A 62,376-nucleotide genomic window follows, 5' to 3' on the forward strand; every position below is an offset into this window, starting at 1 on the left:
GATAGACTTAACGAGTAACCCTTTTATTTTTGTTTATTTTACTTTTCTATTTTTAGATTAACGAGTAAGTTCGATGAACCTGTTATTTGCTAACACTAGATAACTACGGTGTGATAATTCCAATACGTTCAAACAAACAAATTTGATGAATACACAATTATATCTTAATGGCAGTCAAAAGTTCAATTTATATTTCAATATTATAATATTTCAATATTATATTTGTATTGATTTTGACGTCAAATCTCACGTCTCTCCTGATTCTCTATATCTTTTCAACCGTAGCCGAGTTTCGTCCTAGCTTCCACTGTCGCATACTTATTCAGAGTTTCTTTCTCTTTTCCAATATCATATATGGTATGGTTAGGTTGCGAAATTCACTTTGACAATGGCTCTCGCTATCTCTCGATTCTCACCCTTCCTCAACCGTGATGGCCCCTTCCTCAACCGTGATGGCTAGAGGTTCATATTAGCTTCCACCGTCGCATGCTTACGGGTTTCTTTGTCTTTCTCTAGTGCATGCAAATTTTGGTGCTAACAGTGGTTATTGTCGGCATAATTAGGATCGTTTGCAGTCAATTAGGTGACAAATATGGTGGTTTAGTGTTTGATTCTGTATGTTTGAGTGAATCCACGATTTTGTTGTGAAGGCCGACATACTGTTGGCTTCGCTTGCTCTTGGTGAGCCAGGATTGTCGCGTTTTCTTGGTGGTGTCGTTGTTTTGTGGTATGGGTCTAGTTTGTCGAAAACATCAGTGTCCTGATCTACGACTTAGCTGGTTGTGCTGTTGTGGTGCCTTGATTTATAGCCATTCGTTCACAACGAAAGAGAGACTTTAAACTTTAAAGGGCTAGTTACAAGTTGTTAAAAGGTTCTCTTCAATGATACTTTTTAGTAATGATCTTTGCGATTACTGGTGGTGGTGCTTGGACATAGCACTTAGTGGTGGTGACTCAATGGTTTCCCTTTTGGGATCTATGGTTATTTTGGATCTTGTCAGGGAAAATAACCCAAGCGACTTATGTAAACCATTCTAGGGACAATATTTTGGAGTTTTGTAATACATGTCAGTCTCGTAGTAAGGCCGGCCTATTTTGCGGTTGGTCCACTTGCATTTCAATTCCTCGTGTTAGTAAGTATAGATGCATTTCATTTCAATCTGGTCTGGGTGCGTTTGGTGGGTGGCTGTCTGGTGTAGGGACTGGCTATGGTGGGACAAGGCGGTGCGGCGACGGAAGGAGTGGGCGCAGCGGCTTGTTGCTGTGTGGTGGCGGTCTGGTGGCGATAGGGCTTCTCGGTGGCGAGGGTGGCTTCTTGCTGCGCATGGTCTTGGCAAGGGGAAGTGGGCCTTGGGCCGTACCAATGTTCTCGGGCCTTTTGGGTGTTATTTTGTTATTGTTTTCAGTTTGGTTTGTTTATAGTTGTTGCTTGTTTAAGCATAAGTCCCCCCTCTGTTGAGCGGGGGTTTGGGAGTGTCCGTGTTGTGTCATTGCCATTGTTATGGTGGAATGGTCGTTCTGTAGCTCCATCTATACGGTTCGGTTTGTTGACCGTGCCGACTGTTTGTCGATGTGATAATGAATTACCCTCGCACGTGGTCTGGTGGTTTTGGGACACGGTGCTTGAGAGGGTGTTTCGGTTCATTGTCATTTTGGTGACAGGGGCGTATTTTTACTCTCTAGTTTGGATGCTACCTTCGGTAGCCCTAGTGAATGGGCGAATTTGGTGGTTAGTAGTTGGGCTTGTTTGGCTCAGGGTGATCGGTCGTTTTGGCAGATCTGCTACTATGGTTCTGGTTTGGTATGGGTTGTGTGGTCTGATGCCACATATGGTTACTCTCCGTTGTACTTTGTTTGATTATTAATATATTTCCTTATTCTCAAAAAAAAAAAAAAAAAAGATGCACTCCTTTTTCATGTTGCTACACCTATTTTATGCAAGTAAAATTGTTATTAGCTTTTTATTCTTCAAAGATAAGTAAAGAGAGGTTGTTTAGTCTCGTAATAGGGTCGCCTTATCTAATATATATTTCCCACCACGTGATCAAATCCTTTCAGCTTACTTTCTTATGTGGAGTTGGTCTACTTGCATTTCAATTCCCTTTGAGCTCATAAACATAGATGCACTCTTTTTTTCATGTTGCTACACCTATTCTATGCAAGTAAAATTGTTATTAGCTTTCTAATCTTCAAAGGTAAGTAAAGAGAGGGACGACTCCATATTAATTTTTTTTTTTTGGTCCCAAATTCTTTTTGGCCCATATAGTCATACATTAGTTAGAAAGGTAATATCTTATTTGAAGAATCTCTAAGAGATTTTAAAATAAAAAAAATAATCATTTTCGAGGATCCGTTGTAACCAAGAGGTGAACACAAGGTCATAACCTTTTCTAGTTCTCTCAAACTCTAGGGTTTGAGTAGAGAGCGACGGCGACACTCTTCTGAGGATCCGCAGATGTGGCGATGAAGGCGTTGATTGCGTCTTTGATCGTGTTATTGTTCAGCGTTGGCAGGTGTGGCGTAGATCTAAGTTGGGATTCGTTTCCGATCTCGGATTTGCGATGCTGCGTTTGGTCCAACAGACTGGGTGCGATGGGGTTGGATTCTGATCGCATGTTGTGGCGATGGGGTAGGCCACCTGAGTTCGGTGCGACGAGATTGACGCCGAAGGTTTGGATGTCCGACGCGGGGAGGTTTCTTGGCTATGGCTGTCGACACCTTGATCGGGGATTGACAGTTGAGAAGCGAGGGGAGCAAGCACGGTGGGGCGCTGGGTTTCAGAGTAGCTGCACAGCGGCGGTGCGATCTGGGATGGAGGCACGGCAGGGCGTGCTGATTCCAAGCGTGCGGCGATCGAAGGTGCAGCACAGGGCAGCGACGGTACCGAGTTTCCGCACCGGAGTTTGCCTTGACTGGGTGCCCATATCAGTCTTTTAGGTGCCCAGAATAAGGTCATGGGCTTGGGGGATGGGCTTGTATTCGGTCCAAAACAGAGCCCAATGGTTGGGCATGAGTTCTCCACAGTTTTGGATTTGGGACCCAGGAGGGGTTTTGGCTGCTTGCTTGCTCATCTGTGTTCTTCTAATTATTTCGGGTTTGCCGTGCTTACGTGCAGGCAGATTACTTATTACTGTGCTCTATAAAAGATCTTTGTATAATCACGCTGTGAGTACCACAATTGCGTGCCTGGCGAGCAGTGTTAATTGTGCTGGGACGAACATAGTTTTGAGTTATCTACCGATCTCTAGCATGCCCGAATTACAGATTCTACTGATTTGGTCTCCAAATCTCGAGGTCGTGGCAATGGTCTCATTGTTGGTAATTATCTTGAGAAGGCTGAGAAGTTATCTTCAGTTTTCTGTTAGTTTCTCTTTAAGTGATTCAGAACAGTATTTTATTGTACATGAACATCCTGCTGGTGTAGTACACCTTCTGGTTTGTTCTAGCTTAGCTCTAGCTTCAAGCCGTCTGTGGCTTGTGTATGCTCCCAAGATTTGTCGGGATGCCATTCTAAACGATTGTAATCGTTAAAAGTTTTAATGAATTCACTTTTAAAAAAAAAAGAGATTTTAAAATAAGAACTTTATTAGGATTTTCAAGTCAACTCTTTGATGAGTGTTTTCCCACACTATTCTATTAACTTTTTTTTTTTTAATGAAAATGTCAACTTATTGATTAATCAGTGAAATTACACATAATCAGTTAACAACTCACCTCTGTAAGACTGACAAAAGAGCCATAACCCAAGTAATTCAACAGTTTTAAAGATCATGAAGCATAGCCAAAACTACCCTACAAACATCCACGGGAAATCAAAGCGGCACACATGTTGCAGCCTGTAGGTACTTTTGGCGACATATCTCATTTTCGAGAACATATGAATTCCTTCCCCGGAGGAAAATGAATCCTTACAAAATAACAATTAAAGATAAAGACCAAAACCAGCCAAACCCACTTGTGACAAACCCAAGCCCAAGCCCAATCCCATCCAAGTAGTCCTAATGCCCCTTGCATTTTCCACCTTGCAGCCACCACTATCATTGCCACCATCGCGAGAAAGCACTCTAGCTTGGTAACCACCTTCCAGAAGACCAAAAGCAACACCTCTCCACCTGCCGAGCAATCCTGACCACCAACCAAAGAAACCATCTATAATCATCAAGGCCAAGCCATTAGACACTGACTGTGTTACACCAATAAGGCATACCCAGCCTTCATCCACCATAACCACCCTTTGGCCTTCACCTTGACATTGCAGATAAGTCACACAAACAACCACCATAGTGTCGCTCCTTACCGCACCACCACCAAACTGGGATGGTAGCCCAGAGTCAAGCTACCATGAAGATCACCATACTTGCACCATCGAGAAATCTGCTCGTAGGAAGCCAAAACCCCTTCCACATAGAGGAACCACTTAAATCGCAGAAACATAGCCGCCCTTAAAACTTAATTCAAAACCAAGTATATGTCACCGATGACAAGAGCCACTACCACCACCCTAATAATGGCCAATAGAAATAGAAGAACCATCTCCTTGAGCCAATTTTGCTAAGTTATTGTCGGAAGGCATCAACCTCAACCTCACTCTCAGAGAGAGAGTAACCTAAGCATCGCATAGTAGTCTATATTGAGGGTAAATTTTAACCTCAATATTCCAACAAATATATATGCAGTAGATAACAAATGGTTACTCTATCTGGTAGGCTCTCCTTAGGGTTTATAGGTAGCGTCTCAGCACGATGGTTTTGTACATGTATCTGACTCTCCTCGACCTCTCGCGAGGGTGTAGAGGCTTCGTTTGGCATTCTCTGGTATGGGAAAGTTGTTGCCTCCTTGGGTTTCTCTGCATCTCTCTCCATGAAGGAGATGTGATCAAATTTTTGACTTCTGATCGGGCTTTCAATGCTCTGGCACTTTCTGGTGGTGATGTGCCTCGTTGGTAGAGCCGACTCAGTTTGGGTTTGGGATCACGACACACTAGTGTGATGGCTCCATGTTTGGTTGTCAAGTTTGATGCGGCGTTGGTCGGTGTGCCCGTGGCTGAGTCTGGCTGTGGTGGAGTGTTGTGGTCCATTGTCGATACTAGTGGTGATGGTGGTGATCTTTCCTCTTTTGGAGAGGTTGACTATGGTGCGCATAACATGTTTGGAATTCTTGTGGTGGCGGCAGCCTGACTGGCAGTCTTGCGTTTTCTGGTGAGGGCAATTCGTTGGATAGTTTCCGGTTTGCGGAAATGGAGACGACGGCCTACTTCTGAGGATCGATGGCAGTCTGGACTAAGTGAGTTTCTTCTTGAGTTATGGGCCTGCGTAATGTGACTGTATTCTTTGGGTCTTGGGCTAGCTATTAAGCCTTGGGCCTTTCTCTTTAATAGCTTGGTCTATTTTTTACTTGAACCTAGGGAAGCCCCCTTTGCGTATTGTGGTTACGGGTTCGTAGAATAAGTTAGGGCGGTCTTCTTCCTTTGCCATTTCATTGTCTTGGTTCTTTGGTTATTAGTGCTTATTACTATGGTGATAGCATTTAGATTATCTAGGGTAGCCTAACATGACTTAATATTAACATGGCCCTCGCGGGTAAGTCATATTTGTTGTTACCTACTGTTGGTTCTATACTTCTATAAAAAGCTTGACATCCTATTCCATTAATATATATATATATATATATATATATATATATATATATATATATATATATATATATATATGCATTTCTATTTTGATATAATTATTTTGGATAATTTTCTATTTTGATTTTAGAATTACTAAATACTAGTTACTCTATGTACTTTTAGAGACTGGACTGTTTTAGACAGCACAAGACAAAGAGTAACTAGTATTTAATCCATTTTAGAATTTAACAAACGAGCTTAGTAAGAATCATTCATTTCCAAGGTTCGAAAAATCGCTAGGCTCTAGTCGGGCGGTGGCCAGAGGACTAGCGCCTAGGCGGTTTTACTTTTTTTAATTATTTAATTTATTTTTATAACATATGAAATATAAATAAGAGTTTATAACTTTATATAGAGTTAAAAAATATATAAAGGCTTGTTATAATTTTTAAATAAGAATATAAGAGCAAGCCCAAGCCCATGAATCCATCATCCAAAATAAATCAAGCCGTCCCTTGTTGTACACTTGTACTTTCTCTCTCTCTAAACCCCTAATTCATAAACTCAGCCGCTCTCTCCCCCTTTCTCTCTGCGACTCCGTAACTCTCTCTCATCTCTCTTGAGCAGTTTGCTTCTGATTTAGAAGAAAAAAGATCAATGTCTCGTACTATTCACAAGTTTACAGGAGGCCTCCAAGGTAGCAATTATTTGAGGCTGGCGGCAGATTGGTTGAAGACGGAGCTCTTGATTTTAGGATCAAAATGTCGGAGTCAAAGTGGTCAGATGCAGAAGAGGAGGAGGAGAGGGAAATGGAGTAGAGTTCAGATTGGGTAAGGAAGTAGAGGTCCGATGTTTGGGGAGAGCAGAGGCTGCGGGTTATTTTTCTAGTTTGGGGATCGAATGGGTTTAGGTTTGGCTGATGTCCGGCAAAAAAAAAAAAAGGAGGCGGAAGCCGCCCAGAGCGCCCAAACGGACGCCCAAGCCGTCTAGGCGGCGGCCTAAAACCCATCCGCCTAAGGCCTCCAATTATACATTAATCTCCTCGGTCTGCTGCCGCCCAGCGCCCAGGCGGCCTGGGCGGCCGTTTTTTAGAACACTGTTCATTTCAATAAACAACGATGAGATCTCAATAAAAAGAAAAACATATAAGTTATTGGATATACCTACCAGTAAACTCGCAATTCATGATTTAGGGTTCCCATAGTAGTACCCCACATTAGTTTTGACTCCTTGTAGAACACAAATTACGTGAGTATGATCAAAATCCATATTCATTGTACTTCAGTGAGAATTACACAACTATGATCTCCCCTCGAGATAATTATGTGCTTCATTATTTAAAGCTGGAGATTTCAAGAATGAGAGAGAGGCTAATTGATATTGCTTGTTGTGTTTTATTATGGATGTCTTACTTGAAGAAGCATGCGGTGATTTCTTTAATATTTAAAGTAGATTTCTTCATTCATGCTCATATAGTGAGACCATTTTAAGAAATCGTGATGGATAAGTGCATTTTAACCGAGTGTGTTAAATTTAAAAGATGATATTATGATAAACTAAACTATGAATTTATTTTTAACCATTGGATTTACTTATAAATCACAATTCCTCATAAACTATCATTTAAGTGAGCAGACTTCTAGATTTTGTTTATTTATCTCGTGCATATTTTGCTTGATAATGCTGAAATAATAATATAGTCCGATCACCATGTGTATATAATGTAATTTGATATTAAAGTTTTTTCATCTGCTGCATCGGTCCTCACTAAAGTCGCGTTATCTAATTGGCCTAGACCACCACATGACACTATCACGTGGTAATATAAGACTGTAAATAGAATTACTTGACTATGCTAGGAACTACCCGCAAATGCACCGCACAAGCAAAATATGTATAAGAAAATATGACTTGTGGATCTGGCGTGAGATCTTTCATCACGCAAAAACAACATTTGTGGATGAATATAATGTAATGATTTAAACAAATATATGTATTGGAATAGTAATCTTTGAGGATCTCAATATTTTTCATTTTCAAATTTTCTAGATCTCTTCTCATAGTTTTAGTTTGACGGAACGTACCTTTGCAGTTATATAAAACTTCTTTAGTAAATTCTAAGCTTCCTTTAATGTAGTAGCTAATGTTCATAAATCTAAACAATGAAAATAACAATTAATTGAAAGTAATGTAATAATTGAAACAAATATATATATATATATATATATATTTATGTTGATAAATCTAAACAATGAAAATAACAATTAATAGAAATTTCAACGATAAATGTTCTGTTTTATCATTTTTGTCCAAAAAATAATAATTGGGTAGTCCAATTGCTTCACCGTGACTCCTTCATTAATTCAAACAAAACTGACGGAAAACACAAACGTCTGTTATCCATATTTTCTCGTACTTTCCCGGCGATGACAGCTGTACTCCCATCGGTTATGAAATCATGACCCCGCCAACAGTCTCCACAATCTCTGGGATGCCGCCACCTGGACCATCCAACGGTCCACACTCAACCCATGACGCAATCAAAAACCATCATAAAAGCAGCGGGAGTAGACAAATCTCTTAACTACGCCACCATCACACGTGTCCTCGACGTGACAGTTCCCCCTAAAAACTTCCCAACCTCCACGCCACGTGGATCAATACGATAGGCCGTGAAATCGGGCCCATCGACTTTATCCACCACCTGCCTTCTCGTTTCTTCCAAATTCCATTTCCAATTTTATCCTGAAAAAATATAAATCACTCTCTCTCTCGCTCTCTCTCTTCCTCAAAAGTTGAATCTCGAGCGCGAGCCAAGCTTTTCGTTTCTCTCCTATTTTGCCGCTCTGCACGTTAGTTACCCTCTGAAACTGAATTGCAAAAACCCTAACCCTTCCACATCCCGCGTTAAATTTTCACTCTTCGATCTCACTCCCTCTCTTTCTCTCTCTCTAAATTCCAGATCTCTTTCTTTCCAGATTCGATTGGATCTCTCTGACCTTTTCTGTCTGTTTATTTGGATTCGGAGGAGGCCTTGTTCGATTTGATTTTCTCAGATTTGGATCAGTAAGGTTCTTCTCAATACGAATTTCGGTTTTTCTTTTCGATTTTGTGTGGTTTTGGTTATAGTTCTTGATTTTAGGATCAGACTGTTATCGAATTCTAAGGCTTATTCATTTCTGGACAGATTGGATTTGACAGAGTTGTGAATTAGGATTCGATTTTGGACGTTTGGTTTTTTGTTATTGAATGCTGTATCGGAAGCTTGGTGTTTCGAAGGAGAGTGGATTGATTGGCAGTGGAATTGGAATTTCGAGTGGAGTTGTATGGGAGAAGAGGATCGATTGACAAATGGGGGAGTGGAAATCGAGAGCTTCCCGAGAACTGAATTGAAGCGAGACCATCAGTGTCTCGTGGATGATACTGAGCCGGACTCTTTTCCAAACAAGAAGCAAGCCAAAGAGGTTTCGAATGAAGATATACGCTCCGAAGTTTCGAATCCGGTTGTGTCTCCCAAGGAGAATGGCTCTAGCTTTCAGGACATTACTAGCCAACCGGTGGAGTTGGCAAATAGTAATCAGGTAGAGTGTGGAGAAGTTACTTCTTCGAGTTTGGAGAATTCCAGCTCGGAGGAGGAGAGTTTGAGTGTTGGAGAGCCTGCTGAGAATGACACTGGCCAGATTGAGACGGATACAACTCGTGTTGTAGTTGAAATTCCTAAGCCGTCTAGTTCATCTGGGATTCGCAAAATCACGTTTAAGTTCAGCAAAAGAAAGGAGGATTATGAGAACCAGGTGTTTACTTCATTGAGTCAGACCGTACATAATGGGTTCGGAAGTGATTCATCCTATGGAGGTGAGCCTGGAAGTGACTTTCGAGAAATGGCTGGTACGAGTTGGGGGATTCGAGAAAGGTCATATGCTCATGTCAGGGAGTCGGTCTCTAACAAGGTTCCAGAGTGCTACCCTAGTAATGTTAAAAAGCTATTAGCTACTGGTATTCTTGATGGAGCTCGAGTGAAGTATGTTTCCACCGGGTCACAGGTACTTTATATACTAGAAGTGTGTATAAATTCTCTCATATGCTTGCAGTTTGAGCTTTTATTTGTCGAGAGGCCTGATAGAAATTGTACTCTTGGCAGGTGGAGCTAGACGGAATTATAAGTGGTGGTGGTTATTTGTGTGGCTGTTCATCCTGCAATTACACCAATGTAAGTTTACTCACTCTTCATATTTGACTATTTGTTTCTAGTTTAATTGAGATATGAGGTATGACTGATTCGTTTCATGATATCAACAGGTGCTCAGTGCGTTTGAGTTTGAGCAGCATGCTGGTGTCAAAACTCGCCATCCCAATAATCATATATTCCTGGAGAATGGAAGGCCGGTTTATAATATCATCCAAGAATTGAAGACTGCTCCACTCAACAAGCTGGATGAAGTGATAGAGGCAGTTGCTGGTCCTGCTGTTAATGAAGGGTTCTTCAGGATCTGGAAAGGTGATAAAATATCTGTACCTAGATAATATTCCTCACATTATAGATAACTAAGTAACACTTGCTCAAAACTTTACCATCTAATATTTTTTATTTATTTATTTTAATCTGTAGAATCTCTTTACCGCGTTGATGGGGCTGAAGTGGATAAAAGACATTCCGTGAAGCTTCCTAAATTGCCTCGGGTTCCCAAGAAGCCCAAGCTTCCTAAATTGCCTCATTCATTTCCCAGGTATCAAGCTTACACATTAGGATTTTCTCGTCTTTACCCTAAATGTTTGACATCTTATTCTGTCATGCAGCATTCTAGATTCCATTTCATTGATATTGGTTTGTTCAGCTCAGCTTACATTAGATAATATGCATTCTCTTGCATGGGAAAAACTGAAACTATATCTGTTGTGCAGACCAAGCTTCCATACTCCTTACTCTGTTATGCACCAGAAGAAAACTACTGGACGTGGCAATAAGAGAAGGTATCACCCTTCCCCTTCTTCTTTTCATTTTGTATTTGAGATTTCTATAAGTTGTTCCAATAATTTGCTAATTTTTTTATTGATCGGGAAATTTGTGCTATTGGTAGGGATAATGATCTGCACCGGCTACTATTCATGCCAAATGGGCTTCCAGATGGGGCTAAATTGGCATACTATATGAAAGGACAGGTATTTTGTTAAAAATTATATTCCCCCTGTTGAAGCTGGTTCCAGGTTTTAAATATATGCCATTTTCAAATTTTAGTGATCTAGTGATTAACTGATTATTCTCAGAGAATACTTGGAGGCTATAAGCACGGGAATGGTATAGTATGTAATTGTTGCAACAAAGAGGTAAATTCCGAGCTGCACAGACCACATTAAATATGAGTTATACATTTTATGCTAGACCCTCACTCCCTGATCTCTCTCTCATCAATTCCGTGCTATGTGTTTTTGAACAGATAAGCCCTTCACAGTTTGAAGCTCATGCCGGAATGTCTGCAAGGCGTCAACCGTGAGTAGCCTCCAAAGAAGTTTGGTAGTTTGTTTTAGTTGTTTAATGTCTCATATAGGAAAACCCATGTCCTTTTGCAGCTATCGTCACATCTATATATCCAATGGATTGACGCTTCATGATATAGCCACGTCATTGGCCAATGGGCAGAACCTTACGACTGGTGCCAGTGATGGAAGTGATGATATGTGTGCAGTATGCGGACATGATACCGGGAAGATGATTCTTTGTGATGGATGCCCTCGTGCTTTTCATGAAGGTTAAGATTCATTTTGAATTTTATTGTTAGATGCTTGGTTTTATTTTTGTTGAAAATTATACATCTTTTATTATTTTTGGGCTTTTGGCATTCCATCAGATTTCCAGATTTTTTTGTGATGTCTTTTTTGTCACAAGTAACTAAATGCCATGCAAAAGGCCCTGTTTTATCCAACTATGTTGGCTGGGCTAGTATGTCTACCATACTTTCTTTGATGATGCCTTTAGTCATTCCCTTGTTTTAGTATTTCAGTTGAACTGTTCTTTTATTATTTTTTATATTTTTTATTTTAAAAAAAGAGGTTTTGGTGGTTTTTGCTGCACATGACATTATTAAGTTTTGTCACTCATGAAGCACATTTCCCTCCCTCCCTTATTTCTGGGTCTAAATAGTTTCATATTGCAGCTTGTTTGGATTCAGAATGGATTCCTGAAAGCGATTGGCATTGTCCGAATTGTAGAGATAATTTTGAAAATGTTAGTAAAACTGCTGCTGGAGGATCTTCAAGTATTGCAAGACCAATTGTAATACGTTTGACACGGGAATTCAAAGCACCTGAAATTGAAATCGGTGGTTGTGTCCTCTGCAGGTGTGTTGCTATAGCTTTTATATATCATTCATTCTTCTGTACATATTAGGTTGTTATAAAGTGAAGATTTTTTTTTTCTGGGAAGGGCAAGTTTTCTATGAAATCTGGGTCGAAGGGAACTCATAGTATAAAGGTGCAGTAACTTGATCAAATTTTATTATTCCGACTGCATTACCTCTCTCGACATAATGCTATGGCTACAAACAGTTTCTTGGGAATACCACGTTTTAATTTGGATAATTAGTTTGTTTTCTTAAAGTGAAGAATGTAGATTATAGGTGTGCACTGCAGAAGTGATCTCTTTGATTGATTAACTCGTTTTTGTTTAGTTATTAGTTATGTTTAACTGTTAACTGTTTATATAATTTTTATTAGGAGAAACGACTTCAGTGCAGCTTTATTCGATGAACGAACGGTTATAATCTGTGACCAAGTATGTCTTGCCTTTCCATTCTTCTGTTCATATATACTTGGAATTATGTCAAATTATCTCTACCACTCATGTCATTGTTTTTCTCACCCTTGATTCTTATTCAGTGTGAGAAGGAGTATCATGTTGGTTGCTTACGGGACAATGGATTATGCGACTTAAAGGTGAGTTTTTACTTTTTAGTCATGCAATGGTTTGTACTTTTCTGTTGCTAGGGTAATAATTAGTTTTCTTTCACCTTACTGCAGGAACTCCCCAAGGATAAGTGGTTTTGCTGTGATGACTGTAATAGGATTTTTGAGGCTTTACAGAATTTAGTATTCAAGGAAGCAGAGCGGGTTCCAGCTCCATTGTCAGATCCAATAATCAGGAAGCATGCAGATAGAGGTATATTTATTGATGGAGTGGCAGATGATGTTCAATGGAGAATTTTCAGTGGAAAAAGTCGCTGTCCAGAACATCTACCATTTTTATCAAGTGCTGCTGCGATTTTTCGAGTAAGTATATGTGATTCCATGATGTATTTTGCCCTCATTGTTTCATATTTTTGTTCAATATTTCAAAGCACTTCGAAAATTGTTGCCTTCATGTGAACTGGGACTTGTTTTTCTTTTTCCTTCCCAATTGTTTGTTGCAATTCCCAAATATCCACCTGTGTGCGGATCTGGTAGTTGATGTTTCATATCTGTTCTCATGCTTCCATAAGAATTATGCATGCGTGTGTGTCTGTTACTCTTATGTATACAATTCTACTTCCTAATATATATATATATATATATATATATATATATATATATATATATATATATATATATATATTCTAATAGATACTATGCATGTGTGTGTGTCTATTACTCTTATGTATACAATTCTACTTCCTAATATATATATATATATATATATATATATATATATATATATATATATATAATAGATACTATGTTGTCGCCTTTTTGTTGGTTGTCTGAGAGAATCTACTCTAAACAGTTAATATTATCACTCTATTTTGCCTAATTATATGTCCTGTTTATTATTGCCAGGAGTGCTTTGACCCCATTGTTGCAAAATCTGGTCGTGATTTGATTCCTGTTATGGTATATGGGTAAGTAATCCCTTTTGTCCGTTGACATGCTTCTTAATCTGCAAAACTTGTATAGGCATACACTTGAGCCCAGATACAACAGTAATTGTTTCAGTCAAGATTGTTTGTGAATATTTATGTTACACCTTATAATGTTTCCAAATTGTTGAATGGGTGATATTATTTCGAGCACAAACTTTGTTAGACACATCATATCTAAAAATTAGATGTTGATGTAAGAATATTTCCGTTGGTCCAAGTAAATCTATAATCCCATTTGAAGTTTCAAACTTATAAGAAGGCTATAGACATTGATTTTTGTCGTTCTTGTGTAGCTTGTTGTGTTTGGTGGCTCAATGTTAGATTTCTGCTAACGGTAAGCACTTTTTTTTCATTGTACTTCAGGAGAAATATTTCAGGCCAAGAGTTTGGAGGAATGTATTGTGTTGTCTTAACAGTGAGGTATGTTGCTGTTCTGGTATTATTGTTGCTTCTTTTTTCTCTATTGAAACTGTACTTAGTCTTACACAGTTGATAATCATCTTGTTTCTGATTCTATTATTTTGGACAGGTCTGTTGTTGTATCTGCTGGTCTTCTTAGGATTTTTGGTCGGGAAGTTGCTGAGCTTCCGATTGTGGCTACAAGTAGAGAACATCAAGGAAAAGTAAGCATGGATGTCGAATCTGAAATCCTCACTTGTCCAGCTGATATTACTAATCTGAGAACTAGTTGCTTGTTTGTGTTGGACCTCATATGTTTGTTCTTCTTATAGGGTTATTTCCAAGCATTATTTTCCTGTATAGAAATGTTACTCCTTTCCCTGAAAGTGGAAAAACTGGTTCTCCCTGCTGCTGAGGAAGCGGAGTCAATCTGGACAAAGAAATTAGGCTTCCAAAAGATGAGGGACGAGCAAGTAAGTGAATTGCCATACTTGTTTGCTTGGCTTGCTTGCTTAGAATCTTTTGTTGGTCTCTCAAATGTGGAATGTACTAACAGCTGAATATTGTTGTCTCTCAGCTATCAAAATATATGAAGGAGGTTCAGCTGACGGTTTTCAGGGGGACATCGATGTTAGAAAAGATGGTGCGGTCGATGGATTGACAACTTGTCGATTTCTTGAAAAGTTCCTGATGTTAGATTTAGAACATCTTGCTTTTTTTATATATTTATTTTTGATAGTGATTCATGTTTCTGGTATGTCTCCTGGTAGTGATTCATCTCCCCTATGAACCAGCTGATGAGTAGGGAAATGAGTTGAAGAGAAATATGTAAAAAGAAAAAAGAAAAGTAGTGCATGCTGACCTTTTATTATGCATGCATCCAGCATTTTTTTTTTCCTTCTATTTTTTTGTTTTTCACGTTTCAGGGATAATGTATCACGAAATGGTCCTTTTTGAAAATGGAAAAAAGGAAGTATCCATTTTTTTTTTGGTTGTAAGAAAAATAAATGTCACCAGTTTTTACTTTTTGCTCTTTTCCTGTTCATGAACTTGGCATTTTGGCTATTTATTGTTTTCAAGGTTGGATGGATTTGCAAAAGTGGCTTGCGTAGTTTTCCTTCCCTTCTTAAATTATGATCCACAAATATTAACATGGGCATGCTAACATCTAGTTTGATTCTGAATGTTTCCAATAAGTCCTTTCATCTTTTCTACTAAAAAAAAAAAAAAAGCCCTCTCATTTTTTGATGTTAATGGGGAGAGGCATCCATCACTTATTGTAGGTGAAAGATTCAATACTTGCACTTAATGACCATTTACACAATTTTAGTCTAAAAATTGTCCACTTATTCTATTAAGAGTTTTTTACTCCCATCTCAATCTAATATCTATTGACAGTATTGCCCTCATTTTAATTAATAAATTACACTCATCTCTCTCTCTCACTCACGCTCCCCTCCCCTCCCCTCTTCGATCTATTCTCTCTCTCCTCCCCCCTCACCGATTTCTCTCTCTCTTTCTCTCAACTCGTCTCAGACTCTCTCTCTTTCTTCCCGGCCGAGTTGACTCAACGACCACCGTCAGCCTCGAAGATGCAAAGTTCACCAACCTCTGTCAGCCTCGAAGATGCCGGATGAGGAATGGACGGCGATTGACATATGAGGCGGTCGGGGATGGAGATTTCGGCGTCCCCGCACCAGATCCAGAAGGGCATATTGATCAAGAAGCAGCACGCCCCGATCCCCGACGCGGTGGCACGTTACCACAAGCACGAGCTTCCAGGACCAGTAGCTGTTTTAGGGTTGGATTCCATTGGGAACTTCTCGGCTGAGTTGCAGAGGCGGGTTGGTGATCAATATAGCAAATCATCCCCCTATTGCGTCAGTTGGGCTTCGTCATCATCCCACTTCTCTTCTTCTTTTTTTTTTTTTTTTTTTCCCCCTCCTCTTTCTGGTAAAATGCGTAGGAAGCCTCCAACGTCATCCATGTTGTTGCGGTGCGGTGGTTTGTTTCTCCAAAAAATTGGCCGATTTCAATATGGGATGTTGCTAGTAGTGATTGTTTTTATGATTTGGTTGGGCAACAATATGATTATTAGGGGGCGAAAAAACGATTATTGGAAGGCAATAATAAGATATTATTGGGGGCCAATAAAAAGATTATTGTGGGGTAATAATAAGATTATTGGGGGGCAATAAAGTTGGACGCCAAATTTCGGTCACTGATTCCGTTCACCGGTCCGATCACTATAGTCCGGCGGCCGGTCACCGGAATCCCGCGACAGCCTACCGGAGTCCGGCAAAGTCTCTCTCTAAGTGACAAAAGAAGAGGGCAAAATTGTCCTAAAAATAAACAAAAATAAAATAAAAAATAACTTAATTGGGTATTAGGGAAAAATATATATATAATATTATGTAAGTGAATAATCTTTTAGAGTGTTTTGGTAAGTGGGGTTAACTAACCCTAAAGTTGTGTAAATGGTCATTCGGAAGGATCCTTCTTAAAAAAGAGAGAGAGAAAAAAAAGTCTGAAGGAGCGGAGGGTTTAGCAGCTTCTCTACGTGGACCCAAACCTTTACATTGTCTCATCGTCAATAAACCCTAAACCCCCAAAAAATCCCCAGCTCGGTTATCATTTCCATCGGATTCGGATCGTCTCAGATGGCGTTCATGTCTAGCTTCCGTCGTGTTCTTGGCGGATCGGCATCTGCTCTTCCATCCCAATTCGCTGCCATTCGTCACAACACAACCCTCACATCCCCTAAGCTATTCATCAGCGGTACATTTCATTCTTCACTCTCGATTTTTTCTTTGTTATATAATTCCTCTCACTGTGATTGCCCTGTAAGAAAGTTGATTGAATTTGCTGAAATGCTTTGTTTCTGTGTGTTAATTATTGCAATATGTGTATTTGGGTTATTCATTTTGATGGGTTTCTTTCTTTTTTGCTATGGGTAAATATTGGTGTATGGTTTCCTCCCAACTGATGCGAGCTCTAGTAGGCCTATTTGTAATGCGCATTCTTGTGCCTGTTTTGAGTGTTTATAGTCCTTGAACCTAGCTGTCCTGAATTTTGAGTCTTATTCATTGCCACAGCCATCAGTGTTCATTTTTGGTTTTCTGATTCTTAATCTTGCTTGGTTGGAAGCTTTAGACTAATGGGTTCCTACTTGTTGGGTTGATTTATATTGTTATATGCAGTCTGTTTACTGGAAGATCGTGAGAAGTATAGTGTTTCTAGTTTTAAGGCTGTTTTTAATCCCTAAATCAGAGTCGCAATCAATGTGGCAGTGTTATTTGGCCGTACCGAGTTGAAGATTTTAACCCTTAAGAATTTGAGATTGCCAGAAGTTAGAGCATTCACCAAATTCCGATGCGATACAAAGATGTCGTCATATCGTCTTTTACTATAAATTTGAGAGAGATTCGTAAATGCTTCTATTAATATGTATAGAGGTCTACTAAAGATCGTACTCAGTTATTCATTACACGACTTTTTCGAATGACATGCGATGAATCTGAAGCATAATTGTTTTCTTTGCAATGAACAGGACTTTCGAGATTAACAACTGATGAAAAACTTAAGCAGACGTTTTCTGAATTTGGGCAGATTGAACAGGGTAAGAGACTTGTTTCTTTTGTCCTAACTTCCTCTCCCTTTCTTGGGTTGCTTCTATAGTTAACTTGCATTTCCATTTATGATTCTGCAGCAAAAGTGATAACCGATAGGGCGACTGGAAGATCAAAGGGGTTCGCTTTCATTACATACTCAACGATTGAAGAAGCTGAGAAGGCAAAAGAGGGAATGAATGGTAAGTTCTTGGATGGGTGGGTCATTTTCGTTGATCCTGCCAAGCCTAGGGAGTATAGACCCCCACCTCAAGCACAGCAAGAGTCTTCTGATAATGGTTTCAAAGTAAACAAGACTATTGGATGGTGTGGATGATTTCGTTGGTTACTCGGTGGATCTCATTGTGATGAAAGGAAGGCAATTTAAACATTATAACTCATTGCTATTTGTATTAGTATGAACAAACTTTTAGGCGATTATTTTGAACAGGTAGACCTTGCCAACCTTGTTCTGTATGGGTTTCATTTTGGCCTCTGTTGGACTACTTCAGTGCTTTAATATATATGCCAATGTAGGCTCTTTCTTTTGTGGCTTCATACTTTAAATATCTTTTCTGCTCAGTGCTCAACCCTTTGGGTCTACTTTCATTATCTAAGTTGGACAAATTTCCGTTTAATACGAGGACATAGCATCTTCACCATACAATTCAATTCAATGATCAAATCGAATTTCTCTTTGTTGTTTGACAAACTGTATTGATCAAATCGAATTTTACTTGTTGTTTGACAAATTGAATATCCAAATAGCTTTGAGTTTGTCTAATTTGTTTATTTTTTCTTTTACACAAGTAAGCGACTACATGACTTGTGACCTAATAAGTTTTTATTCCGTAAATGAGAGAACATAATGACCGATTGAGAGAACATAATGACCTACGAATTTTTTCTTTATCTCAAATGATATCTGAAGTATTGCGCTCTTACCAAATATAGCATTTGGATATCGATCGATCGGACATCACGTGCTGTTTCCACTATAGTATATAGTCGCTCCTGCTCGAAACGTGAAGGGCGCATCTGTCAATTATGACACGACCCGATAACACGACTTGAAACCCACACGAAATAAAGCGGGTTGAACCCGCACGATTAAAAAGCGGGTCGTCCGTGGGTCAACCTGCCATGACCCATTTAATAAATGGGTCGGCCATGGGTCAATCCGCTAACACGAAGTGAACCCGTATAACCCAATTATGCTGTACTTCTACTTGAAATTTTAGACGTTGGGAGTATTTGATCGGGTGTTTCTTAATGTACCCAGCAAATTTCTATGTAGACCCAGCAAATTTATTTGTTTATAAATATTTCTAATTAAATCACCTAAATTCCCATACTAACCTTTTCTTGTACCCAGCTAAAGAAACAAGCCAACGAGGTGATGAAAACTTCCCAGCTTCAAACCAATCTTCTTCGCAAAACAGAGATCGCTCAAAATATATTGTACTAAAATAGCAAGTTATGACCAGCATCTATCATGAATATAAAGGAAAAGCTTATAAAGAAAAATCACGAAACAGGAAGCTAGTACCGCGTGACTACAAGATTAGCCAGACTTCGGTTGGTCAGCTTCTGGAGGTTACAATGACTCTTGGCTCAATGGCTCTGCTCGTCTCATGCTGGTTTCAGATCTTGATTACACAATGGTAGATTCCCTTTTACCTGCTTATTGCCCATTCATGGTTTCTGATTATTATTATTATTATTGTTTTTGTTATTCAGGTGGATCATGATGACCCTCGAAACACTTCCCTTCTCCGGTTCAATGCGCTATGGGAAGCATATTATCGCCATGATTCTCTGCTCGTATTTTCAACCGGAAGATCACCTCTATCTTACAAACCCTTGAGGGATGAGAAGCCCTTGTCGACGCACGATATTACTATCATGTCTGTTGGAACTGAGATTATCTACGGTGAGGGTGACGCAATGCTACCCAATGATGGTTGGCAACACTATCTCAATCACAATTGGGATAGAAATATTGTTGTCGAGGAAACAACTAAGTTTTCTCAACTAACTCCTCAGTTACCTTTTTTAGACCAAACTCAGATTCTTAGGTTGCAGCTAGTGTGACAACATAGACATTCATTATCGGTTAAGAATTTCAAACTGAGCTTGAAATTTATGTATCTGAATTCTATGTGCTGGAGCAGACAAGCAATCTGCAATTGGGGTTAAGCGAATCACGAAGACGACGCAGAGTTTCCATCACTATAGTTTCTTTGCTGGGTACAAGATAAGGGCAGTTTGGGAAATTAGGTGGTTTAATTAAAAATATTTATAAATAAATAAATTTGCTGGGTCTACATAGAAATTTGCTGGGTACATTTAGAAAGACCCTATTTGATCATAGGATTAAACAATTTGAAATATTTTACTTTATAATTATTAGATTAAATTATTTATGAATTATATATAATTATTTATATTATTTGTTTTGTGGAGTTTTTTAGCGAATTTAATCAATTTATGCATTTTTTTAGTTAAATGGGTCACATTATTAACCTTAAATGAGTCATTTTGTCTAACACTACACGACCTATTTATTAAATGGGTTAAGCGAGTTGGAAATGGGTAACCCGTTTAATAAATAGGTTGAGTTTGAGTTTAAATTTTTGACACTATTATTAAAGAGAAAAATGCATCAACAGTCTCTCAACTCTTGTGCACCAGCCAATTTGATACCCACACTCCTAGTGCTATCAATGTGATACTTGAACACTTATTTTGCTATCAACGACATGCATCTGTTAGAAAGGGTAAATGACCAATTTACCCTTTCTTTTTGCTAATTGCCAATTTACCCTTTCTCTTTTTTACCAATTTACCCTTTCTTTTTGCTAATTGCCAAAAGAGAGAAAAAGAAAGAGAAAAATAAATTAGCAAAAAGAAAGGGTAAATTGGCAATTTACCCATTCTTTTTGCTAATTGCCAATTTACGTTAGAACAATGACGTGGCAAGCACGTGGAGACAATAACGTCTTTTTGCTAAAAAAAGAGTAAATGACCAATTTACCCTTTCTTTTTGCTAATTTATTTTTCTCTTTCCGGGTTTAGAAGTCAGTATGGTTTTTGCTAGGGCTGTCAATAGGTCGTATCGGGTTGGGTTCGTGTCAGGTCAATGTATTTGTGGTGTCGCAAGAGACAAACTCAAACCTAACCCATTGACCCGACACGAACCCAATCTGATACGACCCATTAACAGTCCTAGCAAAAACCCTACCGACTTCTAAACCCGGAAACCGCAAAACACTGTTTTTCAAATTCAATTTCCAGAACGCAGTAATTTCCGACTCCGGTGCCAAGATGTATCTATGTCTTCCTCACTACGTCTCCATCAAATTTCCTGCATTTCACTCTCCAAAGGTCACTTTTGACTTTTCGCTCCAAAACTCTACTCTCTAATCATCTATCCCTCTTCTTCATTCTGATCTCATTTTCGTTTTGCTTCGTCTCAGATGGACTTCAAGCTTCGCGCCGTTTCAATGTCGGCAGAGGAAGTCGCTAATCACGTTCCGGCGGCTCCGATTTCGCTCCCTCAAGGGCCTTGGAAGCAGGTGAGCCTTCTGAACGACGCCGTCTTGGATTTACTGGCTAGTCAATTTTGTTTGACTGTAATTCTGTGTGAGTTTGTAGGTTCCCGGCGGAGTTACGGCGGCAGAGGGATTCAGAGCTGCTGGTTTATACGGCGGTTTGCGCGCCAAAGGAGATAAACCTGATCTTGCACTTGTCACTTGTGACGTTGATGCCATTTCTGCTGGTGAGCTGTGCATTTTCTTTGATGTTCTTAGTTCAAATTAATAGTCTCTTAAGCTGATTAATGTGTTGATAGTCATGGTGTTTTCGTTTTCGTTTACTTGTAGGATCATTTACTACAAATGTGGTAGCAGCTGCACCTGTGTTATACTGCAAAAGTATATTAAACACTTCGAAAACGGTATGCCAGAGTATATTGTGATTTGAGTGCTTCGTTTATTTATTATTCGGTGATGATGAGAGTGATCAACTTGTTGTTTGGGGGTTTCTTTGGTGATTTAATTTCGCGATCGGATAGTTGTGTTAGTCATGGATACTGTTTCTCTAATAAAGACCACTAAGGTGATATTTCTTCTTCCTGAAGACTGACATAGATTAAGCTGCTCAAAATTCTTGGCTTTTGAATTATTCATGGAATGATCACATCCATCAAGTTCTGTCTTCGATAGCTATGGGTTTAAGAATATTGGTTTCACTTTTGCTTATACTAAGTAGGTTGAATGTCGAGTTTTTAACTTAAGTGGGGGTCAGAACTTTCGTGACCTTGAACTGCAACTTTCTGATAGGGGTGATTTTTTATGTGATAATTAGGAATCAGTGAATCATACTCTCCTGGGTCCACCTTGAATATTAGTTTTTATCTGGCGACCAACTTATATGTTTAGTCTGTATATATATTTGTAATGTGTTTAATAATACTTCTCATGTTTTAGTTTTGTCATAATCTGCTAATGACAAATTTTTACAACTTGTTAGGCACGGGCAGTTTTGATAAATGCTGGCCAAGCCAATGCAGCAACGGTAAGCTTTCAGAACAACAAGATGCTCTGTAACTTCTTTCTGTATTGTGTTTCATTATCAATGCAGTAGGATTTCTTGATACATGTGCTCAGTTTGTCATTTATTTTGTCCTCCATATATTTGGGATTTGAGTCACTCACAAATATGTTGTTACTATTCTTCGTACATGGCTAAGAAACTTTCCAATCTTGTCCAGGGTGATGCAGGTTATCAAGATGTAATAGAAAGTGCCAGCAGCCTTGCTAAGGTATGTGACATTCAGGGTGACAGATATGTCAATCTCATAGATATTCCTGCATAGGCTGGTTTGGGATGTCATTGTAATTGTGAATCTTTGACCTTAAGCTACTTCAAATAAGGCCAGAGGAAGTGCTGATTGAATCCACTGGCGTGATTGGGCAAAGAATAAAAAAGGTAACGTCTAGCAACTCCATGCCTATTTCCTTATTATGCTAACCAAACTGATGTGCACAGTATTTCTTGGAAGAGTAAACAGATCAGCTAAAATATTGCATGAAAAATTTGTAGACATATAATATGACCTGTTCTGTACAAAATGATTCATTCTCTAGGCCTCATATGCAGGAAGCACTTTTGAACTCTCTTCCAAACCTGGTGAAATCACTATCACCGGCAACTAAGGGGTAAATATTATACTTATCAACTTAACCCAGATAATTAACATATTTTCTTGAATTAGATACCTGTTTATTTATATTTTCGCCAGTACCTATTCTGTTTAGTATCTTTGACGTGTTTTTTTTCTTCTCTCTGTTCCTGCTTTACTTCTTTGTCGTGAAGCAAAGGGGATTAATAAGTAAGTTTGTCTTGTTCTGCAGAGCAGATGATGCAGCAGTGGCAATCACGACTACTGACCTTGTTAGCAAGAGTGTAGCAATTCAGTCTCAGGTGTGAAGATCTTGTATCCCGTATGTATAACTGCAATATTGAAATTAAGTTAATTGCTGTTAGCTGTAGAAGCTTTGTCTTGTGAAGATTTATAAGTACTATTTCAGTATCCTGTTTTATTTTAGTTTGTAGAAAATCAAAATTCTTGAAATCTGAAACTTATAGCTATGACCTTGCTAGAAACCAGTCGGGTCCTAACAGAAACTCGTGAATTCATCAGGTTGGCGGGACGAACATAAGAGTTGGGGGAATGGCAAAAGGTTCCGGGATGATCCACCCAAATATGGCTACCATGCTTGGTGTATGTGTCTTCTGATGCTTCTTTCTTGATGTTGTTGAGCAGCTCAAAACATCAACTGAGTATGATAATTACCTGGAACAGGTAGTAACAACTGATGCCGTGGTTAGCAGTGATGTTTGGAGAAAAATGGTTCAAATTGCTGTAAATAGAAGCTTCAACCAGATAACAGTATGTAAAGAGTTCTCTTAACTCAATTGATTAACATCATAACTTAGTGAGGTTAGAACTAAGATTCCCACCTTGTTGCAATATGTTTCTTAGTATGATAACCCACTTCAGGTATGGTTTGCTCCAGGTAGACGGAGATACCAGTACCAATGATACTGTCATTGCCTTAGCTAGTGGGTTGTCTGGATCAACCAAGATATCAACCTTTAACAGTAATGAGGCAGTACAACTTCAAGCATGTCTTGATGTGGTGAGTGCAGCTCAATTTGACTCTTCTGTACCTTGCCTGACATTTATTCTTCAGCGCCAATTCTTGGGATTCAATTTATGTAAATCGTAATGTATTCATTTTCCAGGTAATGCAAGGTCTTGCCAAATCAATAGCTTGGGATGGAGAAGGAGCAACATGCCTAATTGAGGTGCGCAATCTTTTGAAGGATATTTGTACTAACTGAACCTCAATCAATACTGTAATAACTTTCCTTCCGAGTATAACACAAAGCTTAGCAATGCAAATAAAAGTGCATAAAAGTAGAAATCTGAAGCTAATCAGTGTGATTTTAAAATAATCGAGTCTTAATTTTTGTGATCCTTTAGGCTTTAAACCTTTTCATACGCTACTTAATCTTCATCTTTAAAATGTTTTCCACGTTGCAAAATTTCCCTCTTGCTGTAGTTTCCCTGTTCTTCCAAATTTGGAATTTGAATCTTGTATCTCAATTTGTCATGTAAAATGCTCAATGAGGGATCCGTTTACATGAGTACCAGATATGCAGTTATTTGTGCTCTCTTTAACTGAGGTCTTTCATATATGACTTCATAACTTTGCTAACCCAGACTTAGTTTTGCAGGTCACAGTGACTGGTGCAGGCAGTGAGGCTGAAGCAGCAAAGATAGCGCGGTCTGTGGCATCTTCTTCGCTTGTTAAGGCATGATATCCCAACTCTATTTTTTGATGTTTCTATACTGAAAATTTTACTGACTTTTGAAAATGTCAACAGGCTGCTGTATATGGAAGAGATCCAAACTGGGGACGCATCGCCGCTGCTGCAGGCTATGCGGGTATTTCTTTTGATCAAACTAAGCTTCGAGTATTGCTAGGTGATACTCTGCTGATGGATGGTGGGGAACCACAATCCTTCGACAGGTAACAGAAAGGATTCTCGTTGACTTTTTTCTAATTGAATATTTGGACTGGACAAAGAACTGGGTTCATCTAGTTACACATTCCTACCATATTGCTACTTCTATAACTCCTTCCACTACCTACATACAATGCCGGTCATCACTGAGGGTGTTGTGGAAGGAGAATTTGTATACCATTCCAATTGGAGATTGTTATTTTTGGAACAAATCATGAATTTTCTTTTAAAGAGCTTGTGTGATTAAGTTCCCAATAGTCTGTTTCACATGTCGTTGGAATTGTTTCACTGTTCAATTGTGCTCAGATATGAAGTGTTGGTTGCTGTATGTATGTGACAACTAATACATTCAACTTTAGTTTGCTAAAAGATGTTTGATTCAGTGTTGAAGCACATTGTACTTTACAGCAAGTCACCTGCTCCTTTTTCTCATATCCAAAATTTAGTAGTTTGAGTATTTGGATTTCTTTTCAGGGATGCGGCTAGTGCCTACCTCAGGAAAGCTGGTGAGATCCATGGCACAGTTGTAATCAACGTAGCTGTCGGTAAGTTTCTGATCAGTGTTTAGCATATGCAAAGTTAATTTGTCTGATTGAGACCCAACAAATATAATTGCAATACTTCTTCCATCTGCCTGAGTACTAGTTTTGACAGCAAACCTCAAAATCTTAACTCACTTTGTAGATCTTTCATGTATCACTACTCTTATCGTTTTTGATATGTCTGTTCCTTTCCGACAGGTGATGGACCAGGACATGGTCAAGCATGGGGCTGTGACTTAAGCTACGATTACGTCAAAATAAACGCCGAGTACACAACATAGATTTACTCATTTTCTCTTTATGCCACCTAGTATTAGGGCTAGTTTGGGATTGATGTGACTTTAAAAAAAAACTGTTGTTGCTGTGTTGTGAGAATAATATGCTGTCAGTGACCTATAACTTTCAATTAAAGTTGCTTCTTATTTATTTACCAAACACAATAAAATCTAAAATTTTGAACAAAAGCTGATTTTTTAAAAAGTGAAGCAATCCCAAATAGGGCCTTAGACTTCTCGACACACTTTTCAGTTTCATTTTCATTTTTAATCCAAAAGCACTTCATATTGAGTTGAATGTGGAACACTCAGCAGCCTTTTAACGCAGCCATATAGTATCCAGTCTGTAAGAATTTATGATAATAAATTTACCTCTAGTTACTAATTTAATTACCTAAAACCATGTGCGATGAATACAAAACCTACATTTGGAATTCTCAGATTTAGTAATAATCTTGAATTTTAGCCATTGCATTGCTCTTCATACTTTTAATAGCAGTGCACACTGGTAGAATAATTGATCATTTGCTTAACCTAGAGCTCTTCCACACTCTTTGACAAAGTAAAAACTCCTTTTATCTTATCTCAATCGTCCTTCTCGGATATTTATTCGGCGTAAAAAGAGAAGGAAAAGAAAAACATGACTATTTGATAAGGTAAAAAACTGAAAACTCCTTCATTTTATCTTCTTCATTCTTTTTCGGATATTTATTCGGAGTAAAAAAAGAAGAAGAAAAAATGTGTAATAAATAGTGAGCCCTTTTGGACGACTAAACATGACTTGTTGACAAAGTAAACTTTTTTTTTTTGGTACAAAAAGTAAAAATGCCGTTAACTTATCTCATTCATTTTTTTCGGATATTTATTCGGAGTAAAAAATGGAGAAAAAGAAAAACGTGACCATTCAACTAGGTGAAAAAACTAAAAACTCTTTTATCTTATCTTTCATCATTTTTCTCGGCGATTTATTCGGCGTAAAGAAGAAGAAAAGGAAAACGTGTAATAAACACTGACCTATTTTTGGACAACAACAAAAATCTATCCGTAAATTTTGTGAGAGACAAAAATCTAATGCAGGTCTAAGCCGAACGTTGACCCGGCCCAATCCACCTAAAAATCTCCCCTCTTGATTGACCGACCGATAGGAATCCGAGGTGGCAACGTGGACGTCCCTGATTCGATCTCACAAACCGCCACATGTCTCGGGTCCATTTTGACCCAAATTTCCCGTCTTCTTCTTCCTATAAACGAACAACCAAAACCCCCAAATCCCCCCCAATCCCATCCTCTTCTTCTTCCTCTGATCCATTTCGCCGATCTCGTTTGACTATGTCTCTCTGACCCGATAACCCGACCCGATCGTTTCGTTATTCTCGATGCTCTGAACTAAACCCCCTTTCGATTCCAACACCAGCCAGAAGAAAAGCTAGCTTTTTCTTGTTCGCCATTGCTTCCCGATCTGGATAACGCACGGGCTTAGGGTTTCGGAGAGCATTAAGAAATGCCTTCGGTGCCCGGTCAACTCCTTCTTCGACCCTCGGTCTCTTCTTTGACTTCTTTGCACGGCGGTTCATGCTCTCATCGTCTGAAACGTCTCGAAAAAGGTGATCGGCGCGGCAATCTTAGTTAACATTAGGTTTTTAATCTCTTTTTAGGTGTTTCCTCAGTTGGATTTTGAGAAGTTTTTGGTTGAGAAATCGTTGGAGGTTTTGGGATCGAAGAATTTCTAAAGCTCAGGAAGCTCTCGTCTCGGTTTTTTGAGTTCTTCGTCTCAAGGGTTTTGTAGCTCTAGATTTTTACGAGGTAAAGATCCTAACTTTTATGTATTTTGCATCACTTTCAGGTTAAATTACATGGCTAAGATTGTTATGAGCTTATGAACTTGTAGTTCTGAATGGTCGTATTATTACTTTATGAATTTATCCTCGGTTAAGTTATATATGTATGACCTGGTATTAGTTGAACTAACTTGGGCGTTATTGGAATTATGTAGAATTTGATATTGTAGATGGACATTAGCTCTCTTTGTGGTAAGTCGGTGTTGCAAGATGTAGGCTGCTCTCTGGGTTTGCAGTGCTCTGCGAGCCAAAAGCAACATCCTAGTAGCTCTCTCTGCCAGGATTTGGTACGGAACCTCGAAACTGCTCTTGGCGAGTCTTTGAATATCAAAGAAGTTGGAGAAGAGTCATTGAATGGCAAATATGTTGGGAAAGAGTCCTTTGATGTTAAAGTTGATGGACATGTGGAACATGCTTCTAATAGGGGTGATATTAGCGGCATGGAGAAGGGAAACACATGCGCGGGTCCTAAAGAACATGAGGGAAAATGCAAGCCAATGTGCTTGAACAAATGTGCAACCTTTCCTACTACTAATTTGGTGCTGCCTCCTGATGGTTCCTCAGATGCGGAAGAGGAGGAACCTGAAACAGCTTTGCGTTGGCTATTCGGGGAGGAACATTATAACCAAGGCTACTCACGCTCAGTGTCTTTGCCCGTAAGTTTTGAATGTTCTTTGGTGAAGTCTGTTGATCTGCTAGGATACCTTTACTTTCTTTGATACTATGTTTTCATGCCTTGTTTTCCCATTCAATCACTAGGATTCTGATTCAAGTGTTGTTAGGATCATGAGCTACTAGTAGAGTCTACCTGGCTCCATACATTCCACATTCTACATTTCCCTATTCATTTGTGTATGTGAATCGTTCTATTATATTGGTTTTCTTGTCATATTCAGTAGCCTTTCCCCATGTCCTCATTAAGTCGTTATCTAGCATATCTTGATTGTTCTAAAAGCTACTTTCCTGTATCAGTTACAAGATGAATGATTCTGTGATTACAGTTTAAACCTAAAGGGAAGGTAGAAACTAGAATTAGTTGATCTTTGAATAGACAAGACTTTTGTAATTGATAATTTTGATATGGAAAGTAGATCATTATGCTGTCTTCAAGTAGTTTTGGATGGCTTGAACTGGCTACTTGGAAAGAAATATTGTGATGGTCTACAGTAGAAGAGAAATTTGGGTATCAGATTTGGATACATCGATTGTCCCTATCTCTCTTGTAATGCAATATACAATAGGGAAAACATCACAAATGGTGTATGAACTTTAGACATTTCTACACTTTGGTGTACCAACTTTCATAACTATCAGAATGGTGTATCAAGTTTGCTCCAATCTTTCATTTTGGTGTACGCCGTTAAATTTTCCGTTATCTTTGCCAAAAAAAAAAAAAAATTGACAAAGCTAAAGGAAAGATAACGGAATTTTTTTTTGGCAAAGATAACGGAAAATTTAACGGCGTACACCAAAATGAAAGATTTGAGCAAACTTGATACACCATTCTGATAGTTATGAAAGTTGGTACACCAAAGTGTAGAAATGCCTAAAGTTCATACACCATATGTGAAGATATCCCTATACAATAATGGAAGAGCTTCCTCAGGTCTTTGGCTAATTGATTATGTGTTTTATGCTTTGTGCAGTCTCCTTCAAAGCTTCTTTCTGCTATGAAAGGCAGTAGAGAGAAAGAGGGTTTATCTACTGGGAAACTCACAGTCAAATGGGCCCCTGATGTGTATGATCCCCCGGTTACGTTGATGTCGCACACAGTTAAAAGCAACAAACAGCAGAAGTCTAAAAACAAGAAAAATTGGAAGAGAGATGGAAAGAAGGGGCAAAGGAGCAACACTTCACGAGGAAAGGACAAGAAGCAGTATCGTAAAGGTGGGGCTTCTGAGAGGGGTCACAGATCTCTGGATCCCCGCGAAATGATATCTGACACAAACGATGAATTTGGTGATTTTGTTGGCAGCCGAGAACCACCTTCTTATTGTGGGAGTTCCTTCTTGAAAAATTCGCTCACCAACATGCATTACCCAGTTGCAGAAGCCTTGTGAGCAACATATTTTTCGGAACATCTCTCATCCTGCTGCATTGTACATAAATAATTTTCACGAACTGGTTTTGTTGATTGGTGACTGAAAAACTTGTAACAGTCTGCTACTCGATGTGTGTCCACGCAGTCCTGACCCAGTGTGGCGATCTGTTTATTATTTTTATGTATAATGTATATTGCTTATGTTGTTGAACCGAATTGTGTTGGGCTGGCTTGTTTGCATTTGGATTGGTACTTTAACCTATGATTAAAGGCTTATGTGTATAAACTGTGGTTGCTTGTGTTCTTCTGGATCTGGAACTTGTTGGTTTCCAAGTGTCATTGGTACTTTTATAGATGATTAAGAGGCTTAGAAAAGGTTGCTTTTGATCTTAAAGAGCCTACTTAATGAACCTTATAATGTAAAGTTTTGCAGAAACCGGGTGAAAATTTTATCCCGATAACTTCAGTCACTTTGAGCTCTGTAATGTTCATTTGGTGGTGGCGGAACCTCTCATTTCATGCCCTGGAGTTTCTGAAATTCAGTGTAACTGTGTGATTCTAAGATTAGTGTTTTACTGGGAACGAAAACGATTTTATTGAATGCCAACAAAAATTTTGTAGATGGAGGACATGAGTCGAAGCCTATTAAGCGTGATAGTAAAATGAACACTTCTCGTATTCAAATTTTTTTTGTATGTTTTTTTCTTTTTCAAAGAGGGCAAAAATCAATCAAGATGGAAATATGAGTGTGTATTTGGTGGGGTGGCAAGACAATGACTTCTCATTTAGGGGGTCAAGTGTTCGAGTCCCATTTGAAATTAGTTCTCACACAGTAAGCTAAACATACGAAAACAACGAATGAATGCAATGATTAGACTCTTAAGGGAAGTTTTACGGTACATTACTTGATTTGATTAAAAAGAAGACTAGCTCCATTCATTAGTAGACTAGTATGTGACTACTTTATTTCTATATCAAATTAGTCTAATACTGCATCGAATTAAGTCTACTTCTGCATCCGTAAAACTTTATTTAGAACTAACTCACATGCTAGTTTATTAATGAAGAAAGTTATTTTACTTCTCATTAAAATTAATCTACTTGATACATCGATACATTATTGTATCGTAGATGAACCTAATTCTAAAACAAATTTCTTCCCTTATTTGTTTCTTCTCTCTTTGTTCTGTTGCACTAATCTTTTCTTATCAACACTCTTACTTCATAGAAAAAAAAGAAGAAGAAAAAAAGTAAAAAGTAAAAATATTTAAAAACCTCTTGAAACGACAAGACTAAGTGAACAAAACGACCGGCATTGGAAATGAATGAAACAGTGGGCCCAATTATCAACATTTGGAGCACCACCATGTGACCAGCGTCTTTGTCACTATTTCACTCCCTTTGTCCAACCTCACCATACTCGTGCATCGCCAACTCAGTTTCTCCCACAGCCGTCCATCTCGCCAATCCAACGGCCCACCGTCCCCGACCTCCAAACCATGGTTGATGCTCTAACCATACCCAGTATATAACTATATATTTATACTCTCGAGTCTGAGCTCCACTTCCCTCAAATTTTACTTTATTACTTTTTCGCTGTTCAATTCCAGGCCGAGGTTTGAGCTATGGAGACCGGAGGCAAGTTCAAGAAGGGCGCCGGAGGCAGGAAGGCCGGCGGTCCCAAGAAGAAGCCGGTGACCCGGTCGACCAAAGCCGGACTGCAGTTCCCCGTCGGAAGAATCGGCCGGTACTTGAAGAATGGCCGGTACGCTCAGCGGGTCGGATCCGGAGCTCCGGTTTACCTTGCTGCTGTGCTCGAGTACCTTGCTGCTGAGGTAATTTCACTTTTCAAGCTTCTTCTCTGTTTTTGATTCAGCGGATCAGTTGCTTGGTATATAGTTAGGGTTTCTGCGTTTTGATTAGGAGTTGAGATCTGTGTGCTTGGTGAGGAAATGTGGGAGAATTGGAAGGGAAAAGTTAGGGGCTTGTGATTGTAGAGCTAATTAACTTCAGCAGGGCTCATCTTAGCTTACTTCCAACTGTGAATGTTCATCTTGGTTAGGTTTAGGGAGTTCTGTAATATGTGAATTAGTTCAAATTGACATTGAAATTGGCCCTCTGGAATTTAGGTTGTTTAGTATGTTGCTGAGCTGATATATTAGGTTTGAATTTGGGTTGCATGCTTGCATTCCCTTAATTTTTTAGGGAGGATGAGTTGTTAGCAGGATCCCTTGTTGATAGGAATCGAAAGGGATTGCATAGTTGGGGCCACCCGGCAATTTGAGTCAAAGATCTGAGCTTCCTGTGTTTTAGATCCCCATTTAAGAGTCAATCTTTCAACAACAAGCAGAATTGGAAATTGTTGATCGATTTGGCTGTTGTCTTGGTTATTTCTGTATTTTCGGTAATATAGTGTTCATCTATTTATGTGGACATAGTTGAATAACTAAATGATTGCCGATTTGGTAGATTTTTTGTAAAGATTGATCAGAAAATAGAGACCTAACAAATGGATGATTCGTATCATTGAATCGCAATCAAAGTTGGGCCCACGTGTATCCGTTTTGTATATTTCTCGAAAGAAGATCCCTGCAATTTGAGAATGTAAATTTAATACGCGATTGATGACTAAGTTGCTTTATTTCAATATTTCTAGGGTTCTATAATATGTGGTTTGTGCATGCCTAAATTGTTAGACTTGGTTTCTAAATGGGATTCAGCTTCAAGTACATCCTTGTATATAGCATGAAGCAAGTACTATAAGTTGGTGACGACTGATGAGACTGTTTTGCTTAGGTTTTGGAATTGGCTGGAAATGCTGCTAGAGACAACAAGAAGAATCGCATTATCCCAAGGCACGTGCTATTGGCTGTGAGGAATGATGAAGAACTCGGAAAGCTGCTGGCTGGTGTGACAATTGCTCATGGTGGTGTGCTTCCCAACATCAACCCTGTGCTTCTGCCAAAGAACTCTGGGAAGACGGCTGCGAAGGAGCCCAAGTCTCCATCCAAAGCCACCAAGTCCCCTAAGAAGGCGGCTTAGGCTTAACTTCTCTCGGTACTCTGATCTGATCAGTAGTGTATGTGGTAGTCATGTATCTCTGTATGAAATCTACCTGTTTGTATTTCATTTCTAGGGTTGCTCGTCATGCCCTTAGGATTTCATATCATTGTACAAGCTTTATTTCCATTTCCTGTTGAACATCGATCCTTCATTTCAGATGAAATGAAATTTGCCTGACTCCTAAATTATCGCCTGTGAAATTTGCAGTTGGAAATCTGGAATAATTATATAACTAATGTTCTTTTAGGTTGTTGGTTTCGGTTGCATTCTTTCATTCTTCATATTTTCATGCCGTAAAAATAGCCACTGCTGATAACAAATGAAGAGAGCAACTTTTCAATTAAACTTAAAGCTCTTCAGTTGACTTCAGAAATCACATTCTTGACTATAAAAAGATACAAACTTACAAACTCATATTGTTAGAAAACCAACACTAGAAGTTCAGAACAGACGACTACAATGAGAAGCCTCTGGAAAATGAGGCACTAAAGAAATTAAAGTTGCAATGTAAGATCAAATATGGACATAACACATATCATCATAAAGTAATTGATGATTAGCTTAATATCAATCCTAGTTTAACATGGATACAAACAGTAAATCAATACTAGTGACTTAATGAAGTAGTGTATCAATTCATTAAGGATAGTAATCCATTGCTTAGTCGACAAGAAAGGCTACAAGTTGTGATACATTAGGAATCTAATAGTGAAACCTAAACCGACAAGGAATGCTTTAATGGGAAGCTTCTTGAGGTTTAAGTCTCATATATATACAGATGAATTGGTCCCTGATTACTACCACGACTATTGCATATTGTTCTGTCCATTGAGAAGCAAGTTGGTAAGTAACAGAAGACCATATTCAGTGATCGTGTTTAGCAGCTGCATAAGATGGAATCCATGACAGTAATTGCAGAAGGTAAGCCTTAAACCTATTATGATTGTTATGCATATGTTGTGAGCATGTAACTATGGTTTTACAATTGGTATCAGAGCATAGGCTCACAAATATGAAAAATCGTTTTAGGGTTTTGAAAAACAAACATAAAATTTTTTAAGAGTTTTTTGCTTTACGGGTCAAGTAATTGATCAGGTTACTGACCAAGTCACTGGTCATGTAACTGGTCAGGTATCTGACCAAGTAAGTAACTGACCAGGTAACTGACCAAGTAACTGGTCAGGTACCTGATCAAAGGTAAGTTACTTAAGTCGATTGCTGCATCTGGTTAAATATAAAATTCACGCTTCCGCTATGATTTTTTAAGCAGCAAATTGGGGAAAAAGCAAAAACAGGTTTTTCTGTGAAAATTGTTTTCGATTCATAGCATGATAATTAAGTTTTGATTGTGCTCAAGAACCCTAGAAGCATTCCCGGCGTGCGTTAGGTTAGAGTAGATGGTGACCGGATGAAATTTACAATTTCTTGATTGTTCTGTGGATTCTTGGAATCGAATCAATTTTGGTTATGCTTGAATATGCATGTTGAATTGATTGATGATATGGTATTGTATCTGTGATTGTGTAAAATTGTATGAAGAACAGAAATCTCCCAGATTTTGTTTACACGTTAAAGTTGACAGATACAAGAGCTTAATTTTCTTACAAGGATGAATCTGGATAGAATGTAAAGTAAAAGAGCTCATATGTTTTGTGGTTTTCTGTTGGCATAAGTGATTATGATGCACAAAGCATCCTTCATTGATGTTGGCAGAAAACATTGATCAGGTACGTGTAACTGGTCAAGTAACTGACCAAGCAACTGACCAAGTAACTATACCTGATCGAGTAACAAAACTGAAATTGTGTTTTGTGTTTTAAAACTATGCTTCAGTTTTATCTTCCAAAGAAGTGGTTAAGTATGGTTTTAGAATACAAAACAGCAGTATGCATGCTTGATGAAAATAAATACGGATACTTAGAAATTTTTCTTCTGTCTAAAGATGTGGATAAATTTCTTTGGATAACTTGTTTTCATTGAACATGGCATATTGATAAAGAACTCCAGGATATTAAGTTTCTGCTCAAAAGTGATGCTTAATATTGTTTTTGTTATGGACTGACATGAATGCAAGTATGGTGTTTAGGTTTTCTGTATGTTCTTGTTTTGGTTGCTTAAAGCTAAATAAAACACAGAAAACTTAAAATTAATTTTCTTTACAAAATTGAGAACTCACTTGAATTTTGTTTTGCTCCTTAGGTAACTCTTACATGAACTTGAACAGTGTCTTGATGTTAACTGGAACCAACTATAGAGCTTGGCTAGATTCTGTAGAGAACTATATGGGAATGCATGAGAACATAGATTATTGTTTCACTGAGGACAAACCTGAAGAGTTAACTGAAAAGAGCACTAAGAAGGAAACTGATCTTTACAAGAAGTGGTATAGATCCAATAGAATGGCTAAGAACCTCATTCGAACCTCTATGTCTAAAACTGTCAGAGGAAGTATTGAAGAGCCCGAGCTAGCATCAGATTTTCTGGAACACATAGGTGCTAAGTTTAAAGAAAGTGAAAAAGCTGAAGCAGCTAGGTTGACTAAAGAGTTTCATGATTTGAAGTACATGGGTTCAGGGGGAGTTAGAGAGCATATTATGAAGATGATCAATATAAATGGCAGACTTAGGGAACTCTTGATGGGGGTTAGGGATGAGCAGGTAGTGCATTATGCACTACATTCCTTGCCGAACAGTTTTAGTCATCTTAGAACCAGTTACAATTCACAAAAGGGAAACTGGACTTTAGATGAACTTATATCCATCTGTGTGGATGAGGAATCTAGGATCAAGGAAGAAAAGGAACCTGCTACGACCATTAACCTTATTGAGAAGCCTAAAAGGAAAAAGCCCCAGAATAAGCTCAAGCCTATCAAAGCCATAACTAAGAGTTCAACAGCTGCAGTGGCCAAGGAAAACAGGCCATTCAGGTTCAAGTGCTACTTTTGCAAAAGAGTAGGACACATGAAAAAGGACTGCACTGGCTATAAGAACTGGTTAGCCAAAAAGGGTAAGATTTTTTCTAATACAGTTTTTTCCTTAGAAATTAATCTTATAAATGTTGAACCACAGTCTTGGTGGATAGATTCAGGCTCACCTATTCATATTACTAATTCTTTGCAGGGATTCATAAGGAGGAGAATCCCAAAAAGTGATGAAGTGAACCTGTGTGTAGGCAATGGCATGAGAGTGGCAGTCAAGGCTATTGGAACCTTAAAGCTCGATTTAGGATTAGGAAAATTATTAGTTCTGGACAATGTTTTTTATGTACCTTCCATGAGAAGGAATTTGGTTTCAGTTTCTCTTTTAGTAAAATCTGGTTGTAGACTTGTTATGGATAGTAATGGAATTCTTATTTCTAAAAATTCTGTTCAAATTGGTTCTGGTGTTATTATGAATGATTATTTACAGTTAAATTGTTCAATGGCTCAACAAGAAATTTTACTTGTTGAAAATAACACCAACAGTACTAGCACTTTAACAGGTGTTAAAAGAACCAAACTAAATGAAAAGTCTGCATTTTTATGGCATAGAAGACTCGGCCATGTTTCAAAAGAGAGACTGAAAATTTTGGTGAAAAACAACATCCTAAATGAACTTGATTTTTCTGATCTAACAGACTGTGTTGAATGCTTTAAGGGAAAAATAACTAATACTAGAAAGAAGACTGCATATAGAAGCCAAAATTTATTAGAACTCATACACACTGATATATGTGGACCATTTAGGCATCAAACTATCTGTGGGAATGTGTATTTTATCACATTCATTGATGACTTTTCTAGATACAGTTATATTTATCTACTTTCAGAAAAGGCACAAGCATTGAAAGCCTTTAAAATTTTTAAGTCTGAGGTAGAAAACCAACTAGAAAAGAAAATCAAAACAGTGAGATCAGATAGAGGGGGTGAGTTCTATGGCAAGTACACTGAATCCGGCCAACAAAAGGGTCCATTTGCCTTGTTTTTGCAAGACAATGGAATTAAAGCTCAATATACAACACCCTATAACCCACAACAGAATGGTGTTGCAGAGAGAAAGAATAGGACTCTTTTGAACATGGTTAGATGTATGATGTGTACAACAGGTTTGCCTAAATTTCTGTGGGGTGAGGCTTTAAAAACTGCAAATTATATTTGCAACAGAACACCTAGTAAAGCTATAGAAAAGACTGCTTTTGAGCTTTGGTGTGGCAGAAAACCTAGTCTTCATCACTGCCATGTTTGGGGATGTCATGCAGAAGCTAGGATTTATAATCCAAGCTTGAATAAACTTGATCCTAAGACAATTAGTTGCTATTTTATAGGTTATCCAGATAAATCTAAAGGCTATAAATTATATTCTGCTTATCATTCACCTAGAATTTTTGAAACACATCAAGTAAAGTTTCTAAGTGAAAAAGTTCACAATACAAACCTTGAGGATTTATCCTCAGATTTTGAGGAAATTGTGTCGGATGAGAATATAAGCGTAGCATTGCCTTTAGAACAAGAAGTAACTGATCAAGTCACTGGTCGAGTAACTGACCAAGTAACTGATCACGTACCTATAACTAGTCAAGCAACTGACCATGTCACTGACCGAGTAACTGTCACTGGACAAGTCACTGACCATGTAACTGGTCAAGTATCTGACCAAGTCACTGGTCGAGTACCTGTAACTAGTCATGTCACTGACCAAGTAACTGGTCAAGTACCTGTCACTGGTCATGTCACTGACCAAGTAACTGACCAAGTAACTGTCACTGGTCAGGTAACTGACCACGTAACTGACAACCCTCAGCCTAGAAGATCACAGAGAGTAAGAAAACCAACTTATGGGGGGGAAGATAGTGACTACATTGTTTATCTGCAAGAAGCAGAAATTGAAATAGATTGTGCAGAGGACAATGATCCAACTACATTTAACCAGGCCATTGAAAGTAGTGAATCTCATCAATGGCAGCTAGCAATGGAAGCAGAAATTAATTCCATGAGTCAAAATGCAGTTTGGGAATTAGTTGAACCTGACCCAAATCAGAAACCTATAGGTTGTAAATGGGTTTTCAAAACCAAAAGAGATGCAAATGGCAATGTAGAGAGACATAAAGCAAGATTAGTTGCCAAGGGTTTTACACAAAAGGAGGGCATTGATTTTACTGAGACCTTTTCTCCAGTTTCTACAAAAGACTCGTTTAGGATAATCATGGCTTTAGTTGCTTATTTTGATATGGAGCTACACCAAATGGATGTTAAGACAGCTTTTTTGAATGGTGAACTAGATGAAGTGATTTATATGAAGCAGCCAGAAGGTTTTGTGCAAGCTGGAAGTGAAAACTTAGTATGCAGGTTAAGAAAATCAATTTATGGCCTTAAACAAGCTTCTAGACAGTGGTACAAGAAATTTGATTCTGTGATTTCTACTTTTGGATTTACAGAGAATCTTGTTGATGAGTGTGTTTACTTGAAGACAGTTGGGAACAATTTTATTTTCCTAGTACTTTATGTCGATGATATACTTTTGGCTAGCAGTAACATTAAACTGCTTAAAGACACCAAAAGCTTTCTGTCAAAGAATTTTGACATGAAAGACTTAGGAGAAGCATCCTATGTACTAGGCATTGAGATTAAAAGAGATAGAGCACATAGACTACTTGGTTTGTCTCAACAGAATTATATTACCAAAGTTTTGAAGAGATTTGGTATGGAGAAGTGTGCAGCAGGAGAAGTTCCCATGTCCAAAGGTGATAAGTTAACCAAGAAGCAGAGTCCTAATAGTGATGTTGAGAAAGAAATTATGGAGTCAAAGCCTTATGCTAGACTTGTAGGAAGTCTCATGTATGCACAAGTCTGCACTAGGCCAGACTTGGCTTTTGCAGTAGGGATTTTATCGAGATTCCAATCTAATCCAGGCCATGAACATTGGGTAGCTGGGAAGAAAGTGTTGAGGTACCTGCAGAAAACAAAGAATCACATGCTAGTTTATAGGCAAGTGGAGGATCTGAAACTCGTTGGATTTTCAGATTCTGATTTCGCAGGGAACTATCCAGACTCCAATAAGTCAACTTGTGGATATGTGTACATGCTAGCAGGAGGTGCAGTTGCTTGGAAAACCATGAAGCAAACACTAGTTTCAACCTCCACCATGCAAGCTGAATTTATTGCAGTATATGAAACTGTGTGTGAAGGACTTTGGATCAGGAATTTCTTGATGCAGACCAAAGTGTTAAGTCACATTGTGGCAGACACACTTGTGATTTATTGTGATAATGAAGCAGCTGTTTTCTTCAGTAAGAACAGTAAAAGGTCAAATAATTCTAAACACATTGATTTAAAGTATTACAGTGTTAGAGAAAGGGTTAAGCATGGTGAGATAGCTGTTTTGAGCATTGACACGAATTCGCAGCTAGCAGACCCCTTCACCAAGGCCTTGTCAGTAGCAGCATTCCAGAAACATATAGCCAGCATTGGAGTTTTAGCTAATCTAGATGCTTAGGTTCAGTATAGAGTTAATCCAGTTGGAGCAATTTAAATTTCTAAGGTTTTTGAGTTCTTGTATTTTTTAGTTGTGATCTTTTGACTTTATTTATCACAACTTATTTGTAATGACAGATTTTATTATTAATAAATTTTGAGGTATTTTCAGATTCTGGTTATTGCTGCAGTTTTTGTTGAATGTTCTGAAAATTATCGATTTTGTGTTTAAAGTTATACTTGCTATCAGATGGCTTAAATCATGTGAAGCATGATGTTAAGGTTCAAGCAATATTTTTAAGCCATCAGTGTTCAGTGAATTTGCTTGAGTTTCTGGTTTTAGAAACATAAAGTAGGACCTAATATATGTTTACTTGTTGATACACATTAACATATATTGTATCACTTCTGGTTGAACATATGTGGATTGCAGAAGCTTGTGTTAGTGGTTTTGAAACTCTGCATTTTTGTTAAAATGTATACTGTTTCTTGCTCTGCATAAGTAACTGTGATCTGACCATGTTGGAATGGATTTTCGATTTGAGTTTGTTATCTGGCGCGCACTTCAGTAAGTTAAGTAGGTTTTGATGTTCTCTGGTGCAAATCATCGAGCATGATATGTGTGAGTCCAAGGGGGAGATTGTAAGATCAAATATGGACATAACACATATCATCATAAAGTAATTGATGATTAGCTTAATATCAATCCTAGTTTAACATGGATACAAACAGTAAATCAATACTAGTGACTTAATGAAGTAGTGTATCAATTCATTAAGGATAGTAATCCATTGCTTAGTCGACAAGAAAGGCTACAAGTTGTGATACATTAGGAATCTAATAGTGAAACCTAAACCGACAAGGAATGCTTTAATGGGAAGCTTCTTGAGGTTTAAGTCTCATATATATACAGATGAATTGGTCCCTGATTACTACCACGACTATTGCATATTGTTCTGTCCATTGAGAAGCAAGTTGGTAAGTAACAGAAGACCATATTCAGTGATCGTGTTTAGCAGCTGCATAAGATGGAATCCATGACAGTAATTGCAGAAGGTAAGCCTTAAACCTATTATGATTGTTATGCATATGTTGTGAGCATGTAACTATGGTTTTACATGCAAGGCTTGAACAATGCTTAGGAGAAGCCCATTCTGCCCACATCTACTTCCTTCCAGATCATGACTGATTTGGCAAAGAGCGTCCGCTGTAAAGTTAGCTTCACTGAAAACATGTTTGAAGGAAATTGTGTACAAAACACTAGCAAAGGGTTTTGGTGTCTCTTACAATCAGTTTAACCTCCAAGGAGACAGCATTAATCATTGATGTAGTCAAGAAGAATCATTAATGGAATCTCCTTCCACTTAACCTTGGTTTAGAGCAGCAGCAAGACCATCTTGTAAGGCCATGCCTTCTAGTTACAGACACTAGTCTTCCCCGAGTTTTTGGCACTAGCAAGGAGGTAGAACAATTCCATTTGAGTTTTTGCAGCAGAATCACTACGGACAGAGTTGAAATTTAGCTCAGCTTTTGGGGGTTCAAAGGGGTCCATGGAATGCAGTTAGCGTTGGAAACTTATGAGGGGGCCTTTTGGGGTATTAGCTTAATTGCCAGAATTCAGAAGTACGTTGTAAGGGTGGGGGTTGACCTGTAACTTTTCTCTCAATCCAAGAGATTTCAATGTTTTAAGGTAAGTGAAATGGTGCATTGCTGTAATTCGATGAGGTATGTTCTTGGCCTAACCTCATCAAAGCATTCAACACCAATGCGGTACATCACATTGTGCGGACTGCGGAACTGTTAGCATCAGTGTCAATGGCCAAAACACAAATTTTTAAACACATATCCAACATGTTGATACTCCTGAAATGAGTTTGGAAGTGCCTTTGCTTTCATTCCTCGTTAGCTAGTATATGACACTTTTACATTTCCGGTGGAAACTCTAAAGCTAAGAATTATGCATTTTCTTCTAGACCCGACCAAAAGAGGGATGGAACTTGATTTCTGTTTTCTTTACCCTCTGTCCGGTGTGGAATGACTTTTTGCCATTATAGACTAATCATACATACTAAGAGATACACATATCCCCAGAAAAATTCAATCTATAAAAGTATATTTCAAACTAAGTTTCAGCTCCAACAATTAAAAATTTCCACCCTATTCTAATATGAGATTGATTGAGCAAATCAATTTGACAATTCCTCACTATTTTATCATAATTTTCATTCTGCAATCTTAAAAAATTAATCAATCAGAACGCAATTATTTTTCAATTCATTTTTCATCAATTTATTGCATGCATCATATCCAGTTGCATCAAACAACATCCAAAAAACCCAGATCCCAAACGATTGTATTTCATTACGTTTCCAGATGTCAATCCCAATCAATTTGTCAACGATGAACAATTCCTAGCTCGCTCCACCAATATGAAAACAATGAACAATTCCTCCCTATCATATCTTGAATAGTTTGCATTCTTCATCTTGAAAAATTAATCAGAACACAATTATTTTTCATCAAATTATTGCATGCATCATAATCCCAGTTGCACCAAACAACATCCCAAAAACCACAACTCAAACGATTCTATTCCATTACGTTTCCGGATGTCAATCCCAAATCCACTCTACCAATTCCAAACACCAAACACCAAACAACAACAACAACAAAAAATAATCTAACAGCTTGTAAACTTGGTGACCGCCTTGGTTCCCTCGGAAACTGCATGCTTGGCCAGCTCTCCAGGCAACACCAACCGAACAGCAGTCTGGATCTCCCTCGAGGTAATGGTCGGCTTCTTGTTGTACCTGGCCAACCTCGAGGCCTCCTGCGCCAGCTTCTCAAAAATATCATTGATAAAACTGTTCATGATCCCCATGGCCTTGCTGGAGATACCAATGTCCGGATGAACCTGCTTCAGAACCTTGAAGATGTAGATCTTATAGGTCTCCGTGCTCTTCTTCACCTTCTTCTTCTTCTTCATCTCCACGCCGCCTTCCTTGGGGATCTTCTTCTCCGCCTTCGGTTTCTTCTCCGCCGCCGGGGACTTCTCCGCCACCGGCTTCTTCTCGGCCTTCGTCGGAGCCATTGATTGTGATTTGATGCTGATCGAACTATGAGAAAGAGAGAGTGAATTCAGGGGTTTCGGTGGAGGGTGCATGGAATGTTATATAGGGCGGGAGGTGGGTTGTGATTGGAGGAGGGGTTTTGGAGGGGATCGGTGACGTGGCGGATTTGGAAACCCAAGGTTGATTTCGTTACGGTATTAACTCTCAGCCGTACGATTGCGTGAGAGATTGTTTTTTTTTTCTTTTCGGGTTTTGCTTCTTTGACTTGTATTGGGCGGAATTTTTGCACTCCCACAACTGACCACTTGAGCACGATTGTCTTCGGCCCGATAACTAAGTATCAGAAAATTTACATATTTTTACTACTTGAGTGATAAAACTGTTAATTCCTTTAGTTTTATGTGGTTATTTGTACACAATGCCACAATCTGACCTATTCTACTTTGGTCAAGTGTACCCACCATACTTTTCACTGTGAAAGAAGAATGTTCACATTGTTGATCAATCACTCCATTTTCACCCTATATCTAAGTTTCCACTAATGTGTCTTTTTTGTTTCTACAGAGTTATGTTCATTGAATCATTATGCACTCTTTTCGCCAGTATTTTGGTGCTGAGTGGAGATATGCATTCAAATACCATATTTAACGCCTTCTCCAAACAGTTTTCAACTTCGTTTGAATTCTATACCGTTTTGTGTTTTTATCTTAATTCTGTTTGGTTCTTTGCTAATTGATGTTAAAATTTGGTTCCTCGCAGTACGCACATTTGAAATTTATCAGAAGTACTTAAACGGGTGTTAGAATTGGGCTCTAGTATCTGGATTGTAATTTGATCAAAATCTATAATAAAGCTATCCAGATCTTCTTCCAGTTTTAACTTTGGTTGTAATTATTTGAATGTGTTGACATGAGAAAATGAGAAATTCAGGTTATGATTGCATGGTTGGATGGCCATTTTTGATGGATGACCGTGGCCTTCGTGCTTTTCATTGTGCTGTCTTGTAGTTAAAGCATGCTTTATTAAAAGGAAAAAAGCAAGCACCTTTCATCGTCATGGCCCAAAAACTAGTGGAGAATCTATCCCCAATCTTGTTGGTCGGGTATCTTCTATCCGCAACTCCATCCACATTGGTCATTCAGTCATTGATAGATAGTCCGAGGCCTTACAAAATTTATAGAGGAGTGATTTTTTTTCTCCCATCTTCTTCTAGTTTTTTCAACTAATCAAGCAGTCTGTTCTTTTTCTCGACTCTCAAGTCTCTTCAGTAGAATTCCATGGCTGAGTTCCTTACTTTTGCTGCACAGGAAATGCTGACCAAAGTGGCTTCACTTGCCACTCAAGAGTTCACTCTTTTATGAGGATTCAATGGAGAATTAGCAAATCTGCGTAAGTCGCTGCTCTTTCTTGAAGCTGTGCTACGAGATGCTGAACAGATGCGACAAGATCAGGGCGAGGCTGTGAAGCTCTGGTTGGAGGAGCTTGAAGATATAGCTCATCCTGCCGATGATGTTTTGGATGACTACGGATATGAGCTTCTTCGGCGTAAGGTGGAACTGTGAAACCAAATGCAGAAAAAGGTGCAAAATTTGTTTTCCCTCTCCAATCCCATCTTTTTTCGTGTTAAAATGGCACATAAAATTAAGAAAATCAACACATCTTTGGAGGATTTGGGTAAAAGGGCAAGCAGTTTTGGGTTTGTTGCTAGGCCTTCCATAGAGGCAACAAGCTCCTATGATAGAAGAATTGATAGGGAAACATACTCTGAGTTCAAAAAAGATGAAAGCAATATCATTGGAAGGAAAGATGTTGTGGAAGATATAGTGAAAACCTTGACCAACTCAAACAACAGTAAGGAAAATGATCCTTCAGTTCTGGCCGTTGTGGGAATGGGGGGACTTGGGAAGACCACTTTGGCTAAATCAGTATATCATGATGATAGGATAAAACAACACTTCCAAGAAAGGATGTGGTTCTGTGTGTCTGTCCCTTTTGAAGTCAACTTGATTTTAAGGGGAATCTTGGAGTCTCTTAAACCTGAGTATGCTTCGGTACAAACTATAGATGCAATGTGTAAAATCCTAAAAGATGAGTTGAAAGGGAAAAAATATCTTCTCGTGCTCGATGATGTTTGGAATGACAATTCTCAAAAATGGGAAGAATTGATCAATTGCTTGGTGGAGACCCAAGGAAGCAGCATCCTTGTCACCACCCGTCGTGATAAAGTTGCAAAAATGGTTCCTAGGTGTGATTTGAAAAAACTATCAGATGATGAATGTTGGCTCATACTGAAAGACAAAGCAATTCCAGTTGGGGGTGCTTCTATCGCTGGAGATCAAGAAAAAATTGGAAGGAAGATTGCTAAAAAGTGCGGAGGTGTACCATTGATAGCAAAGGTATGTAAATGATACCAAAGTTTTAGTTTTCATGCTTTCTACTTATTTTTATTAATTGATGAGAAAATTTCTAAAAATAAAAGAGCAACAGGAAGAATCATGCAAATCACCCTATGCAAAAGAAAAATATATTGCGGAAGCCTTTCAGTTTAGGAAGTTACGTTTAACTCTTGGAAACAAAGAAATTTAGAGAAAATTTGCACTGAAAAATGGCCAAGTATTCGATTGCCTAACTGGCTTGATCGAGTATATATACAAATGAGGACCTGTAATGATGCAGTAACCTTCTAACAACCTAACCTACTTATTCTTAACTGAACCATCAGGATGATATCAGGACGATGCCACATGTCCATTTCCTAACAAAACTTTTAATAGTTGACTTCATCGTAAGGAGTAAGGACCATGGACTCGATCAACAATATGGTTTTCACAAAAACATCATTTGCCACTCTTTCCCTTCAGTTCGCACATTATAATAGTTGAAGCACATTATTTAGTGGAGAAGAAACATCTACGCAAGTTGTTCCTTACATGGGAGCATAGATGGCCAAGCAGCGGTGCTGAAAATGATGAAGGTGTACTTGAAGTCCTGCGACCGCATTCTAATCTGGAATTTTTGAGGATTTGTGGCTTCATGGGTGTTAAATTTCCATCATGGTTATCGCTATCCAACAACTTAAATTACAGGAATGCAACAAATGCGAAGGAGTCCCAGAACTTAGCCAGCTGCCCAATCTTGTACACGTGAAGATGAACCGGATGCAGAACCTCAGGTGTTTGGGATATGAGTTTTATGGTTATGATCACGCTTCTGATGATACAAGGGTTTTGTTTCCTGCATTGAAAACATTATGTATTGAGTGGGCGAATAACCTAATTGAATGGATGGAAGTGTTTCCTTGCCTTGAGGAGTTGACCCTGAGGTATTGCAGTCAATTGAGAAGTGCTCCCAGTCATTTTCCATCTCTGAAATAATAGCAAGTATTCTAAGCAATAAACTGACCACTCTCACTTCTCTCGAGATACGCTTTGTCGTTTTGGAATGAGCTGGATTCATTCCCTGCTTTTCAGGTTCTACCTCAACTTGAAGAATTAAGTATCTTCGGGTGGCCTAAGCTCAAGTCTCTGCCGTCTTTGACCCATTTGCACATATATTCCTTTGGAGTAGAGGTAATTCCAGAATGGTTGGGAAATCTTGCATCTCTTCACTTCTTGCGTATTTACGAATGCGAGAATCTGATGTCTCTACCTTCTGTCCAAGCTATGCAACGCCTCACCAAATTAGATAGGCTACAGATATCCCGTTGTCCTCTTTTGAGTGAAAGATGCACCGCGGAGAGCGGCCCAAGATTTATCATATATATTCCGAACCTCCAAGGTAACTCTTTTTCTTTTCTTTTTCTCAAGTTCATCGAGTACCTTTTTATCAGTCGTATAAATCAGTGACAAGAATGCTTTGGCTGTTTCTTATCACTCTCAGTTTTCTTCTCATCTCTGCTAGTCGTTTTATAATCAGTCAATTTAATTGATTCAAAAATACAAGTTCCACTATTAGGTGGGACAAAAATTCATGGAGCTCTGAATTTCTCAAGTTATTTACAAAATTCATGAAGTTTTGATGTGTCCATAACTTCTTTTTTATTAGTTCGGGGAGGCAGATACTAGCATCGACTCTTTTCTGTGACACATCAAGAATATGTGTAATTGCTCCAAGTTTGCAGTAATATGTGTAAGTTATGTGACACCTTCTAGTCTCTTCTGATGTTTTCCCCTATCCTCTCGCTGCTCTGTCGATTCCATGTCAGCTTACACCTACATTGTATCTGCAGGAGCATCTACAATTCGATATCATCTCTCTATCAACATTGCAGGATTGGGGTCGTAAGCGAAATTGGAAAAAGGTCGTTTGATGCTCATGTTGTTGTTAAAAGTATTAAGAGGCCCTCCAATTGCTACAGGTATAAATTCCTCTCTGTTAAATTCAAAAGAATAACTCACTCCAATCCCTACGTTTCATGATCAGTATGTTGAGTGGCAGAAATTTTGATTTAGCATTTATACTTCTGAGGCAAAAAAATTTTAGACATACATGTCCTTTTTTTTTTTTTTTTTTTTTTCCGATTACAATACATATACAGTATATTCTTTTATGTCTTTTAATTGGAGGGGGAAGATCTTTACTTTCATGTTCTTTCTCAAATAGTTGGACTGATTATGGAAAAGTGAAGAAGGTGGTTGCGCTTGTGTTGCTGTGAAGGTACTAAAATAAAAGGCACTCCAATAGATACTGGTAGAGACTCCTCTATGTTATACTTAAGGCTATAAAATAAATATAACACCAAGTTTTTATCTCTACAGGCATGTTATCGGACACTTCAATATATCACATAGGAACTGTAGGATAAGAGTTGTTTAGGTACTCGGCTTCTCCATCCATTGCCAATTGGTTTTGGGTTAGATGCTCTAGTACTTTCAGGTATAGATGAATAAAGATAAAAATGAAGGGCAAGTGGTAAAATATATTGCAGCGTGGAGTGCCAAAATCATCACCCTATTCTTATTAGTATATTCCAATTAGATATGTTATAAATTTATGGTTTTCTCCCTATGAATTAAGGAATATGTGCAGTTTACGAGTACATTCTTGAGACCATTTTGACTTTGAATTGGAGGTCTCTACAAATGTTGTCATCTGAAGGTGGACATGTTGAGTTCAAACAGAAGGTTGATGTAGGTTGGTGCATTTCAAAATAAGTAGGTTAAGATTAAACTTCATCTTTTGTCCTTACCATTTCCAGTACACTATTTAAGTGGTTTTGTGCTGTGAATTATATCGAGGATTGCAAATTGGTAGAGTTTATGTTACTAGATTAGCTGAGTTATTACCACTGGAGAGTATGTTTTGGAAATTTGTTGCATATTACCATGGATGAGAAATAAGCAAGGCAGGTTATTTAACTGAAGTGCAAGGTCTTATTTCTGTACAGGAAGTGGATATCGGTCATGAGATTTTCAGTTATGGTGGTTTCAGTTAGTTCATGGACACAATTTCTTTGGATCCTAATTTTCAAAGGTATGGAAACCCATGGTCTTCTTACATTTAACCATCATACTGCTGATGAGATTCAGGTTAAGATATTATGCTGAAAAGAGATAGCTTTCATATTTGGCAGGCGCACTGCAATTTCCTAAATATATTATCTGCATTATGGGGGCAAATCCAGGACTGATGATTCTTCCTTACTGCCAAGCCAAGCTGAACATCAAGTTCCCTTTCAGCAAAGAGGCTTTCAGGCTGTGCCTCCAAACTGTTGAATGTGGCATATTCAGCTCTCAAGTTTACTACTTTTTGCTGTTCAAATTCTTGATGGATTTGATGCTTTATGCTCTTGATGAATTCTTATCTGAAGAGAGAAAACTGGAGTTTGAGGATGCATCTGAAAACAGCAATGGAGTAATTAATAACAAAGCTGCCATTGGACAGAGGCTTCAGGACCCAGAAGGTATACAAAAGGCTTGAGTTAATTGCTACTGATTCTGTAGTCATGTGCAGCTTCTATTCTTGCAGTGAGTTGTCCATTTGTTGTTGTACCAGTACATATAGAAGCATCAAGTGTCTTCTTGACTTTAGCTTGGTATCAAACATACAAAAAGAAGTCTCCTCTTAATTTTTTTGCCCTTATGTATATGATCTTGATTTTCATGCTGTCCTCTGGCTGAAGCCTTATCTAATGAAGTTGTCTTTTAATTGAAGAGCTTGCTCTTATTTCTGTGCAGGAAGTGGTTAAAGCATAGCATATATTGGCCATGATTGATTCAGTTATGGCCTTAATGGCAGTTTGGGGGATTTTGATGAGCACAATTTATTTGGATATCCTGATTTTCGAAGGTAAAATGGTCTTCTTACATCTATTTTAGTGCAGATAGAATTCAGGTTAAGATAACATGCCTAAAAGGGATGCTAGTACTATATGACATTCCGCACTGAAACTTTTTAATTTTTATATAAAATAAATGCAGTTTGTGGGAAAATTCAGGACCTGATGAGACTTCCTTAGTGCCAAGCCAAGCAGCGAAACCTTTTGGTTTGTGTCTTCAAACTGTTGAATGCAGAACTTTTAATGGCTTGCAGCTTGAAGGTCTGCCCATTTTTTGTTCCTTTGTCAAGACTCAAGACAGCATCGAATATGTGCGCAAAACTGGTCCTTGTTATTTTTCAGCGAGACTATGGAACTTACAATGTGAAGCATTTGACCAGTTCTGCTGTACTATAGAGCAACTATTATCATTCTACTTTGTGTCTTTTCTTGGGGATTTCTCTAGCTCTTTGGATTTTCTTAGTTTGAAGGAAGATGACATTATGGTTTCAAAGAGTCACTGGAGTTGGCTTTTGGAGAGATTTGGAAGCTGGTTGAAAACATACTGGGATGCTGGTTCATCATTATCCTTCCAATCCTTATCTCCAGGTGGCTTGACAGTTCAGATTTTATGGAAGAATTGTTTGTCAATCATTCTCCAAAGAAAACAACCAATTGCAGATGCTTTTGCAGATTGGTAGGTTTGTCTGAAATCAAAATTAATGCACTTTTTGGAACTTTTCTTTTCCTTGTTTATTGCCCCTTTTTTGCATTATGTGTTCTACAATTTACATCTTCACCCAGAGAGAAGAATGTGTTCTTTTTGTGATTTACTGTTTGCTGTGAAGTGCAATAAACTTCGCTGTAACCAAAATTTAGTGTAGGCAAAAGCTTTCTGTGAGCAAATAGAAGTTTTCAAAGTCTTGCAATTAGAACACCACAAGCTTTAACCTCTCATAAGAAAAGAGCAAAATTGTAATAGTCCTTATTCTTTAACCACCAGCATTGAATATGTACACCAACTGGTCCTTGTTCTTTTGCAGCAAGACAATCAATTCATTCACCATTTTGATTTGGCAGGGGCATAATCTGTAGGTCGGTGTTTAGGAGTTTTATTCAATAGGAGAAACAACAGTTGTGCAATAGGCGCAAAGAGAGTCCAGGTACTTTATTTCTCTTTACCCTGTATGTTATTTACTTAGTTTTTTAAAGATAATGCAGAGATAGTTGACAGTAAATTTTGAGTTCATGTTCTTTCTCAAATTGTTGGACTGATTCTTATGGAAAGGTGAAGAAGGTGGTTGCTTTTGTGTTGCCGTGAAGGTAATAAAAGGCACTCCAGTTGATACAGGTAAAGATTCCTCTCTGTGTTTATACTTGAATAAAGCTGTAAAATAAATAAAACACCAAGTTTTTACCTCTATAGGCATGTTATCAAACACTTCAATATATCACATAGGAAATGTAGGATAAGAGCTGCTAATGTACTGGGCTTCTCCACCCATTGTCAATTGGTTTTGGGTTAGATGCTCTAGTACTTTCAGAGTTTCAGGTATAGACGCATGTATATAGATAAAAATGAAGTGCATGTGGTAAAATATAGGGCAAAGTGGAGTGCCAAAATCATCACCCTATTCTTATTAGTAATTGGATTTTATAAATTTATGGTTTCCCCCTATGAATCAAGGAATGTGTGTTGGTTTACCAGTAAGTTCTTGAGACCATTTTGACTTTGAATTGGAGGTCTCTGAAAAAATTTTCATCTGAAGATTGAACCAACCAATACGCTATTTAAGTGGTTCTTTGCTGCGAATTATGTTGAAAACAGTGGAATTCATACAAAGTGGTGGAGCTTATGTTGTTAGATTAGCTGAATTATTGAAACTGCTGAAGAGTGTATTGGAAATTTGTTGCATATTAGTGATATTACTAAAGATGAGAAGTAAGCGAAGCAGGTCATTTAACAATTTGGAAGGTTTTATTTCTGTACAGGAAGTGGATATCAGTCATGAGATAGTTAGTACCTTACGGTGGTTTCAGTCTGTTGATGGGCACGATTTCTTTGGATATCCTAATTTCTAAAGGTACGTAAAACTATGTACATTTAACTATCATACTGCTGATGAGACTCATGTTAAGCAATCGTGCTGAAAACAGATGCTTTCATTTATGGCAGGCACACTCCAATTTGCTAAATATATTATCTGTACTTTGGGTCTGATTCATCCTTACTGCCCAGCCAAGCTGAACATCAAGTTCCCTTTCAGCAAAAGAAGCTCTCAGTCTGCCTCCAAACTGTTGAATGTGGCATATTCAGCTCTCAAGTTTACTACTTTTTGCTGTTCAAATTCTTGATGGATGTGGCTTATGCTCTTAATGAATTCTTATCTGAAGAGAGAAAACTGGGGTTTGAGGACGCATTGGAAAAGAGCAATGGAGTAATAATTTAACAAAGCTGTCATTGGACAGAGGCTTCAGGACTCAGAAGGTATACAAAAGGCTCGAGTTCATTGCTGCTGATTCTGTAGTCATGTGCAGCTTCCATTCTTGCAGCAAATTTTCCATTTGTACCAATAATACACATAGAAGTGCTAGTGTCTTCTTGACTTAAGCTTGGTATCAAACATGAAAAAAGAAGTCTCCTCTTACTCTCTCCCCTTGTGTATATGATCTTAATCTTCACGCTGTCCTCTGGCTGAAGACTCATCTTTTTATCTTTTTGTTTTTTATAGAGCCCCTACAAAATTAACACCCATGAGATCGGGGCCTCAGGGGACGGCCTGCTTAACGTATAGATAGGGTCGGCCCTATAATATGAGAATTGAAGAACTTAGGGCTAGGTGGTTTCGGTCATCACTGACAGTGTCTGAAGGCTAGAAAAGGTGCAATGGTTGGTGTTTCGACATTAAAATGTCTCCCATGAGTTGACACCTAAAAAATTCTCATCATACAAACATTTAAAATTATCAATTTGCTATGAAAATTCTCACCCATAAGGCTAGAACGGACTCGACGCTTGTATTGCTTTCCAAATTCCCACAATCCCAAGTCCTACCACAACACTGGTATAACAGTATAAATAGTGGGACTCGATGTTTGGATGGTGTTAATTTTTCATTACAAATAAATGGATTTTGAAAGTAGTCTATCAATTTAGTTCAAATAAAGCTCTTCAAAACCCGAACATGAAGTAGAAAACCCCTTAAGAATTCGAGAGTGTAACCAAACTCCAAAGAGTAAAAAAAAAAAAAAAAAAATTGAAGCGATTTTAAACTCACTTAATACCAGTAGGCCCTTGAGTCGCTTCTAATTAGGGATTTATGGGTTTAGGCAAATTAGTAACAAAATAATGTACCATTTCTATCATTTTGGAAGCCAATGTGAAGGGAAAATAGAGCAGGCTTAGCAACTGTAACCACTTCTAGGAAACCCACTATTGCCTTGGCATCATGGCAGGTAACTAAGACATAAAAGATGTAAGAGATTGATGCACTCCTTGGTCAAAACTGCTAAGAAACTACATTAAAAGAGATAAATGTTTCACAATACATTCCTTTTCCTTCTTCTGTACTGTCCAAAAGTATTGGAAATCCCAAGAAAAACTAGAGAAGGCAACATACAAGCACCATGTAAAATGATAAACAATCTTGATCCCAAACTCCAAGTAACAAAAGCAACAAGAAGCTCAACGCAGCTCGCTCTTTACACCCCAAACTGCTTATGCAAATCAAAGCTTTTTGTCTCAACTAAGTCCTGCATGAGGAAAAACAGTAGAAAACATGCAAATAATATTAGCTTAGTGCAAATGGCATGATCTGCATGATGGTATAGAATAAGCAAAACAGATACCATTGCCTCAATTAAGTTTACAATATCGACACTTAAAGATTGAATAGAGCAAGATATCATGCAAAGTTAAGGACATAACTAAAGAATCCTAAGCAATTCCTCTGGGGACTGCATCCCCACTTTTCAGAATTTGAATCAAAACACCCAATGATCAATGAGGGGAACGCATGGTAAGTACAACTTTGTGAGGAAAAAAGTACATGAAAGGTCTGAAAACTTGGTGAGAACAGCAGGACTTTGGAAGGATCACATAATAATTACTTGAAGATGAAAAGACCCACAACTACAGCATTCTGTAATTTTACGTTTGATGTCCTGATACACTTCAGAAAATCCACTAAGGGATATGAATATGACCACATTGTAGCAATATCCCATGTTTAAGATAGGGAAAACTGATGCCAGAATGGTTTAAGACACAAAACGTGTGAACAAAATGATGGTAAGACTGCAAACGAATGTGAACAATTCAACGTACAAGTAAGTAGCAGCAGGATCATCACGGCCGTGTATATTGTCAATTCGTGATAACAGGTCTAAAGACAGTACTTGGTCATACTTCTTTCGCTCAGCCTATTGACAGAACTTGGTGATACTTCTGTGCTGACAATATATTGTCAACCCATGAATACAGGTCTAAAAAGCTAGAACAGTCCTTGGTCAACCTTCTTTTGCTTCTATCTCGTAAACTAAAACACTGATTTTTGGCATCTTATAAGCTTTGTCATTAAAACTAGAATTCTCCATGAGCAAGCAAAGTCAAGGATGGTTACATCCTTCGTCCCACTTGCATATCTCTTCATTAAACTGCTAGTCCAATCATGACCTATTTTGGAGGTGTCAACCTGATCTAGATCAGTTACATCAAGCTTGAACCTCTGACTTTGACCGTATAACAAGTCACTAACCACAAGGCAAAGGAGGGCCGGTCAATTCCAATAAACCTTTAATCAAATAGAAAACCTAACGATTACTAATTCTAATTACAAACTAGATGCTTCCTTCCCTATGATCTTTCGGTTAATACTTGAATGGAACCTCTACTCCAAACTTTCGATGAAACATCAATGAAAAATGAGCTAAAATGGCAATAAACACTAGATTGTAATTGAAGTGGCACTAACACACTAGTAGCATCATCAAATTGCATTTAGGCATTTCTAAATAAAGCAAGAATTTTGAAACTCCAAAAGACTTCACAAATGCGAAACTCGACAGCAATACAAGAACATAGATATGGGATATACGGAAAAAGGGTGATCACACAAACCTTGTGGTAGTTGTAGAACCGGCATTGGCATTGATATTCCGATGAACAATCCGAGCCGGACCCGAATCCTCCACACCATCAATCAATTCCCTGAGCCCCAAATTCCCCACCTTCTCTTTCTCCTCCTCCTCCTCCTCTTTCACCTCTTCACCACGACCACCACCGCCACTACTTCCACCACGCGCCCTCCCAATCAATCTCTCAAAGTAGTTCCCGTATATATACTCCGGCGTGTACCCGTTTTCTTCATCAAACAGCATAATATGACCGTGCCACTCCCAGACCCGATAATCCGAACCCGTTTCCTCGTGAAACCCGACGCAAATGTGGTGCTCCCCGATCGTGACGGCCTGACCCGAATTGGGCTTGAGCGAATCGGTGTTGCCGGTGAGGATGACCCGGATGATCTCCCTCTCGAGCTTGGACTCCTCCTTGGCGAGCTGGGTCTTGTTCTCGTCGTCGTCGTCGTCGGCGGAGAGGTTGGCGGCGTCGAAGAGGAGGTCTTCGAGGGTCTGGGAGAGGAAGGAGTTGTTGTTGGCGGTGGTTGGGGGTCGGATTTGGAGGCGACCCATGAGGGTTTGGAGCATCAGGTTGTCGAAGTTGGTGGTGCTGCTGAAGGAGCTCATGATCGGGAATTTGGGGTTTGGAATTTCAATCAGGGTTTTAGGCTTTTTAGCACATCGCCCACAGTAAAAGGGTTTTTGGGGGGTTTTGAGAGGAGAGAAGAGCTTGGTGGGTGAGAGGGTTTATGGATTTTATGCTTTAGGTTTTGATTCTTGAGTTTTTGATGATTAAGTAGTGACGTGGATGTTTATCATTTCTTGGATTGTGGGCTGCTTCTGATAAAGTTAAGGCCCATGCCTTTTATCAGAATTCAGAAGTGAGGGTTTGACACTCCAGGCTCGTTTTTGTAGAAGTGCTTTTGGTACATATCGCTTCTACTGAAAGCGGTTTCATGACCCAAGCAAGTGTTTGACACTTCAGGCTCGTTTTTTGTAGGAGTGCGTTTGCTACGTAGTGCTTTTACTAAAAGCGGTTTCATGACAAGCACATTATGGTTTTAAGGCGCTACAACGTTGAAGTAAAACTCATGCGGAAAGAGATTGAACAACTTTCAACAAGAGTGCTCTGAAAAACTGATACAAGTTGGTTTGGTAGAGCATATATACCCATATGTTATTATGCTTACTAGGCTTATTGCATGTAATTTGTTGCGCTAAAAGTTGCTTTGTTGAGTTTCGAGTGTATGGATTATCGCAATAACAGAAAAGTTTGGAATTATAGCAGAGCAAGACGTCGATTGATCCAAACAAGGTTGAGAGTAGGGCTGGGCATGGGACGGGACGGGACGAAATTCTGGTGATCCCGGTCCCGGACCCGGAAATAAAACTCGGGACGGGATGGGACGGGACTGGCACTTTTTGAGAATTGATCCCGACCATCCCGAACCCGAACGGGACCGGGACGGGATCGGGATATCCCGAAAGGGAAAAAAAAAAAAATCTCCTGAAATTTCATCAATTTCCCTGTTTTGCATTTCTACATTTCCATTAAAGCAAGCTACAACTCAAAGAAGACCAAAGTATCAAAGCAAGTTGCAACTAAAGCTAATGCATTTCTACATTTCCATTAAAGCAAGCTGCAACTAAACCTAAACAAGAAGAAAAACATGATATAATAAGCAAACTGCAACTCAAAGAACTGAAAGAAGACCAAATGTCCAAATCTGCATAATTTAATAATCCATTACAGTTCACAATTTGACACTTCATTGAAAATATGCACACAACTAAATGAATTGAACAAAGTTCAAACATCTATCACATTACTAGCTGCCCCAAGCTTTCCCTTGCCTTTTGCTCTTGGATTTGGAGCTGGACATACATTGGTTTTGCTCTTGGATTTGGAGCAGTTTTCTTCCCCCTAGCCATCAGCTTCTTGAAGGTAGAAAACTATAGACTACAAAACAAAATTCAGGATTTGCAAAATTCAGAAAACTATAGACTGCAACCAGTCAGACACAGGATTTGCAACTCACAACACCCACTGACCCAATCGAACAAATTTCACAAAACCCACTGACCCAATCGAACAAATTTCACAAAACCCACTGACCCAATCGATCTTCACGAACTCAACTGTAAGTTCACAAACCCAATCGAACAAATTGAACTCCTAATCGGCTAATCCTACACATGTAATCTCACAATCCCAATCAAACAAATCAAAATTGCAAAACCATCGGCAATGAAATCGAAGTTTGTCTATAAAGTATAAATTGCAAAACTGTAAGAAACTAAGAATCCATGGCTTACATTTGCAGTCTCGGTGACCAGGAAGGTAGGAACTTTGGGAAATTGGGAATGGGTCGGTGTCTCGGTGATGCTTATGAGCTGAATTGATGGAGCCTGGAGGAGTGGAGGTGAATTGCAGAATTGGGAACCCTCAGTCGGTGAACGGATGAGTTGCCGATTAGGTCAAAAACCGAGAGGAATGACCGAATGAGTAGTGAAGGAAAGGGAAGGAATGACCGAGAGCCTGAAGTAGTGAAGGAAAGGTGGAGACTCGAGACTTCGAGAGGAATGACCGAATGAGTTGCAGATTAGGTCAAAAACCGATTGAAAAATAAGGAAAATAAAATAAGTTTTAATACATCGGGACGGGTCGGGCCTTTGAGGGATTTCTTCGAACCAAACCGAAACCCGTCCCGTTAAAACGGGACGGGACGGGACGGGCCTAAATAGTAAAATTTGAAGTTTCAAACCCGTCCCGTCCCGGCAGTTTTCGGGACGAGACCGGGTCGGGTTCAAGTGCCCACCCCTAGTTGAGAGGCCAATTCATTTGGGACTCATTACTTCGAATCAGCACGGAAGACGCTAAAAGGAGTGTTCAAAACTGTTTTTGACAGTGCGAAAAACGCTTCTAAGAAACGTCTCTCTTTCTTCGAGACTTCGAGTCATGAAAACGTTAGCTTATTCGGAGCTGACATACTGACAAATCTTGAATTCTGTAACGTTTTTACAGACTAACTTTGAGCATTTTACAAGAATAGATTCATTACAATGTTATCGAACATATAAAAGAATACATTTATAAAGAATACATTCATGAAGGGATAACCATAACACAAATCAAAGATAATTGTCTGAAACCCATGATAGGCTAATACAAAAAAATGGGACACAGATGTATGCTTTTCAACATTCATCACTGTATACAAGACTTAATACTTGTCATATAAGAAAATTTCCATCTAGAAGTCGTATAAGCATGTTACATTGCGAGACAATGTATGTATGCCAAAACGACTAATTTGTTGAGTTATTTTCATCATCATCATCATTACAAAGATAAGGACATATATAATCTGTCTATAATAGGATAGCACCGAGATTCATTGCTCGCACAAACAACTACCGCCTGAGGCTCTCCACAATGTAGTCCGCATAAAGGTCCCTATACATCAGAACAAAGATTTTGAGAGATTAAGACCATACTCCATGAATGTAAATTGATTCCAATTAAGCATCTAAGAGTGTGACTCTTTCCAAAGATGAGTGATGTACACATGGAGTCTAACTTATGAACTAATATTCAAAATGCTTGAACTTCAGGATATGTCAAATGAAATTGAGGCCAAAGCATGCAATTTTGTATCAAATTTCTTATAGAACCAGAACTGAAAAAACTTGAAACAAAGAAAGTTACTTATGATGCAGATGTAATGGAAGCAATAATTCTCTAATTTTATGCAGCAATCCTACAGCAAATCATTAACACTTACATGGACTGCTGGATACTTTCAAAGGCAGCAGATGCAGGGAGAAAGTCGTCAACTAAAACCTCCTTGTTCTCATTTTTCTTGTCTGTTATTGTTTTTGTTAAGGAAACATTTTATATTCATAGAGCTTTGGAGAAAGAACATAAAATAAACCATAGAAATATACTTTCTATACAAGTAAATTTTAAGAAGGATACAGTCCTCAAAGAAGCGACGGATCTCAGCCAAACGATGTGGTGGCAGCTCCTTGATGTCATTGTAGTGACGGTATTCAGGATCATCAGCACAGACAGCAATGATCTTGTCATCTTTCTCACCCTGTTTTCATAAGAAGTTAGAAACCCATGGAAAGTATAAGAGAACAATAATTGCTGTCTGACTATGTACCTGATCAATCATGGGCATCAGGCCAATAGCTTTAGCCCGAAGAAAGCATCCAGGAAGAACTGGCTCCTGTCAGTTTTTGCAGAATCACAATAGATCAGATACAAGGAACGGCTTTGAAATAAACACACAAAGGATTCAGAAAATGTGGAAATCTAATTATAGATTACCCAATGATTCACTAGCACGGCTTATGCATGGGTGAAAGGTATCTCACAAACTTTTTGATATGTGTATATTGATGAGACAAATTTATGATTTTATTGGAGGGAACACATCAGACATGGATGGGGTATGTATGTTCCCAACTGGTTGAAGGTCATTTCAAAATGCACAAGACCATGTCCCCATTGTGCGTGATTCACAAACAAAAATTCCAAAAACATAACTTGCAAGGGAAATAAAGCCTAAATTACCTGCATAATAATCAAGACATCCAAGGGGTCATTGTCCTCACAAAGCGTACGGGGGATGAAGCCATAGTTGTGAGGGTAGACAACAGATGAGTACAGTATACGGTCAACCTGTATATACAATCACCAGTTAGCAAACATACTTTACTTATACTAGAGGTACCAGAAGATAAGTGGAACAGATATTTACCTTGATAAGTCCAGTTTTTTTGTCAAGTTCATATTTCACCTTGCTTCCTTTTCCGATTTCTACCACCTGCATGGATTTTGTTTCCCGAAGGACAATGGTGAGTAGGATTCCACACATAAAACAAATTGCAATTCATAGTTTGACAATTTTACTGAACAAGTAATTGCTTCTGTTAGGTTGCAATAGATCAAATGATTATTAATGTTCAGAGTACTTACACAGTTAAAGATCTTTGGAGTATCAGGTCCTGCATTTAAATGACAAAAGATATGTCCACATAGGTTAATAACAATTAAAGAAAGACAGCAGGCTAAAATGGTTGACAAAAGCTATGCTTACCTATTTCAAGATCATGCCAAGGGTGTGCAGCTATAGACCTCCTGGTCATGGAAGAAAGTATCCTCTCATTAAGAGGTGGATGTGAGGAATAATGGTTGCTACCCTTGTGGGGAGTCTCGGTAACTTTCTTAGGAACTTCAGCAACTTTCTTAGGAATTTCAGTCACTTTTTGGGGAATCTCAGTAACTGTTTGAGTAGCCTCAATGGGTGGAACCATTACTACAAGATAGAACACATGAAGTTATCAGAAGACGAACTACATTAGCTGCTATCAGGTATTTGACAAAGCAAAGTTTGTGAAATATGTTTTACAAGGATCATTCCTCGCAAGCATTTAATACAATTTCAAAAAGTTAAAATCTATAGCAACTGACCAAACAAATAAAATGTACAAGGTTAGCGTATCTCAAAAGTTGAGTAAAATCACAACAAAATTCTCATATGCAATGAAGCACCTCATATATATACACAGCAATATATACATACACTCATGATGCGGGGATAAAGAAGTAAAATCTGACGATCGCATAAAACTAAGACTATATGTGAAGGACCTGAGCTATCAGATCCAAATGACTCTAGGAGGTGGATAAGCAGAACGAAAGGAGAAGAATCAATTTCACGTACCAAAACCAAAAATTCCAACACCTCCAAATTTTGTAAAGCCACTGTTTTCACTTCCAAAATCTAAATTCCAATAAAGTTGTCAAAAAAATTCAGATAAAAACGCTTCCAGCAAAAGCATTCATTCAACACTAAACCGAGTCTCCGAGCAAATGAAACTGCACGGAGCCTATTTAATCTAAATATCCAGCGAAACCGAGTCAGATCTGCCAAAACTTAGCTGTAAAATTACGAAACTAGCTTTTAATCCACACAACACAAAGTCTCCATGAACACTCACACCAAAAACACTGCTACCTCTCGACACCTAAAAACTGTGATCTCATAAAATCATCACAAATCTCGCAGAATCGTCTTCAATAGATATAAATAAGTAACAGACGCAAACTAGGAGACAAACCGCGTGTACAGGAAAAACGCACTCAACGCGGAAAAAAAAAAAACAAAAATCAGATCCACTAGCACAGTAAAACGACGGTAGAATCAGCTCAAAACGCGCCATAAATTCAACAAAACGACGCTAAAATCAGCCATAGATGCTGGAAAAAGCGATTAATCAAGTCTCCGGAAAAAAAGAAAGTAAAGAAAAAACGCACCTGCAAAGGATCGGAGCAAACAGCAAAGCCTCGCCGGAGACGAAGAAGAAGAAGAACAGCACAGATCTCAAAGAGAGAGGAATGGGAATGGAGTAGTTATGGGGCGCTCAAGTAGAGGAGGAAAGCAATAAGGAGGAGCTGTACGTGTTCCCGCTCTCTTTCTTCTCCCCCATTTAAAGGCGAGAAAAAAAAATTAAACAAGGAATTTTAATTTTCTCCCCCTGTGAAATTGGAAAAATGCCTATAGCATCCGCATATTCTGGCCAACCGAATATAACGTGTTTCCAGCTGGACTCGTTCCCTTACGTGTCAAATCCTCACTGGCCACCACTGGACCCCACTTCGGACAAAGACGGTGTTCCTAACGGTCGTGTAGCGCATCTCTTTTTCTCGCTCGCCGCGATATCGTGAATTCGACGGTGGCTAGGTCTGAGCTCCAATCCCATACCCGACGGACCACGCCCATCTCGCGTGGTCCGCAGTCTATTTCTAATTAAATCCTGCCACGTCACCGGTGGGGCTGGGAGGAGGGTGGTGATTGGCGGGGGAGGAGTGTCGTAGAAGCAACGTGGACGATTGTGGGGGTATCGTTTCCTTTATCTTGGGCATGCGGATTGTGCGGAAGAGGTGTGTGTGTGTAGGAATGCCTATCCATTACTCCTCCGAGAAAAGTTTGACTTTTTTACCTACCAGTCTTTGTTAAATCCGGTAATTAAGATTTTTCAATGTTGGATAAGGCAATAAATTATCACCGTTCCGACTGCTTTAAATGTTGGTCTTCTTTGAGGATATGGTCGATTTTCTAGAAACATTAAGCATGGGCTTTACTACCGTGACTTGACCTAGTCAGTGTTTGAGGACTTGTTCTTCATGGCAGCCAACTACGTACCATTTGTTCCATTAGGGTTGATCTTGTTTTCTCCCTTAATATATTAAGCAACAAATTAATGAATTAAATTTTAGGTCATTTAGTGCGATTATAATTAACAAATCTTTAATTTACAATCTCATATTAGTACAGTATCTTAAATAATGAATTTCGTAATGGATTAAAATTTTCTTAATGAATTTTTCATTTGAAGGTGATTATGATCGTGAACGGTTTCGGCCGTAGAAATGTAAGATGAGGTTTTGTTAATTATAACAAGACCTCATGAAAATTAGCCTTCCATATTTGTTGATAATTGGATAAGATATACATGCATGAATTTAGATGTTGTGCACATCTATTTAAAAGATTTGCGAGTTTCCCGTTAACAATAATCGAACAAAAAGGTAATTATTAAATTTTAAATGAGGAATGCTAGCAATCTTCCCCTCTAATCTTTCTCTTTCTACCTTTTCCATTAATTGCATGCCACGTGTATTCCACTATCTAAAAAATTTAAATAATTAATACAATTAAAAGACAAGTTTTCACTTCCCCTCTTTACCCTTATTTAATTTCACATGCATTTAATTAAGTAATTAATTTTAGTTTCTCAACTTTTTTTTTTGTTTTGTGAATCCTTTTTATTTGCAATTTATATTACTTTTGTAGGCTTACGTATGTATTTACATAAGAAATACGTACATATATATTTAAGAACATACATACTTCAAATTTTTTCCAAAAAAAAAGAAAAGAATTGAAACCAAAAAAATGGCCAAACGTTTGCTTTACTTATATACATATATCAAAGAAAATGTTAAAAAAAAAATTTATATAATCATCTAATCTAACATGTGTTCTAACGAGAAGGAAAAACAAAACGTTTGCAGCTGCCATGTCAGTGAGTTTTACCATTTTGTTTTTTTGTTTTTTTTGTTTCTTTTTATTTTCTGTGGGTTTTATATAAAAAAAATGTCAAAAAAAGACTCGGTATTATGGAACATGACCAAATAAATGAAAGAAAAATTTTCATTGAAAAACTTAGGAAATATAAGAAATGAAAAAAAAGTTAGAAAAACAAAAGAGTCAAGAGTTTTTTTTTTCATATTAATAGAGAGCATTTAATAAAGTCAAACATAAATAAGGGCAAAACATGGAATTAAATTAGTTATTTTTTTAAGGTAGTAAATACATAGATTGTAATCATAAATGAATCCACATGGCACAAGATAAGTGGGAAAGGTAGGAGAAATTTTTCTATGCTACCGAGAGAGGGTATTCTAGAGAAATTGGTGTTCAACATGGATCTGAGTTGGCAACAAAATCCACATGGGAGTTTTTCATAGGGCCGTCACATATCCATTTGGTATGACGGTAGCATGGAAAAATTTCTCGAAAGGGGTAGAAAGGAAAAGATTTGAGGGGAAGGTTGCTAGCATTCCTCGTTTTAAATATAAGCATGTAATTTTATAAATCACAAGATACTTGATATAAGATACTCGAGAATAGTGCATATCTGGTCACTGCGCAATTGTCTACTTTAGAGGAGCCAAAGCAACCAATTAAAGGTAATGAAATTCTTCACTTGCGCTTTTGTCAAACGATAAAACAAAAACGTAAGCTTTTACAACATCTTAAGTCATTGATTTAGTTGTATTTACATTGCCTTTTATCATCGCAACTATTTTTCTTTGAACAATTTGACAAACACCTCGCATCCGAAACCCGAAGAAAATGCTTGACCTCAAACGTCCTGTCTCCTACTTTGCTTATTAGGACAGTGATGCAATCACCAATGACCAAATAGAAGAATATATATGGTATCTTCGTCGATTCGTCCTATGCCATTATACAGTTTGGCATAAGAATCTTACTTGCACAATTTCAATTCGACTTTTCCTTATCTGCAAGAATCGA

General features: G+C 38.4%; 10 protein-coding genes across 32 annotated transcripts; 7 read left to right on the plus strand and 3 right to left on the minus strand.

Annotated features, from left to right (window-relative positions):
• Window positions 1-8,368: 8,368 nt before the first annotated feature.
• On the plus strand, window positions 8,369-14,935 carry LOC133720669 (uncharacterized). Of its 2 annotated transcripts, none has more exons than XM_062147087.1 (19): window positions 8,369-8,685; window positions 8,802-9,657; window positions 9,756-9,824; window positions 9,914-10,112; window positions 10,224-10,341; window positions 10,517-10,585; window positions 10,693-10,774; window positions 10,880-10,939; window positions 11,050-11,102; window positions 11,183-11,361; window positions 11,767-11,950; window positions 12,326-12,383; window positions 12,488-12,544; window positions 12,629-12,877; window positions 13,421-13,482; window positions 13,867-13,923; window positions 14,033-14,126; window positions 14,235-14,375; window positions 14,480-14,935. In XM_062147087.1, exons 2-19 carry the CDS (start codon window positions 8,941-8,943, stop codon window positions 14,561-14,563), a joined length of 2,532 nt encoding a protein of 843 aa, XP_062003071.1. In that variant the 5' UTR covers window positions 8,369-8,685; window positions 8,802-8,940; the 3' UTR covers window positions 14,564-14,935. The 2 variants fall into 2 exon arrangements, with proteins under 2 accessions (XP_062003071.1, XP_062003070.1); XM_062147086.1 differs by having other exon boundaries at window positions 8,369-8,680.
• A 1,479-nt stretch (window positions 14,936-16,414) lies between these two features.
• On the plus strand, window positions 16,415-18,070 carry LOC133721673 (organelle RRM domain-containing protein 2, mitochondrial). The gene is made up of 3 exons (XM_062148355.1): window positions 16,415-16,680; window positions 17,453-17,521; window positions 17,612-18,070. Exons 1-3 carry the CDS (start codon window positions 16,563-16,565, stop codon window positions 17,845-17,847), a joined length of 423 nt encoding a protein of 140 aa, XP_062004339.1. The 5' UTR covers window positions 16,415-16,562; the 3' UTR covers window positions 17,848-18,070.
• A 1,045-nt stretch (window positions 18,071-19,115) lies between these two features.
• Window positions 19,116-19,604, plus strand: LOC133722830 (probable sucrose-phosphatase 1). The gene is made up of 2 exons (XM_062149693.1): window positions 19,116-19,174; window positions 19,251-19,604. Exons 1-2 carry the CDS (start codon window positions 19,145-19,147, stop codon window positions 19,602-19,604), a joined length of 384 nt encoding a protein of 127 aa, XP_062005677.1. The 5' UTR covers window positions 19,116-19,144.
• Window positions 19,605-20,737: 1,133 nt separating this feature from the next.
• On the plus strand, window positions 20,738-25,604 carry LOC133721145 (arginine biosynthesis bifunctional protein ArgJ, chloroplastic). The gene is made up of 17 exons (XM_062147679.1): window positions 20,738-20,897; window positions 20,990-21,088; window positions 21,168-21,291; window positions 21,395-21,468; window positions 22,044-22,088; window positions 22,285-22,335; window positions 22,434-22,502; window positions 22,674-22,732; window positions 22,928-22,997; window positions 23,218-23,298; window positions 23,380-23,466; window positions 23,594-23,716; window positions 23,823-23,885; window positions 24,318-24,395; window positions 24,468-24,613; window positions 25,083-25,153; window positions 25,349-25,604. Exons 1-17 carry the CDS (start codon window positions 20,838-20,840, stop codon window positions 25,429-25,431), a joined length of 1,383 nt encoding a protein of 460 aa, XP_062003663.1. The 5' UTR covers window positions 20,738-20,837; the 3' UTR covers window positions 25,432-25,604.
• A 1,077-nt stretch (window positions 25,605-26,681) lies between these two features.
• On the plus strand, window positions 26,682-29,615 carry LOC133720622 (uncharacterized). The gene is made up of 3 exons (XM_062147033.1): window positions 26,682-27,228; window positions 27,419-27,919; window positions 28,910-29,615. Exons 2-3 carry the CDS (start codon window positions 27,434-27,436, stop codon window positions 29,321-29,323), a joined length of 900 nt encoding a protein of 299 aa, XP_062003017.1. The 5' UTR covers window positions 26,682-27,228; window positions 27,419-27,433; the 3' UTR covers window positions 29,324-29,615.
• Window positions 29,616-30,858: 1,243 nt separating this feature from the next.
• Window positions 30,859-32,613, plus strand: LOC133722435 (histone H2A-like). Its single transcript, XM_062149331.1, has 2 exons — window positions 30,859-31,139; window positions 32,101-32,613. The coding sequence occupies exons 1-2, from the start codon at window positions 30,930-30,932 to the stop codon at window positions 32,344-32,346; spliced, it is 456 nt and encodes a 151-aa protein (XP_062005315.1). The 5' UTR covers window positions 30,859-30,929; the 3' UTR covers window positions 32,347-32,613.
• Window positions 32,614-41,383: 8,770 nt separating this feature from the next.
• LOC133721872 (histone H2B.9-like) lies at window positions 41,384-41,952 on the minus strand. Its single transcript, XM_062148614.1, has one exon. It carries the CDS (start codon window positions 41,904-41,906, stop codon window positions 41,496-41,498), a length of 411 nt encoding a protein of 136 aa, XP_062004598.1. The 5' UTR covers window positions 41,907-41,952; the 3' UTR covers window positions 41,384-41,495.
• Window positions 41,953-42,947: 995 nt separating this feature from the next.
• LOC133720286 (putative disease resistance protein RGA3) lies at window positions 42,948-50,795 on the plus strand. 21 transcript variants are annotated; one of them, XM_062146522.1, is made up of 15 exons: window positions 42,950-44,282; window positions 45,357-45,663; window positions 45,931-46,014; window positions 46,115-46,243; window positions 46,489-46,542; window positions 46,644-46,761; window positions 46,903-47,019; window positions 47,273-47,358; window positions 47,459-47,788; window positions 48,063-48,174; window positions 48,306-48,839; window positions 49,223-49,305; window positions 49,431-49,493; window positions 50,135-50,226; window positions 50,319-50,795. In XM_062146522.1, the coding sequence occupies exons 1-3, from the start codon at window positions 43,455-43,457 to the stop codon at window positions 45,948-45,950; spliced, it is 1,155 nt and encodes a 384-aa protein (XP_062002506.1). In that variant the 5' UTR covers window positions 42,950-43,454; the 3' UTR covers window positions 45,951-46,014; window positions 46,115-46,243; window positions 46,489-46,542; window positions 46,644-46,761; window positions 46,903-47,019; window positions 47,273-47,358; window positions 47,459-47,788; window positions 48,063-48,174; window positions 48,306-48,839; window positions 49,223-49,305; window positions 49,431-49,493; window positions 50,135-50,226; window positions 50,319-50,795. The 21 variants fall into 21 exon arrangements, with proteins under 21 accessions (XP_062002521.1, XP_062002517.1, XP_062002506.1 ...); XM_062146526.1 differs by having other exon boundaries at window positions 46,915-47,019; XM_062146524.1 differs by having other exon boundaries at window positions 46,644-46,701.
• Window positions 50,796-51,638: 843 nt separating this feature from the next.
• LOC133721085 (uncharacterized) lies at window positions 51,639-54,026 on the minus strand. Its single transcript, XM_062147608.1, has 2 exons — window positions 53,262-54,026; window positions 51,639-51,895 (listed from the first exon to the last, which is right to left on the minus strand). The coding sequence occupies exons 1-2, from the start codon at window positions 53,885-53,887 to the stop codon at window positions 51,889-51,891; spliced, it is 633 nt and encodes a 210-aa protein (XP_062003592.1). The 5' UTR covers window positions 53,888-54,026; the 3' UTR covers window positions 51,639-51,888.
• Window positions 54,027-56,338: 2,312 nt separating this feature from the next.
• Window positions 56,339-59,811, minus strand: LOC133720687 (soluble inorganic pyrophosphatase 4-like). Of its 2 annotated transcripts, none has more exons than XM_062147110.1 (9): window positions 59,589-59,811; window positions 58,369-58,587; window positions 58,248-58,276; window positions 58,030-58,095; window positions 57,843-57,950; window positions 57,430-57,495; window positions 57,240-57,360; window positions 57,046-57,127; window positions 56,339-56,717 (listed from the first exon to the last, which is right to left on the minus strand). In XM_062147110.1, exons 2-9 carry the CDS (start codon window positions 58,583-58,585, stop codon window positions 56,675-56,677), a joined length of 732 nt encoding a protein of 243 aa, XP_062003094.1. In that variant the 5' UTR covers window positions 58,586-58,587; window positions 59,589-59,811; the 3' UTR covers window positions 56,339-56,674. The 2 variants fall into 2 exon arrangements, with proteins under 2 accessions (XP_062003094.1, XP_062003095.1); XM_062147111.1 differs by lacking the exon at window positions 59,589-59,811 and adding an exon at window positions 58,996-59,311.
• Between the last annotated feature and the right edge of the window lie 2,565 nt (window positions 59,812-62,376).

This window comes from Rosa rugosa, chromosome 7 (genome assembly GCF_958449725.1).
Source record: "Rosa rugosa chromosome 7, drRosRugo1.1, whole genome shotgun sequence".
Lineage (NCBI taxonomy): Eukaryota > Viridiplantae > Streptophyta > Magnoliopsida > Rosales > Rosaceae > Rosa > Rosa rugosa.

Excerpts from the sequence above, each read along its gene's own strand:
- LOC133721085 (XM_062147608.1), bottom strand. The coding sequence starts at position 53,887 with ATGAGCTCCTTCAGCAGCACCACCAACTTCGACAACCTGATGCTCCAA.
- LOC133720286 (XM_062146533.1), top strand. The coding sequence starts at position 43,455 with ATGCAGAAAAAGGTGCAAAATTTGTTTTCCCTCTCCAATCCCATCTTT. Across the intron at positions 44,283-45,356 it reads GTGTACCATTGATAGCAAAG|GTTCTACCTCAACTTGAAGA; the intron begins GTATGTAAATGA and ends CCTGCTTTTCAG. Across the intron at positions 45,664-45,930 it reads ATATATTCCGAACCTCCAAG|TTCGGGGAGGCAGATACTAG; the intron begins GTAACTCTTTTT and ends CTTTTTTATTAG.
- LOC133721872 (XM_062148614.1), bottom strand. The coding sequence starts at position 41,906 with ATGGCTCCGACGAAGGCCGAGAAGAAGCCGGTGGCGGAGAAGTCCCCG.
- LOC133720622 (XM_062147033.1), top strand. The coding sequence starts at position 27,434 with ATGGACATTAGCTCTCTTTGTGGTAAGTCGGTGTTGCAAGATGTAGGC. Across the intron at positions 27,920-28,909 it reads CACGCTCAGTGTCTTTGCCC|TCTCCTTCAAAGCTTCTTTC; the intron begins GTAAGTTTTGAA and ends TGCTTTGTGCAG.
- LOC133720687 (XM_062147110.1), bottom strand. The coding sequence starts at position 58,585 with ATGGTTCCACCCATTGAGGCTACTCAAACAGTTACTGAGATTCCCCAA. Across the intron at positions 57,951-58,029 it reads AAAAAACTGGACTTATCAAG|GTTGACCGTATACTGTACTC; the intron begins GTAAATATCTGT and ends TTGTATATACAG. Across the intron at positions 57,128-57,239 it reads CCGTCGCTTCTTTGAGGACT|ACAAGAAAAATGAGAACAAG; the intron begins GTATCCTTCTTA and ends AAACAATAACAG.
- LOC133720669 (XM_062147087.1), top strand. The coding sequence starts at position 8,941 with ATGGGAGAAGAGGATCGATTGACAAATGGGGGAGTGGAAATCGAGAGC. Across the intron at positions 9,658-9,755 it reads ATGTTTCCACCGGGTCACAG|GTGGAGCTAGACGGAATTAT; the intron begins GTACTTTATATA and ends TACTCTTGGCAG. Across the intron at positions 9,825-9,913 it reads CATCCTGCAATTACACCAAT|GTGCTCAGTGCGTTTGAGTT; the intron begins GTAAGTTTACTC and ends TGATATCAACAG.
- LOC133722435 (XM_062149331.1), top strand. The coding sequence starts at position 30,930 with ATGGAGACCGGAGGCAAGTTCAAGAAGGGCGCCGGAGGCAGGAAGGCC. Across the intron at positions 31,140-32,100 it reads TCGAGTACCTTGCTGCTGAG|GTTTTGGAATTGGCTGGAAA; the intron begins GTAATTTCACTT and ends TGTTTTGCTTAG.
- LOC133721673 (XM_062148355.1), top strand. The coding sequence starts at position 16,563 with ATGGCGTTCATGTCTAGCTTCCGTCGTGTTCTTGGCGGATCGGCATCT. Across the intron at positions 16,681-17,452 it reads CCCTAAGCTATTCATCAGCG|GACTTTCGAGATTAACAACT; the intron begins GTACATTTCATT and ends TGCAATGAACAG. Across the intron at positions 17,522-17,611 it reads ATTTGGGCAGATTGAACAGG|CAAAAGTGATAACCGATAGG; the intron begins GTAAGAGACTTG and ends ATGATTCTGCAG.
- LOC133722830 (XM_062149693.1), top strand. The coding sequence starts at position 19,145 with ATGCTGGTTTCAGATCTTGATTACACAATG. Across the intron at positions 19,175-19,250 it reads CAGATCTTGATTACACAATG|GTGGATCATGATGACCCTCG; the intron begins GTAGATTCCCTT and ends TTTGTTATTCAG.
- LOC133721145 (XM_062147679.1), top strand. The coding sequence starts at position 20,838 with ATGTATCTATGTCTTCCTCACTACGTCTCCATCAAATTTCCTGCATTT. Across the intron at positions 22,733-22,927 it reads CTATCACCGGCAACTAAGGG|AGCAGATGATGCAGCAGTGG; the intron begins GTAAATATTATA and ends CTTGTTCTGCAG. Across the intron at positions 23,467-23,593 it reads GAAGCTTCAACCAGATAACA|GTAGACGGAGATACCAGTAC; the intron begins GTATGTAAAGAG and ends GGTTTGCTCCAG.